The following is a 70928-nucleotide window of genomic DNA, read 5'->3' as shown; positions in this document are numbered from 1 at the left end:
TTTCAAGTAGTGACAGTACATTCTGTTTTCAAATCATCTATATTCCATGCGAGTAAAACGTACAGCTCGGTAAACATTTGGTTTGAATCTTTAGCCTTTTGCGTAGTTTGTCTTTTTCGCGTGAAAGAACCAATTCAACGAGTTGATTTGTTACCCATCAGCGTCAGTCAAATTTCCAACCACATCTGTAGTCACCGGCAGGATTGCGAGGCTATAGATATGCTAAGGATAGGCATGGAATGGCGCCAAAACGTCGAGGCGATGCCCAAAAAGCTCGAGGACGTCGTGCTAGAGGACAGGCTCCCAAAGTTGGTTTTGGAGACGTGTGGAGGGGCATGGACATGGCCACGGTAAAACAACAAAAATGTGGGGCAAAAATGTGTTTCACAGCCTGTGCGAAGGGTAATTTTCGTCAGCTAACTCATACAATTCGTGATCCATACGACGCCAAAGCTTTCCGGAGACAGAGCAGCAGAAGATCGATGGCATCCACAGAGTTGGTTCCTACAAGTTCTCTGCTGCTCTCCTCTGAATCTGGGCGGCGTCCGTCTTGGCAGGGGTCGAGCAGAATGATGCGCCAGGTGCCGCGCCGGCATGAAGGTGTCCCGACCGCCGTGCGCGCACGCCCCAGGGCAAGGAGACACGACGTGCTGGCTCATTTTGGTGCCGTGCCCGATCGCTGAATGTTTGGTTTCTGGCCAGACACAGCTGTCCTGGCACATGCATGCATGGACCCTCGGCAATGGACGCCTAGGGCCGAGATCAGCAGAAACAAGCACTGTGGCTGGGATCAACGGAAACAAGCACTGGACATTAGTTTAGTTGAGCTGTTTGGAGGGGCTCTCTCCAACAAAACAGTCAGTGGACAGCATGACACATGACAGACAGCTGGGCATCCATCCATCCCTGGTTAGGCCTGGGCGCGAGAAAGTTCGGGACTCGGGGGGCACTGTTCTGACTTCTGACTGTAGTACTTTGCACGCAAATGGTAAATTCAAGAGTGAGGAAAAGCACTACTCCCAGACTTGTTTGCCTAATTGCCTGTCAAGCTTGCATTGGCACTACTGAAGGAAACAGGTCACTTTCGAGTCCAGCTAGCCGAGCGCTCCAGCTCCCGCCCGCCATTCGCCTTGGGCCGGCGCCGGCGCGGCCGCCGGCCGCTGGCGGTGGGTGCTGAGTTGGACCGCCGGTTCAGTTGAGTGGCTAGCTAGTAAGCGCTAAGCTAGACACGGCCCTTTGCGTGCGTGGCTGCCTACTCGCTACTCGGTCCGTCTACTCGATCGCCCGCTCGAGTGACCGGCGGCCGGGTTCGTGTCCGAAATGATGCCGCGGGGAGAGCGAGCAGATGGAGCCGGCACCGGCAGGCAGGCACGCAGCGCTGGACGCCTGGCGTTCCTGTCGCCGGGCTGCCGGGCGGGGCGGGGCGGGGTCGGTCGACCTGCCTCTCTGCCTGGCCCCCGTACGTCGCGGCGGGCTGTTCCCGGCTCCGGCCTGCCCCCTTATCTGCTCTGTCTCTCACCCGGCCCCTTGCCGGCTGGCCTGCACGCGGCCACGCGCTCGAGTGTGGCCAGCCCAACCAGCCGGCCACTGCTTGCTGTCGATCGCCGTGATTCAGCACCTGATCAGTGCCGCTGCCGCGCGAGAAGATCGGTAACGCTCATAGTATGATGATACTACGGGTCGGAAGTACGTTATTCTTGCCTGCTAGCAGGAAGGGCTTTAGCCCTAGGCCTTAGGGGCCTTTAGTCCCGGCTACGTAACCGGGACTAAGGTTTCGGGACTAAATGTTCCACCTTTAGTACCGGTTCCAAGAACCGGAACCTAAAGGTGTAACATCCCAGACTTTTACGTAAACCAAAAATACGAGATTTTTAAAATTTTTCATGTAATCGTGTGAAACATATAGTTTTTAGGTCTAACTCGATTCTAACCCGCTAACAAGTTGTCGCATTCATATAGAATTGTTTGTAGACGAGTGCCTTTGTTCGTGAGTCGATTTGGAGTTGAGTCTTAATTAGGGTTTGGAGTGCACAAATCCGTAGCAAAGTCCTCTCAAATCTCTATCGTATTCCTTCGAGTCCGATTCCATATCTATATATTTGAATCTCCCTCAAATTCCCTTGCTCATAAATGGAGGATTTCCTTTTTCATTTCTCTTGGGCCGAATCTCCCTCCATTTCTCCCCGCGGCCCACTCCTCTCCCTCTGCCTGCGGCCCGCTCCCCTCCCCCGCCTCGCTCGGCCCAGCGCGGACGCGGCCCAAGCAACCCCGCCGGCCCAGCTCCTGTGCGCCTCCCCAACCCTAGCTGGGCACTCCCAACCCCAGCCAGGAGCAGCCGCCACCGCCTGAGACGCCGCACCCCAGCGCCCCGATGCCCGCGACGCGCGCCTGCCCTCTCCCCTCGACGTGCGTGCCCGGATCAACGCCGCGTGTCCTGCTCGCGGCATGGACGTCGGAGATGGCCGCCCCACCACGAAGCCCTAGGGCACTGCGCTATAAAAGCCGACCGGCGCCGCCGCCACCCTCTCCTGCCTGCGCCGCCGCTGAGCAGCACCGAGGCCTCGCCACGCACGGCCTACCGGCCATGGAGAGCCCCGACGCTGACAGCACCGCGAGCTCCTCCTCGTCATGACGCCGCCAAGCACCACCTCGCCCCCGACCCCGACGGAGCTCCACCTCCGGCGCCACGACGAGCCACCTCGACAAGGCAGCGACGACGTCAACCGACCAGAGCTTCCACGCCGAGCACCTCCCCATCTACGGCCTCACCGAGCGCGACGTCGAGCCCCGACGCGTCCGCACCCTCGACCTCGCCGCGCCCAAGACGCCGTGCGCCCTCGCCCTCGCCCCGGGAACCCGCCGCGACGCCGAGTAGGAGCTCCGCGCCGTGGAGACTGCGTCCATGCCGGCCGGGGTGACCGCAACCCCGACCCCGACGCCGGTCTGCCCCGACGCCGCGACGTCGTCCACGGCCTCGCCGAGCCCGTGACGCAGTCAGCACCGGCTCGGCCCTGCTCCACCACTCCGTCGAGCGCTGCCGCCCCAGCCTCAGTCCGCGACCAGGAGCCGCGACCACCGTTCCCGCCACGACGTCGCCTGCAACCACGGCGCCCGAGTACCTCAGCTGCGACGCTAAGCCACCAATGGCCAAGCTCTACCCTTTTCCACTTTATCGTTAATATTGCCACTGTCCTTGCTGAGATCGGCCTTCGTGCCGTGTTTTACTGCGGTTGCAGGGAAGCTTTGGCCTCGTTGTGCCTTTGCCGAAGATGTGACGCCTTCCCGATGCCTGCTGCACATTCCGGCCAGCCGCAGTGAGCCACAGCCGGCCAGCTGCAGGCTTGCAGTTGATCTACGCCTATCCTCGGCACACCAAGGTCGAACCTTGAACTGAGTTGACGCCCTCCGTGACGTCGGCAAAACCCTTGCCCTTCATTCTTGTACCTTTGTATATACTTGTTAGTTATCGTCTATATCCATCTATCTACACTTGTCGATACATGATTTATCTCTATCTATTTATGCCTGTGCCGTGCCTTCGTGCCGGTCTATTTATTTATCTATCTCTATCTCTTTTGGTCGCTATGGAAATGTGCTACTCCGAGTCGTCGTCTTGTTAGTGTTGCAATTTGTGTATTTGTTCTTGTCGTTGTGGACCGTGCCGTCGAGCCGGTTGAGAGAGTGACGTGTTTGAATGTTGCGATCGCGAGTTCGTCTCGCCATGGCCGTAATGCCGAGCATGTCCCTTCTCTTGTATTTCCGTTGTTCCTTCTTTTGTTATTTGCATGCCTGAGGACCGAGCCTTCGAGCTGGTTAGGGAAAATGGTAGAGCGTTCGATCATTTCGATCGTGGGTTCGTCCCGCCGTGATCGCGATGCCGAGCCTAACTCATTCCCTGTGTTTAGTTGACTTTGTTGCGCTACGGTCGTTAGCTCTTGTTCCCGTCCCTCAGACGTGGTCATCGTGGACTCGATGTTGTTATCGACGCGGTTCTTACCCGCACCTTCGAGTTCTCTGTGATCTAGTCTAGTGGGATACAGATTAGGAGCAACCCTGGTAGAACAGTCGGAAGCCAACTCGTTAGGTGAAGCTCATGGTCGCGAGACGCCTCGCCATGGCCATCGAGCCTATTCTATTTTTCTCGCATGTTTATCTTATCTGTCTCGTATGCTTATGCCACCTAGACCTGGGCATTTCCCTAGTTCCTGCGATGACAACCGCATCGTCTGGAACTATAGGAATGACCTTGTGCTGATTCAGAAGCACCTAGGTCGTGAAGTGTTATGAGTTGGTGTAGATTGTGGGCTCATATATCTTTTTCTCCAACTGTCATTTGTTCCATGGCGAGTTGGATGAAAGAGTGATTTCGTTCTTCTTCTCTCTTGTTCTCAATCCCCGTCGATCCAGTAAGATGGGGGTTGAGCCCTTTTTGTTTGTTTGGTGTTTTGTTTCCAATCTCGCGATTCCCGCCATTGCTATGGCGAGCGGATCAAAGGAAGGTGAATCCCATGTCTTTTCCCGCCTTTTTGGTTCTTCGTGCTTAAACTCTTGTATGCTTGTACCTATTCGACCGTAGCATTTCTTTGGTTCTCACAGTGACAACCGCACCGCTAAGAACCCTGGTGATGTCTTAGTGCATTCAGTGTACCTAGGTCGTGGTACCCTACAAGTAGCTCGAGCACTCGTGTTCTTTGTGTGTCACTCTTTCTAATTCCCCACCTCTTACCATGGCGAGTGGATTGGAAGGAGTAGACCACTCCCCTTTTCTTCTCTCTTTGTTCCACCCTCTCTTGGCTCTCGCCAGCTACAATGGCGTATGGATTGAGAGAGACCGGAACTTCTCGTGCTTGTAGTCTCTTCGATTCCCGTCGATCTCTAAGACACTTGGATCGGAAGACCGTAAGACGTGGTGTTTACTTAGAATAAGTTAGGGTCTACGCCTTTGTTATTAAAGCCGTACAGGTCGACACGATCGACCCGGGAAGTAACGGCTAGGCGAAGACTCTAGCTTGTACTTAGTAAACAACCATTCTCATTTCTTTTAGCCCAGGGATCGGACATCCACCGAGAGGGCTAAGTCATTATCCTTTCGGTACTCTTTTAGTGTAGTTGTTCTTCAGTGTTCTTTGTCTCTTTTCGCAGTCTTTTGAGGTCTAGTAGTTTGATTGTTTCGCCTTGATTGTCGTTTACGAGGTAGTTGCTTCGATTAGCGATGATCGAATCGGAACCAGTCGAAGGAAGGACATGCAGATAGGAGAAAGACCTTGGATGAGTACAACTACAAGTGAACTGAGGATCTTGGAAATGTCACTCGACAGGTGCCACGTCCCACCCAACCTCGTAGAATCCTATTAGACATGCAATATTGTAGATGCTAGTGCTTTACTTTTATGCAAATGAACTATGATAGGTTGTATGGTAGAAATGCTTGTGAGCCATTGCCTTGTTGCAACCTATAACCCTCGCACACCCGCTGTTAGGTTAGATGCTTGCATACTACTTGCTACTGCTTCTACTACGCATTATATCTATGATGTGATGCATTGTGGAGGATTGGATGTGAGTGGGTAAGGCACGTGGTGCCGATAACTGGTTAAGAAATGGATAATGGACTTGGGGAGATCTTGGCGTGTGTCTTGGGTGTGTGGTGAGGGTCGAGTCGACCGAGCAGGATCTACGACGAGTCCTGGGGACAAGTCTTGCCGGAGGACGCTACCTGGGCGTTCTCCACGAGAGATACCTGTGGCGGGTACATGTGACAGGGAGAGGTCCCGGAGTGGAGTGTCTTCGTGGGACGAAGCACCGGGATGGGAGGTGCTGTATAGCACGGGGTAGCCGGGTGTCCCGTCGAGAGGGGCATCGGCTGGCCTCTCGTGAAGATGTTCTGTTCGGTCACCCTAAGGACTGAGATGTTCTGAGAACCAGTTCGTAGGAAGCTTTACACGCCACTCGCCTTATTATGGTGCGGGACGGATGTACGACCAGCTAGTGCGGTGCCACTACTACTAGGTTGATAGCGGATAGTGTAGGGAGGTACGGGCATGAGGACCCACACCCTCCTAAGACAGCGTAGTGACCTTTGAGGGCCCGGTACTACGCCTCACAGTCTCAGCATGCCGGTGGTACTCCGGTATGGCCCCAGTCCTGAGTGGTAGGGTGGCATCGTATTTAGTTGGAAGGCAGCCCGGTATCAGCCTAGACGAGCCGGTTCGTCGATGATGGTGATCTTGTGGTTAGTGTAAACCTCTGCAGAGTTTGGTTGATCGATCGATACATATGCCGTTTTCTCCACTATGGACCTTTCCTATGTTCCGCTTCGCTTGACTAGTGAGAGGAGTCTCTTCTACCTTCCCCTGGGTTTGTGTTGGATCTGACGTTGGCCGTTGAGGCAAGGCACGAGCGGGAGTCGTACTTGCCGCCTAGAGAGTGAGAGTGTGGTGAGATGTGTGTGATGGGATGGATGGATGGATGTGTGGATGAGATGGAATAAAACTTGATGAATTATTATTATTAAATATTGATGAACTTGCATAGGAGAAACTACAGCCATATATATAGGCCTTTTGATATACCCTTTGCATTTCCACCTACCACAAAGCTACGCAAAAGCATAGGGTGGGAGCCAGTAGCCAGTACAAATCGTACTAAAAATTGTTTAGCAGGTTTTGAACGTGGTCTATGACGATAACTATGGAGAATAGAAGAATTAGGTGGTCTCGTTCCTGCGCTCAAGTTTGGTTCGGAGATGAAGGCTACGCCCGCTGATAAACTACGCCGACTCTGATGATCGCCCGTGAAGGAGGAGCCTTCACCGTTGACGCGCTATATCGACTCTGATAAAGACCCGTGTGTTTCCGCTAGAAAAACGATGTAATAGGCTTGTTGACCAAGAGTTGTAAAGCAAATGTGTTGTAATCTTGTTTCTCACGATGTATGACTACGATAACAGCTGATATATGATAATGCGATGGTTCAATTTTTGAATTATTATATTATAATTCGAATCTGTGGATTTTTTCCTTTGTGAAAAAATCTAGATCGTTTCAAAAGGTCCACCTTTAGTTCCGGTTGGTAACAGCAACCGGGACTAAAAGGTGCGCCAGGGTGTGTCATCTGGCCTCCACTTTTAGTCTCGGTTGTTGCTACCAACCGGGACTAAAGACTTTTTTTCATTTGGTTTTTCATTTAGGGTTTACAATTATGTTATTATTATTTTCGAATGCGTATTGTTTGCTGGTACTTTATGAAACGCGCACCTATAATTTATATAATTTAAAGTATTACATATAAATATACTATAAAACACTATATATATAATATGTATCTATAGGTTCATAATATAATATTTACACATATGTTTCACGGACAAAGTATTTACAACACAATTTATCTCCGCCACTCAAGCATCGTACAAATGATCATCGTTATTTGGTTTCATCGGCTCCTGAGGGTTGAAGTAGCGCTAGCCGTCGGGATTCAGGACTTGGTCGTTAAAAAATCATGCGATTGTCTCCTGAATTCCTTTTAGGCGCACAGCATCCAACACCTGCTCCTTCAGCCACATCTCCTTTAATAGACATTAAAGAAAAAAGTTAGAGGTATGAATAGAATTTATTAAATAGCAACAAATAAATGAAATAAACTTATTATATATACATGTTACATACTTTTAGGTGCTCAAGATTAGTTCTTTTGGCATAGACCGTCATAAACTCGCACACATAGTAGCCACACAAATTGTTGCCCGGTGTCTGCCGTAGAACCCACTGAAGTAAGATGGGCTTTGAAAGTGCTGCGTTCAACTCTGGACGGTGTTTCTTTATGAACCCAGCCCAAACCCTAGCAATAAAACGATCATTATTAATTATCTATTACCAAGTTAAAAGAGCAGAATTTAATATATAGAGATCGGAGTTACCCTTGGATAATATCTATTATTTTCTGGTAATCGTCCCGTGGTTTTCTCAACGAGTCATAGATTACCAATTGACATTGCCAGAGATCAATGACAATTAGTATCCAATGAAAGTTGTATTTGTGTGTATATGTAGGCAAAATTAGTATATATCTTCATATTGATCTGATTAATTAGTTAAATAGAATGTACACACGATAACGACACTTACTTAAAGTTGTAGGAAAAGAGTATATATCTTTTATCTTTTTAGTTGATCAAGAACCTTCGTAGATTTCTCTCCGTTTGAGTTCTCCATAAGACATACGGGGTCTTGTGGTCTTTGAATACAACATTTGGATCCACAAATACAATCTCCTTGTCATTTCTAACTCTGAGGTCCCTCATCATGTTTCTGCATATGTATAGCGGGTTTCTGTAATTAGTTATATATATACATGATAAGTTACAGTGATATTATTGAAAGAAAGAATCACTTACAGACAGAAGCAACTCATTAGAGATTTGTCAAGAGCGTCCATGTGACATAGTTGGTGTAGCTCATTAAATTGAACATAAATAATACCATCACCACGGAAGTAATGATAGTTTCTAATTCGGACACAAAGATAGTCATCTGCTTTTCTGACGCACGCTGCCATGTACCATTTGTTTAGCATGTACATTTGCGTTCCAAGCTTGCTGAGGGCCGCAGGGTTGTATAAACTCTTGCCATATGTATATTTCTTTTGCCAATGATCAATTTATGGAGCACTTTCAATTGGTGCCCCAGCTATCATTTGGGCTAAGCTAAGACTAGTTTCCGCAAAAAAAATTCAAGCTCATCAAATTTTAATTCTGCCGGTATCTGCTGGTCTAGCACGTCAATGTTTGAACCATATTCATTTCCAATGACTAGCGGAGGCACTGATTGCTTTGATTGTTCCCCGAGCTGTGCTATACCCTTGCGTGCTCTTTTCTCTTTCTTCTTCTCTTCTTCTATGGATTTCGTTAAAGTGCGATCATAGTCCGATAAAGATGATGATTCTTTCTGAGCTTCACGCCTCTTTTTTTGTTGAGCCTCAACCCTTTGTCGTAAATCTTCTGGCCGTAGTAAGAGATATGGCTTCTCAGGGTTTCGCTTGGCTTCTCTTTCAGTCTTAAGTTTCTTGAAGAAACTATCCATGTCTGATTTTACTGAAGCATTTATTTTTGCATCAGTCTTCTCATAGGACAGCTTCTTAGGAATGATAGCTTGTTTCTTTTCGGAGGCTTTCTTTTTTGGCGGCGGGGCGGCTGACACATTTGATTGTGTGGCTGGCCTCTTCTTTCGTGCTGGAGCCACATGTGGAGGCGATGGGGTGGCCGGTGGCGGTGTTGGAGCCCGAGGAGGTGGCATTGGAGCCTTAGGTGGCGTTGGAGCCCTAGGTGGCGGTGTTGGAGCCCGAGGTGGCGGTGTTGGAGCCCTAGGTGGTGGCGTTGGAGCCTAAGGTGGTGGCGTTGGAGACCGAGGCGATGCAGCCGTGTCTTGCACTCCCTCGTCATCACTCGCAGTACTATGACATGTTGGTGACCACCTGTGAAACGAAAAGATATATGAGTAAACTGCTAACTAAGAGAATGTAAAATAAAGTTAGTGAACAAATGTATAGTCAATTTTTATCCGCACCTAGGATTAGGTTCATGACGAGGAGGTGGTGGTAGACTACTAGGTGATGCCCTAGGAATAATGATGTAGCGCTTGCGCCAACAAATAAAAGTCTTCTTTGCTTCTCCTAGAGTCTTCTCTCCATCACCTCCTTCTATCTCAAGCTGCACATTACTGAAGCCTTTGACAACTCTATCCACCGAGACACTAGCATATCCAGGTGGAACTATCGCCCCATGGATTCTTGGTGTCCTCATAGGGTCGACAGGAGTTACAACAGCGACAGCAACCATGATTGTGGCAGTCCCCTGTGGAATGTGCAGCTCACATGTTGTCAGAGGTTCAGTGATGTCATCCACCGGAAAGTGCAGCCCCACGTCGTCTTGAATAGTTGGCATCTCCGTGGAAGCGCAACTACTTTTCAACTGACCGGGGGGCTAATGTTGACTCTAGGCTCTGATGCAGTTTTCCCTTGTATAGAACTTACTGCAATCTGCACTTGTCTTTTGATCTCCTCGTTCATTCTCTCTTCAAGCGCTTTCTCTCGCGCTATCGCTTCACGAGCCGCTTCGCGTGACTCCATCATCATTGCCTCCAACCTATACAACCGCTCTGCTTCCTCTTTCTTCTTTCGTTGGCGGCTTCTATAAATCGGTCTATCTTTAGGGAAGCCATGCTCCCACGATACCTCCCCATAGCCTCTGGTTCGCCCACCGTGTTCAGCAGTCTCCAGGGCGTATGTCAGCTCATCCTTTTCTCTATTTGGCCGCCAGGTGCCGCTTTCAACTAATCCTCTAGCATAGGCCATTCTCTGTCCTACTCTCTCGAGCTTTTCGCCGTACACTATCTTTCCGGTCTCTAGGTCTATGATTCCTCCGTGACCGAAGAACCAATACTTGGCGCGCTCAGGCCAGTGCATTGATTCTGGTTCGATCCCTCTTCCAAGAATCTCCTAATCCAGCTTTTGCCACTTAGGAATAGCAGTCCTGTAGCACCTGAACTCAAGTGATGGTGGTATTGCTTTTGTTTAGCATTTTCCTGATTCTTGACCATCCGTGCCTGACCCTCTTCTGAGTTCTTAAACTCTACGAACTCATCCCAAAAAGGCCTCAACTTGACGTAGGCCTTGTTGGTGAAATCTGGTGTCCGGCCTTGTGCAACAAAAGTCTTGTATAATGTCTTCTTCCAAGCCTGAAATTGTTTGGCCATCTTCTGCATAGCCCAGATTTTAACCTTCTCCTTCAAAGCTTCATCCTGTGTATCGAGCGTGAAATGTTGAAGGATATCTAGCCAAATTAATTTCTTATCACGATCTGAGACAAAACTAATATTAAGGTTATCTTTCCGTTGCCTCCATTCACGAGCACTGACCGGGAGCCTGTCCCTTACAAGGTAGCCACAGTGCGTAATAAATTTTTTAGAATTAGCCCCAAGTACTTGTCCTGTACCCTCATCAAATTCCGACAGAATGTACCGACCCTCCAACGGCTTCTTCGGGCCGCGCACTTTTCTACTCTTCTTAGAAGTTGTCGCCGATTTAGAGGGCTACACAAACAAGTATAAATATATTAGTATAAATGTCATTTATTTTAATTTCATATATATACATATATACTAGATTGTAGATAGTCCTCATCAAGATTGTCTCCCACAAGCTACGTTACACGAGTACGGGTACGAGTATCGGATACAATACGTATCGAATACGCGGATACACACTTTCTAAAAACAAAACCCACTAAAATGGTGTATCCAAGTATCCGTATCCGCGTACCCGACGAGTATCGGATACGGATACGTCATCCCTCTTGGAGTATCCGTGTAACATAGCCCACAAGTTCTTCATAATCAGCAAAGTACTGACTCCCATCATCTTCGCCTTGGGAATCTTGATTGGCGCCGCTGTTGATTAGGTCCATCATTGCATCATCCATGTTGTCATTCGGATTGGCCATTTCTACAATAAGGGCTAACATAAACTAATTACAACTAAGAGCTAACATAAACTAATTACAACTAAGGGCTAACATAAACTAAGGGCTAACATAATACAAAAGATAAAATATAAAATAGAAATTATACATCTCATCTCAATATCTATCCCTACTAACTAATCATACTTTTCACATTTTGTATAATTTTTTGCAAGTAAACATGGCCAGGAACGACAATAACTGCTCGGTGCCGGCTGGAGAAGATCGAAGCTCGGCACGGCGCAAGGAGGGTCCTTGGCTCGGGCCAAGGACGAGGGTCGGTGCAAGGAGCTCGGCGGTGGCGGCGCTCTGTACGTCCTCGGCTCGGGCCGAGGACGAGGGTCGTCGGTGCCGCGCGTAGAAGAAGAAGGTCCTCGGCTCGGGTCGTCGGAGCTCGACGCGACGCTCCGTACGGTCCTCGGCTCGGGCCGGGGACGAGGGGTGGCGGCGGTGGCGGCGGCGGCGCTCCTGGGCTCGAGACGACGACGGCGCTTGGCCGGGGACAAGGGCGCGATGCGACGGCAGGGAGCGGCGCGCGGCGGAGGAAAACTAGGGCTCAGTCGAACTAGATCGAGGAGAAAGACGACTGTTTGCTTATATACACGCGGAGACCTTTAGTCCCGGGGGCCAGCAAAGCGGACCACTGTCCCGACCTTACCAGCACCGTAGGTTTACTGATCAATGAAGCCCTTCAACCTACTATCTTTTCTTACAAACTCAACCAAGCCTAACCAAACCCCATGCTAACGACATGTTCTTGATATTGATTGAGTTTTGGTCCCGGTCGGTGATACGCATCGGGACTAAAGGTCCACCTTTTAGTCCCGGTTCCTGGCTAGAACCGGGACTAAAGGCAACTTTTAGTCTCGGTTCTAGCCAGGAACCGGGACTAAATGTATTTTTGTTGTTTCATATTTATTTATGCTTATAATAATTAGATTAATGTTGTTAATTGCATAGTAAATAGAATAATAGGTATTAATTTGTTAAAAAATAATAGTTCCATTTCTTTTTGCCTAATTGCTTACATAATAAATTTGAAAACATAAAATCTTTTCATCACTTATATTAGCAAACTTAAATATAAAAAATAATTAGTATTTTGTTAGTGCAAAAATGTATTATTTAATTTTAATATCTTAAAGTATATGTTTTTGATAGAAAATTTGTTTATGCATTATTTAAACATAAATTTTGTTTATTTATCATCATTTATCTCCAAAATCATGATATACGTGATATTCAACATTACATCGGATTATTTTTTAAAGATTTTTCTCTATTTCTTATTTATTTATGCTTACAACAATATTCTCCATTACATCGGATTATCTCTACCAACTTTGTATTCAAATTGTTTTCATTTCAAGTCATCAAATGGGTTATTTGACCAAGTTTGACCAAAGTCAAAGCATTGCTTTTTAGAAACACACACTTTGACCGAACCCTATATGGTCCCAAATGGAAAAGTAATGAATACAAAGTTTGTTGCACTCATCAAGTTCTACATTTGGTCTAATGGTCAACTTTTCTTTTGGAAAAGTTTGAACCGCTCAATTTTAAATTTTGAAAAAATTCATAGCCACGCATCGGTTTTCGGAACCCTAGATGTTCTCGAATGGAAAAGTCATGAATACCAATATTGTTGCACTCATCAAAATCTACATTTAATATATAGACCATTTTTGCATTTGACAAAGTGTTGGGAAGGTGTAGTTCAAAATCCACAATTGACACATATAGTTTCATATAGTTTGTGTGAGATTCAAGAATTGGTGGGTATTGTGAACTTAAACTTTCTCAAATGGAAAAATTGTCTATATAAAAAGTTTAGATCTTGATGATATCTAACAACTTGGTATTCAAAAATTTTTCATTTTAAGTAATTTAGTTTGTCATTTGACCAAGTGTGACCAAAACCCGTCTTGGATTTTGAACAAATGTGCTTAGGATTGGCTCAAATTTATCCAAATGGAAAAATGGACAATATATCAAATGTAGATCTTGATGATCTCTACCAACTTTGTATTCAAATTTTTTTCATTTCAAGTCATCAAATGGGTTATTTGACCAAGTTTGACTATTTTTGCATTTGACAAACAATTGACACATCTCTTATAATAGCAAACTTAAATGTCATTTCATTATTTGAAATGATATAAAATAAGAAAAACTAATATAAACATCTTAAGTTACAATTGTGACATACACATACTCTATTGCAATCTATTTATTAGGCGAGCACAATAGTGATCTTCTTTTTGACGTATGTTCCTTGGTCATGATCTTGTAACCATGGAGTGTCCTCGGCATTTATCAGTATGCTCGGATCTTTGGTCACATTGAAAGGCGTGATTCGGTCATCCCTTTCATAATCTTCTGAAATATCTGACTTGTCCTCAATTCCCACAATGTTTCTTTTCTCTGAGAGAACTATATGGCGTTTTGGCTCATTTATTGATTTGTTGTCATTTTTCACTCTCTTCTGTTTTGTAGACATGTCTTTCACATAGAACACCTGATTCACATCAGCAGCAAGGACGAATGGTTCATCTTTGTAACCAACATTGTTGAGGTCCACTGTTGTCATTCCATAGTCTTTGTCAACTGTCACCCCGCCTCCGGTAACCTTCACCCATTGGCATCGGAACAAAGGGATTTTAAAATTAGGTCCGTAGTCTAGTTCCCAAATCTCCTCTATACGACCATAATATGTTTGTCTGTTTCTATTCGGGTCTATGGCGTCTACGCGAACTCCACTATTTTCGTTCGTGCTTTTTTTATCTTGGCCTAGGGTGTAAAATGTATTTCCATTTATCTCGTACCCTTTGTACGTGAGGATGTGCCATGATGGTTGCCTAGCCAACAAATACAGTTGCTCATCAATCTGGTCATTACCCTGACATTCTTTTCGTAACCAATCACTGAAAGTGTCTATGTGCTGACGCATAAACCAAGCTTCATTCTTCTCTGGGAATTGGGATCGTAGGAAGTCCTTGTGTTTCGTGACATACGGCTCCACCACGGATGAGTTTTGAAGAACTGTGTAGTGTGCTTTATTGAAAGAATCGTCCCCCATACCGACGTATGTTTTCTTTCCTAGTGTTCCCTTTCCACTCAGTCTCCCCTCGTGTCGCGATTCAGGAACACTAATTGGGTCAAGTTCAGGAATGAATTCAACATAGAACTCAATGACCTCCTCTGTCCCATAGCCCTTTGCGATGCTTCCTTCTGGCCGAACACGTTGGTGCACATATTTCTTCAGAACTCCTATAAACCTCTCGAAGGGAAACATATTATGTAGGAACACAGGACCCAGAATATTGATCTCCTTGACTAGATGAACTAGGAGGTGTGTCATGATATCAAAGAAGGATGGAGGGAACACTAACTCAAAGCTGACAAGACATTGAACCACATCATTCTGTAAAGCAGCTAGTTCTAGTGGATTGATTGCCTTCTTAGAAATTGCATTGAGGAATGCACATAGCTTTACGGTGGCTAGACGTAATTGCAACTGGAAGCAATTGCGTCATAAGCACATGGCAGTCATGCGACTTTAAGTTCAAAAATTTCTTCTCAAGCACATTAATTATACCTTTTATATTAGAGGAGAATCTAGATGGGACCTTGATGCTGCTTAAGCATTCAAATATGATTTCTTTCTCTTCATTTCTAAGAGTGTAGCTAGCAGGTCTTAAATATTGGCGTCCATCATCTGTCTTCTCTGGATGCAGGTTGTCTCGTTCTTCCATGCGTTGCAAGTCTTGTCGTGCTTCAAGTGAATCCTTAGGCTTACCATATACACCCATGAATCTTAGAAGGTTCATACAAAGATTTTTTGTTAGGTGCATGACGTCGATCGCATTTCGGACCTCTAGGACTTGCCAATAGGTTAGCTCCCAAAATATTGACTTCTTCTTCCACATGGGTGCATGACCTGCTGCATCTTTTGGAACTGGTTGGCTGCCTTGTCCCTTACCAAAAACTACTTTCACATCCTTAACCATCTCAAATACATCTTCTCCAGTTCTATTGCGAGGCTTGCATCGGTGGTCTACCTTACCTTTAAAATGCTTTCCTTTCTTTCTAACTGGGTGATTCATAGAAAGAAATCGATGATACCCAAGGTACATGACCTTTCTGCATTTTTTCAAATATATACTATCAAGGTCATCAAAACAGTGTGTGCATGCATTATATTCCTTGTTTGTCTGCCCTGAAAGATTACTTAGAGTAGGCCAATCATTGATTGTCACAAACAACAGTGCTCGCAGGTCGAAGTGTTCCTGTTTGTACTCATCCCACACACGAACACCTGTTTCACTCCATAAAAGGAGTTCTTCAATTAATGGCCTTAGATAGACATCAATGTCATTGCCTGGTTGCTTCGGGCCTTGGATGAGCACCGACATCATAATGAACTTTCGCTTCATGCATAACTATGGAGGAAGGTTGTAGATACATAGTGTAACAGGCCAAGTGCTATGACTACTGCTCTGCTCACCAAAAGGATTCATACCGTCCGTACTTAAAGCGAACCTTAAGTTTCTTGCGTCTTTTGCAAACTCTGGAAATTCCCTGTCTATTGCTCTCCACTGGGACCCATCAGCAGGGTGTCTCAACATGTTATCTACTTTACGGTCTTCTTTGTGCCACCGCAACAATTTTACATGGTCCTTATTTCTAAAAAGACATTTCAGACGTGGTATTATAGGAGCATACCACATAACCTTTGCAGGGATTTTTTTCTGGGACGTTCTTCCCCCTCAACATTGCTAGGGTCATCTCGTCTGATCTTATACCGTGATGCTTTACATACGGGGCATTCATCTAAATTCTCGTAGTCCTTGCCACGGTATAGGATGCAGTCGTTAGGACATGTATGTATCTTCTTGATTTCTAATCCCAAAGGACAGACGATCTGTTTTGCTTCGTATGTAGTAGTGGGCAGTTCATTAGGCTTCGACAATATTTTTTTTGGATCTTCAGTAATTGCCCAAATGCCTTATCGGATACACCATTCTGTGCCTTCCATTTTAACACCTCCAGTGTTGTACCCAGTTTTTTTTGCCCATCCTGGGCAGATGGGTATAGTAATTTCTTGTGATCTTCTAACATGTGGTCAAACTTTGTCTTCTCTTTTTCACTTTCGCAATCTTTCTGTGCATCACGAATGACATCACCAAGAGCATCATCTTCAACAGATGCGCCTTCTGCACCTGCCTCGTCTTCAGCTTCTCCCATTGTTGTATCACCGAAGTCACCGTATTGAGCAATAATGTCGTCAGGCTCCAACTGTTCTTCTTCACCTTCTTCCATCATTATCCCGTTTTCTCCATGCTTGGTCCAACAAATATAGTTTGGCATAAAACCCGACTTCAACAAATGTGAGTGAATAGAATATTCCTTCAAATTCTGACACAAGGCACATGGGAAACATATGAATCCATCCCGCTTGTTTTTCTCGGCCACTCTTAAGAAATAATGCACACAATCAATGAATTCTTTGGAGCGGCGATCGGCATTGTACATCCAATGACGTGTCATTGTCTGCATTGCAACGTAAAGTATTATAAGTTTCTAATTTTTATACAGAAATTAAAGTAACAAATAACCTAAAATTCTCTATTTCTAGTTTTTCTAAACTAGCAAAATTAAAAAGACATAAAAGTTCTCTATTTTCTAACTAATCATGAAATGTGGCATGCATACTAGTTATAATTAACTAATTAACCATGTCATAAAGTGCAAATTAAAGAAATATAAGTTTCTAATTTTTAATAGAGAAATTAAAGTAACAAAAAACCTAAAATTCTCTATTTCTAATTTTTCTAAACAAGCAAAATTAAAAAAGCACAAAAGTTCTCTATGTTTCTAACTAATCATGAAATATGGTATGCATACTAGTTATAATTAACTAATTAACCTTGTCATAAATTGCAAATTAAAGTATTATAAGTTTTTAATTTTTAATAGAGAAATTAAAGTAACAAAAAACCTAAAATTCTCTATTTCTAATTTCTCTAAACAAGCAAAATTAAAAAAAGCACAAAAATTCTCTATTTTCCTAAATAATCATGAAATGTGGTATGCATGCTAGTTATAATTAACTAATTAAATCGGTCAAAAATTGCAAATTAAAGTATTATATGATTTTAATTTTTTTCTAAACTAAATAAAATAAAAAACATATTATCACTATTTCTCTAAAAAAACGTGTCGCTGTTGAGAAGACGATGAAGCTAATAACCTCTTAAAAAAACCATAAAATAAAAAACAATATACATAACACTAGGAAATGACATATGCCGCTGCTAAATGTTGAGAAGATTAAGCTAGTGACCTATTAACAAGTCGATGACGGCGTAGAAATGATGAAATGAATCAATAGCCGGAGATGAGAGCCAGAACAAGCAACTCCAAATGAAGAACACAGCAAAAGAGTGAAGATCGATGGGCTCGGCCAGGGGAAGAAGAGTTTAAATATGGAGAAGGACATTTAGTCCCAGTTCCTTTTAAAAACTGGATCTAAATTCCAATACTAGTCCCGGCTGGTGAGACGGATAGGGACAACAGCTTTTAATCCGATTTGTAACTAAAGGCTAGGCTTTTGTCCCGGTTCGTGAGACCAACTGGGACTAAAGGTCCCCTCTGCCGATGTCTGACACCATAGCTGTTGGACAGGGGACTTTTAGTCCTGGTTGGTCTTACCAACCGGGACTAAATATGTTTTTGTTCTGGACGCTGATTGGGCCGAGATTATTATTCATTTTGAGCAAGTGACCAAATGCCTCTGTACTAGTGTAGCAGTGTGGAGTGCACAAAAGGGATGGATGTTCAGAATTCCCTTCTTTTACCGACGAACACGTTTTATCAGTGGGCGACACGCGAAACACAGGCTCAGAAGCAAAAAATGCTACGGTTGGTCAGGGTCCTAAGACTAAGAGTGTTTGACAAAGATGCTACTACCAACTCCTATTCTCGCAAATGCAGGTATGCTAAATGCAGTAATGCGCGTGCGTGGAGACCACAGACGAACGCAGAACGCGCGCGCGCGCTGCCAGTGGCCAGTGGCCGGCGGCGATCGGGACCAGGGCCAAGCCAGCGCTGCACGGCATCGATCGTGTGATCCACGCGCATGGTTATTGGGTGAGCCCAGCCCTCCACTTTAGCCTGGGCCGGGGGGGGGGGGGGGGGGGGGGGGGGTGGGGCAAGGCCAAGGCGGCGACGTTTGACTCCGATCCGCTGCTGGAACGCTGAGGCCGGATGTCTCGCTGTCGTACGTGCCGTGCTTCCGCTCCGTCGTCGGCGCACTGACTCCGGCGCGGACTTGGATAAGGATCAGCGCGCGCACCGCGCAGCAGGCAGGCAGAATCCGTGCGTGCTCTCCTCGACGCGCGTGTTCCAGTTCCACCGCGACTCGTGTTCATTTTCATGTCTTCCGTTCTCGCGTCGCCGTCGCCGCTTTTTGGACTAGCGCTTTTAGCTTTTCACCGTGCGCACCCCAACTCATCGTGTCGTCTTGATGCGGTTTATGTTGGCGCGCACGTTTCTGTCCACCAGGGTAGGTTTGGGACGATGGAACTCTCGATCGATCGCCAGGTTAGCAATGTATAGTAGTAGGAGGAGTGTGCACGCATGCAGTGGGGTCTCCATTTCGCAGCACCTACCTCTATTTGCATTGCACGTAGTAGATGGCATTTTAATGTGGTGCATTGAACTCAGATTTTGAACGCAGACGTTACACTCTTCTCCCCTATATATCCCAAAAATGGCACCACGTGACTTATTTGGTGACCACTATTTCTGTTAGTATAATATAAGTACTCCAGATTCTAGAAGAGGTGTTGTTCTACGGTGGTGTTATCCTATGGTCTTGTTTAGATGTGCATGTATTCCGCTCAATCTACATAGATTAGAGTGGACTAGATGTGCATATATTCTGCTCAATCTACATAGATTAGAGTGAATTAGAATGAAACTCTTCATTCAATACATATAGATTGAAGTGGATATACATGCATCCAAACAAGACCTTAGGTGATTTGAGTTGAGTGGAGCTGACAAATTCACGTGGAGTAATTTGATCGCGCTACCCAACATACCTTTTAATATTTTGATGTCATATTAAGTTGTATAAGCCGGTTAATTCAATCGAATACGTCAAACGTAACTGAGTATTCACTTATATACTTTAACAGCTTGGAAGAGATCTCTTTTTTTTTTAACGAAGGGAAGAGATCTCGTTTGATCAATATTATATAGTAGCAGTTCGGGGGGGGGGGGGGGGGGGGGCATCCCTACGTACTGACTTTACTAATAAAAGAAGGAAAACAGGTTCAACAAAGGGGACTTCCACTTTACTTCAACACAGTTCGCTACAACACGTCCCTTTTTACTCTGCACAGTTTGTAGCTAACTCCTCATCCACCTGTCGTCGAAGGCTCTCCTAATACTACATGCTCCATCTATACCCATAAAACAAGTTGTTTTGGACAAGATTTGAATCAAATATTGGGAATATAAATCATGAATAATTTTTAAGTTGTTGAGTTTGAAAATATAAAAACCATATGAATAGATTTATCTTGAAACATACTTTCATAAAAATATATTTATACCACTTTTTGATAAATGTTTTTACAAAAATAAGAAGTCATAGTTAGATTTTAGAAACCGTGTTATTGTCCAAATCAACTTATTTTATGGGTATAGAGGGAGTACTACACCATCGTCCGATCCCTCCACGCTCTACGACTCTATACTATACCAACAAACTAATTTTGCACTGTCAACACAACTCCCCAGTGGATCATCTACCTCTCCAACCATTAGCACCCTGCACAGTGTATAAGAGCAATTCTAGGTGCTTCATATAATTAACTTGCTAGTGAATGAATAAGTTTAGCGAGATAACAAAATAAGTAGCGACCTCAATTTATTTTCTTCTCCAATAATTTCCAATATTAGCTTCCTAAATGATTTTGCATTAGGAGCCTGAACTATTTCTAATCAACCAAACCTTTTTAAATAGTTTCTTTGGCTCTTATCGTTTTCTCACTTGAAACACATTATTTTCTTAGTTTACTTATATGTCCAATTTACCCCAATCTCCTGAGAAAAACACCAAATGGAGTGTGAGTGCGGAAACTTATGAGTTGATGAAGAGGATATTACAATTTTCTATTTTTAAGCTATTTCATCAAACTGTTAGAGAAGACTCTTTTTCTTTTACTAAATATAAAAATTAGGAAACTATTTTACAAAACTCTTAGAGATGCTCTAAATTTGATCTCCGTAGCCCTCGACCAACTAACCTGTCTCCCAAGCCTTGCCGCAAATTCGGCAAGTATGGAGTGACTCCTTTTCTAAATCCAGACACCCCAATCGAGGTTCAACAGGTCAAACTCAATTGTAGTATTAAAAGCTTTTGAGTGAGGAGTAGGTGTGAAATTTATGAAATTTATGAAGTTTTAAAAGTGTCTTTCAAAATGCTCATGTCCTCGTTGGGTAGACAACACTAGCGTTGAGGATTCCAAGGGCGGCCAACCTATAGCGACGTACTTAGATGTTCTTCAGCGTCCAACGAAACCTTAGCCTCACCCAACCGAGGGTCTGAGCTATTGTGGTGCGATCAGTGGCCAGCCACAGACAGAAGCAAGCTGGAGTAGGCACTAGTCGTTAGCGAAGACGGAGGAAGCACAGCTAGCTGCGCCCACAATTAGTGTGTGGACAGCCTCATCAGCCGAAGAATGGTTGCATGCTTGCTTGCCAACACCTTGGTCGCTGTGGATGGGTCTCCACTCCCAACGCCGATAAGTGGCATAAGATCCTCCCCTGACAGGAGAGGGGACCTGTGGCCGCCTCAGTTGAGCCTCGCCATGACTGGTAGATCTCCACGACATGTGCTTCTATTGCCTCTCCTCCACATCGGGTGGCAACATGGAGGCTACCCCATCGTTGTCTACTCTACAAGGGTCTTCGACACATTGCGCATGACTGCAAGCAGCCATAGTTCGTGGACTCAAGATGCTTGGGCATTGTAGGGGGCATGGGTGGTTGGCCACAACAACCTGTCGATCCTGCCAGTGACAGCCACCGACAGCGACTGATGGAGGCACCAACAGTCTATCGACAGCGGCCAGCTCGAAAGAGTCGAGCGACACCACTACTATTGTTGTTGGAGCTCGACCCAGATGCAGACGTAGGCGACGAAGACGCCATGGTTGGTCGGCAGGGGACGTGCCCACAGCTATGGGCAACACCTTTGACGCTACTGGAGAGTGAACCAGTGAGACAGGCCTTGTCAAGCTCAAGCCACTAATGCTGATGTCGTACTCAGGTGCCTCACTAGATCACAACATCATGGAGGACCCGATGCTCATGGAGCTCACGGCCTCACTCGCTAGTAGTCGGTTCGTCACATGCCCTCTTCCTAGGCACCCAACTCACGTGCTCACCTAGTTGGGGGCGAGGCCTCGGTGGTGATCACCTAAGGGGCGCAGCAGACGCCACCACCAGCGACCACACCCCTGGTGACACAGGTCACGCCAAGGTAGCTAGTGTTCAACGCCACCTTGAATGTTGCGCCCACGGTGGGCGAAGAGGGCTACCTACCAGACTTCGGTCCAGTTGACCTCATGTCGGATACTAATCTTGACATTACACCGTGGTGGGTGGTCACAAGATTGTGGACAACGATGACTCCTTCAAGCGTCGTCTCGACAACCTCACCAAGAAAGTAAGAGGGACCCCTCGCTGATTTGTGAGCCACCCAAGCAGCCGCTTGCGAAGGCACTACTTCATGGCGGAGCAGGCGGTTGGCAACCCAAAGTCTCTCTCGAGTATGTGCCTCCAAATGAGGTGAGGTCCTAATTATGCATCGTATGGGCTACACCAAGGATTCATCAGCGTTGTCCGCATCGGATCTAGAGGCCTTTGAAGGGATTTTTGACGGAAACTGAATGCATCCAACGCCAAAGCACTCGATGCGCTCTTCGTGGACAGTCGAAACGGTTCATCCAGGAAGCTACGAAGACACAAGACCACTTCCTGAGTTGCACTGCTGAGACGGTATTGGTTGTTTTTCATCTATGTAATATCGAAACTTGATTTTTCTTGTTAGGATGGTTTAGCTATGGCTGTTCTAGGAATCTAGGTCGACCTCCTTCGGCGCTCGATAGATACGCGTTGTTTGTAAGTTCAAACTCTTCTTCTTAATACAATTGATACAAAAATCTTTTGTGTGTTCAAGAAAAAAATTCATGTGGACCAAATACTTTTGAAATTATTTGTTTTCAGAATTTTGGCCAAGTACCATGGCAATATACATGTTTTCACTAAACATGTACTTTTGAAATTATTTGTTTTCGGAATTTTGGCCAAGTACCAGGGCAATATACATGTTTTCACTAAACATGTTTTTCTCGGATGCAACGAATTTTCTCCCTAGAGTAAAATGGTTTTTGTTCCTACCATTAAAAAAGGTTGTTCCAGACAGAGAAGGGACAACAGATATCTTAATGGATGTGCAACGATATCTTATGCGAGACATGACGTACATCTCACAAATAATACTGTCCAAAGCACCAGAATGAGTAAATAACCACTATAATTGGTTTGGGTGACAAATGAATATTAAATTAAAAAATAACCTAGTTTTTTTTGTGAGACCCAGTTACAGACGCAGACACTCACAAACACGAGCGTACACTCATCCCTATGAACGCACGCACACACCCCCTACTCCTTCCTATGAGCACCTCTGAAGAACCGAGTTGGACCGGCAAATTTTGAGATTGATGAAGTCATCATAGGCGCCTTGTTGTTAATGGGCACGTCGCCTACCACTTAAAGTATAGCGCTGTTAATTTTTTCAACACGCAAACATGTGTGTGAACCATCTCATAAATAATCATGTTTAAAGGGTAATTTAGTCGTTTCATAGCATTTCTACTAGACATCACTTCTTTGATCAATTAAACTGGAGACGTCGTTTTCTTAACTTATCCGATTTCATGGTGGCTCAAAAGTGAGCTAGATTTTTATGTTGGCACCTTTTCAAAGTTAGTCGTAGTTTTAGGGGTGGAATGTCACATGATTTCCAATTAGAAAAGGTACAATTGTTCTCGACTATCGGAGTCAACATAATTTTACAGTTTTGTTATATCATGCCCGGTCGAACAAAAGTCCCTTATACTTCCTCCGTCCCCAAATACTGCTATTTCTAGCAGATTTCAGACAGATTAGTATGGCAAACAAAAGACCATTCTACCCTCAATTAATTTGGGTTCCACCATTTAATCATGCACGTTAAGCCATAGTTCTCTGGTTCTAACAAGCTGCATTTAATGCTAACTAAACAGACTCAAAACAATTACCATGCGCCAAAGTACTACTCTCTGAAAGAAATTAAATGGGCTGGTGGACCACGGAAGTTCTGAGGAGAAATTAAATGGGCTGGTGGACGAGTATGCTAGTAGAAATAGCAGTATTTGTGGACATTTCTCTTAGAAATAGCAGTATTTAGGGACGGAGGGAGTACATCTGGATTTTGTGAGCATGTTATAAGGAAAGATCTCATGCATCTGAATTTTGTGAGCATGTTATAAGAAAAGATTCAGATGTTTTAGAATTTAGAGAGGTTTGACACCTAAATTAAAGGTTTTGCAGGAATCGGGTCAAATATTCCCTCGCCGCATCTAAACTTTTAAAGTTGTGCCAATTCTGCTAAGAAATTACGTCGAAATAGTCGTTGTAACTCTAGTATATACAAGTCAACTGTAGAACTGTAGATCCAACATAAGTTGGTGCAGTAACTAAAACTGTAGTGTGGAGCTTGTTCGCTTGTCTTTTATAAATCGTACTTTTTCTATCAATTAACAGTATTTTTCTCTTATAATAAATCAGCGAACAGTACTTTCAGTTATGACTTTTTAGACCAGCGAATAGACTCGTACGAGACTTATCCTTCGCTATTTTGTTATTATTTACTCATCTCTGGTTCGGAAGGGTAGAGTTTAGAAGTCAATAAGGCTGCATTCAGTTACTCAGGATATGAACCGGGAACTATTTTAGCTTTTCAAAACTATACAAATTAGTGAACCAATTCTAACTGGAGTCATTACAGAGACTCAATCCAAAGCAACCAAACGAGCCCTTGAAATACTTCACCTATAGCAGTAATGGCCTAACATCAATACTGTAACGAGCTCATTCGAACTGGCAGTACACCATATCCACAAGGAAAACAAATTAATCATCATCATCTTAGAGAAAGTATAATGACAAAAAGGACGGGAGAAAAGGTTTCACAGGGAGAAAGAAAGGGAAGGCCGGGGCCTGGTTGGAGATTCCTGAGCCCTATGATTTTCTCAATATTATAGTGCCGAGCACACTAGGGGGCCGAATCATTCCCGGCAGGTGCAGATGTTGGGAATGGCAAGGAGCTCGATCGGAGCTCCATTGGCTGGTGTCCCAAACTGACATTGTAGTTGTAGTAGTCGTAGAGTACTGTACTCTCCAAGAAGAAGGCTAGCTAGCTGATTATTCTTTCAGTCAGGGTAGCTTAGCTGGTGTCCCTGTGTCTGAGTGTCTGTCTGCGTCGTGCTGTGTGACTCCCAGCGGGCGCACCAATTCAGAGGCTGAGGCTCATCATCATATAGTTGCAGAAAAGTCGAGCCCAATTGTCATTGTAGTCTGTTGAAAATTCCAATTGCCTCTAGGGGAGAGCAATAAGGGATAAAATGAAATGGCAGCATGCATGCAAAACTACTCCTGGCAAGTGTGGCAACCGACTGGTTCTAGTAATTCCATCTCTCTTTGTGCAGTGCAGTGCAGTCTTGAAGGCCGCGAGCAAGCCAGGTATGAGGTGTGTCGTGTGCAACAGGAAGAAGAGGCCTATACTGCAGGAACGTGCCGCTCGGTGCAACGTGCAAGTTCCCTTCCATCCCAAACGGGACGGAAGCCACACTTGCAGCCTTTTTGCTTGGTTGATAAATAATGGTTGAAAATGTTATTTATTAATTTGTTAGTATAAAAAATATTGTTGAATAATTGATAAATTTAGTAAATAATCTAAAACGAATAAGCTCAGGGCTAGGCAGAGCCCAGGGCAAATTAAAGGGCAAGTGCACGCTCGCCTGCTCGGTCAGACGCCCATGGCGTATCGATGGACGAGAAACGTACAGTACGCTAGACGAGGACGTCGATCAGGACAGGGGGTGCCGGCCGGCGCGCGAGTGGGATGGGGCGAGGCTCAGCCTGCACGCAGCATTACCCAAAAGGCGCGTGTCCCCTATCACCGGGGCACGAGGGGGGCAACAGGATGACCGGCGCATACAATAAGACTACTCCTAGCTAGGCGGCTAATGCTAATGCTAATGCTAAGGCTTTGTTTAGTTTCCGAATAAATCAGACACCGTAGCATTTTTGTTTGTTTGTGATAATAATTGTCTAATTATGGACTAACTAGGCTCAAAAGATTCGTCTCGTCAATTCCGACCAAACTGTGTAATTAGTTTTTATTTTCGTTTATATTTAATATTTTATGTATACGTCTAAAGATTCGATGTGACGAGGAATCTTGAAAAATTTTAGATTTCCAGGTAGAAGTAAATAAGGCCTAATGCTAAATGCAGTGCAGCATCACCAGCCATCGTTTCATCGATCGCGTGTGCCGCCTTGGCTCTTGTATCCCTCCTCTCGCTAGCTCCTTAATTGGTTGGCTATATGCGTGGGCACGACGCATGGGCCACGGGCCATGGATGGGTGCCTGATGAATGTGTGACTGATCGACCAGCCGGGCGACCGCTGTGTCCTCCACGATCATTGGACGGTCGACCCGTTTCTCCGCCATCATCTCATGTTCTCACTCACCAGCGCCGCCCTCCTTTTTCCGCAGATGTGGCTGTCTCCCTACTCTCTTCTTCCGGTAATCAGTAGCGTGAAATTGCATGCATGCTTCCATGGGTGCCCTCATGAATGTGTGGTATATGTAACTGGAAGATTAGAGGCCAAGCTACCTGCGTTTGGCGCCTTGTGGCATGCTATGCGATGCGCCGATGCGACCGCGAGCTCGTCGGCACTCGGCAGTGGCACAAGCGCACACCGCGCACAGCCAGTGTACTACTCGTAACTTCTTGTCTACTACGGGTAGATGGAATCATTGGAACCTGGTCGGTATACGACGACACTCTCGGTGGCCCGTTGCATGCTCTGTCGCTCTACTAGGCTGCATCAAGGCATAACTGTAGGGCTATGAGCGGTGGTCGGGAGCCGCCGGTCAAACGGCAGTCAAATCCATGTGTCAGGGCGTGCAGCGGCGTGTCGCGATATTCTTATCCCAGGGTCCATCACCACCCATAAAAAATGCGGTTTCTGATGGTCTCATCATCTTCATTAGCACCGGAAACCGTGAGCAAAGCCCCAGCTTTCCGCAGGTGGTGGGTGCAACATTTGATGCACACATGTCTGTCTCTCATCAGAAAGGTGGCAGTTTTTTTTTTTTTTTTACTGCGATGCGTGAGCCTGGCGCAACAGAGGCCACCAGCGGTCCAGCGCAGTAGCGTCGTCGTGCCCTCCGTTGATAGGATTTTATTTGGGGGCGAAGGGCGATCCACCATCAGAAATTCAGAAGGGTATCCTGCATGGATGGTTAAAGGGAAGCGAACCTGCCAAAGGCAAACCACGGCGCCTTTTTCCGGTGTATCTGATCCTTCCTGCCCGGTTGTGTTTATTTATTAGCTCCAACTGATTGGATAATTAGATTTAGATCATGTGATGAACAAAAGTTTCTTTTTCTTGTTAATATAAACAAAAAAGGGTCATGTGTCGATCGTAATAAGGAGGGAGAAAAGTTCAGTTCCGCTTTTTCTGATGCTTTGATCAGATTTGTTCCCTTTTTTTTTGTCTCGAAATAAAATAAAGGAACTAATAAAGGGTACTAGGTTAGTAGAAAAAATGGCACTCAGTGAAGTGTTCCTTATGTTGGATTCTGTCCACCCACATTTAAATCCTCGATTTGACACGGCTGTTCATATTTTTCTAGGTTATTTCAGGATTTAATGGTATTGTGTTATTAGTAGGCGATATTTCCATCGACGACGAAAAGAGCCTTTTAGTGGTAGGACGTTCCAAGTTGAGTAGACGAGATTTCTATTTTCGCGAATACCCTTTCAATTTTTCCATTTGTATTTCTACTTAAATTAGAGGGAGAAAAGCATTTCTTACACTACAGGAAACGCGAGCTTTGCCTAGGGCCTGGCTTTGCCGAGAGCCAGACCCTCGGCAAAGACTGCCTTTGCCGAGAGCCAGGTCATCCTCTCGGCAAAGAGCCTTTGCCGACGGCCAGGCTCTCGGCAAAGAAAGGCTCTCGGCAAAGGTCAGCTTTGCCGAGAGCCTAGCTCTCGGCAAAGGCAAGCTCTCGGCAAAGGTACCGCGCCGTGAACGCCTACCATAGTCGTCACCTTTGCCGAGAGCCACGTCGTTAAGCTCTCGGCAAAGAGGTGGCCTTTGCCGAGGGCAACGACTGGCTCTCGGCAAAGACCCCCTTTGCCGAGGGCTAGCACTTGCCCTCGGCAAAGAGTGAAGTTTTTTTTTTGAATTTTGGGTCTAGACTTTTTCTATAGCTCTTGCATATTATATACAAGCACATGTTCAAATTTGAGAGCTTTTTATAACATTTTGCTATATTTCATAAATTAATTTATTTTCTTTGCATTTTTTGAAAAAGTAAATTTGAACTATAGGTGTATGAAATAATAATATATAGCCATTCAAAAAATGATACTCATATTTGAGAGTGTATTTTGAGGCTATATCCATAAACTCACCCAAAAGTTTGAATGTCTTTTATACGAAACATAACCATCCATGTGTCGTTGATGTGATTTTTAATTATATAAATTTCAAATGAACTTCAAAAATCACAAAACTTGGGGACATGTCTTGTTATCGTATGTGGATGTTGTGGTAAAAAATTCATAAAGTTTCGAGCAAGTTGCGACTCCGGATGTCTAAAATCCAAACATCTCCACATGTGATCATATTTGATCACATGTGGAGATGTCTGGGTTTTAGACATTCGGCATCACAACTTGCTCGAAATCTTATGAATTTTTTACCACAGCCTCCACATGCGATAACACGACACGTCGCTAAGTTTCGTGATTTTTGGACTTCATTTGGAATTTATATAATTAAAAAACACTTTTCCCTCACATTCCTCGACATGTTATGTCAGCGAAAGGGTTGAGATTTCATGTGTGGTTGTGGGTACAACCTCAACATACATCAAATATCTTGACTATTATTTTTTGAATCACTGAGTTCCAATATTCCATATACCTGCAGTTCAAATTTGAATTACGTGAAAAAATTTAAAGAAACAAGATTAATTTGTTAAATATAGCAAAAAAAGTCAAATTGATGCCAAATTTTGAAATGTATTTAGAAATTGGGTCACAAGGACATAAAAAAAAACTCAAGTCTAAAATAAAAAAAAATTAAAAAAGTCAAATACCTCTTTGCCGAGAGCCTGCACATCTGGCTCTCGGCAAAGTGTCTTTGCCGAGAGCCTACCCTTCTGGCTCTCGGCAAAGGTGTTTTTTTAAAAAAATAAAACTATTTCTTTGCCGAGAGTCTGTCTCTGTGCCTCTCGGCAAAGGATATTTTTTTTTAAAAAAAGGAAAATCTCCTTATCCCCACACGGCCCAACCCCGCGCCCAACCCTAACGCACAGACGCGCCCACCCTGCACGCCGCCGCCCGCCCGCAGCCGCCGCTGCACCCCGCGCCCCAACCGCCGCCGACCAAATCTGCCGCGCGCCGCCGGCCCACACCGCCCCCGCCCCCGCCCCTAGCCCGCCCTTCCCCGGCTCCGTGCGCCACCGCCGCCTCGCCGCATCCCGCACGTACGCAGGACGCCGCCGGCCGAAGGACGTCGCAGGAGCCCAGGACGCCGCATCGACGCCGCCGGCCGCAGCACATCGCGTCGCAGGAGCCCGGGACGCCGGCGGCCGCACGGACGCAGGACGCCGCCGGCCGCAGCAGCCCAGGACGCCGGCGGCCGCACGGACGCCGCAGGAGCCCCGGCCGCTGCCCGCACGGACGCCGCACGGACGCTGCGAGGTGAGAATTGAGATGACTCCCAGTTTCAATTCTGCGCTCGTTGATTTCTCCTCCCTCCCTCTCCTTGGGTCCGACTCCAAATCTGCATCTGTGTTTTTCGGTCACTCTGTTTTGTTCCTCAGATATCATCAGTAGAAGAACAAAGGAGCACACTACGCAGTTTATTTAGTTATAGCCTAGTAGAAAGTTTTGTTTTGAGTGCAGCATCGTAGAGTCAGCAGGGGCGCTTCATATTGGTTAGCAAAATTAGGTGTATCCTAGCTGCAGCTGCAGTCTTTTCCAGCCTTTTCCTTCACGATGACAAGCCATGACCATTGGAATTAAATCACTGCTCTTACTTGTAGTTTTTTTTTCAACTGAAATACTAATTTAGAAACTAGTATTGGTTTTGGCTGTTGTGGCATTGGTTTTGGCTGGTTCCTGTAAGTCATCATCGTTGCTCCATTTTTGTTTCTATGTTCATATATTAGTTTCATTCATTTGTGTCAGGCAGCATTGTCGTTCAGTTTGATATACTTAGACAGAATTCAAGGTACAGCAGTTGCAGTGCTGCTGCTATAGCTTTGTGTCATTCCTTTGGTTTACTCTTCTTGTAACTATAAATCTCTTGCGCTTCAAGGTTCATATTCGGTTTCTTTCTTGGTGCCATTCCCTGGTACATTGGAGCCCTTCTGTTATGGTGTTCCAGAGTTGATTACAGGGAGAAACCAGGCTATGTCGCATGCACAGTAGCGGTGAGTAAACAGCTTGTAGTATTACACAACTCATGTGTCATGTGGTCCATCATCAACAAGATCAGATGGTACTAGTAAATAATGTGGATGTGTGCCATATATGTGAAATGTGGATGTGTGGCCTTCGTGTCATATATGTGTTGTTGGCCATCGAGCCGGCTTTCTTTTGCAGGTTTTGGAAACCTCCCTGTGCAGGGGAGGTTTTGCCGAAATTTTGTACTTATAGTGTTGTTTTTCTTTGTAAGTACTTCTTGTTTAATTGTACTAATTGGTTTAAGCTTTGTCATTGCAGGCACAGGACAAAATGTCGGGCGGAAGGCGACCACGGCGAAAGGGGGTCGCCTCGACCTTCATGAGGCACGACGACACCGATGACACCGACGACACGGACCTTCAGCCTCAGGGAGTCCGGTGAGTATATATATGTTTAATCGTCCACCTCCTGTTCCATCCCCTGTTCCTGCCCCTACAGGGAGTCCGGTGAGTATATATATGTTTGTCTGTTGCTTTGACTTGTGCGGTCGTCCTGCAGATACTAATGAGATTGGTTTTATATTATGCAGCATCAGTCGTGGGGTTCGAACCCGACCCTGGGTTGTCCGGCAGCCCTCCTCCGCGCCCTGGGTACTCGTACCCGTACCAGTCGGCGCCAGGGCAGGCCATTTGGGCGCCGTGGGAGCTCTCCACACCTTGGGGGGCACTCACCCTGGTCGGCGTGGCCAGATGGGGGCTCGGGACACGACGGAGGCCACGGCGACGATGGGTCAGAGTCACAGCACTAGGGGTAAGGCGCTAGCGACTTCGAGCAGTGATATTCATGTGGCCTTGTGGTTTATGTTATGAACTTGTGTTTATGTTGGACTTTATGTTAGATTTGTCATATCTATGTGGATTTGTGATATCTATGGACTTCGATATGTTTCATGTGATATATATGTGGAGTGTGATATAGACATGTGGATTGTGATATATATACATATGTGGCTGTGCATGTAAAAATCAGGGAAAAAATAAAAAACAGAAAAATTCCCACCTTTGTCGAGAGCTGTCCAGAGAGGCTCTCGGCAAAGGTTTTTTTTTTAAAAAAAAACAAAAAGTCTTTGCCGAGAGCCTGACAGCACGGCTCTCGGCAAAGACGACGTCAACATTAGCGGTCATCGACGGCGCCGTGGGCTTTGCCGAGGACGTTTCTGGCCCTCGGCAAAGTCTTTGCCGAGAGTCTGCCAAGTGGCTCTCGGCAAAGAATTCTTTGCCGAGAGCTTCTTTGCCGAGAGCTCTTTGCCGAGAGCCACGTGGCAGGCTCTCGGCAAAGCCTTTGCCGAGGGCTTTTAGACCTTTGCCGAGGGCTTCTGGCTCTCGGCAAAGAAGGCAAATCCAGTAGTGTTAGTTTATCAAATGACGATACATAGTGCAATATGGTCACAACAAGGCGTTGCATAATACAAACCTAGGAAAGAAAGGAAATCTAATCCATATAATTTTTTCCGCTCCTTTTCTATCTAATTAGTTTATGTTTATTCTAATTACAAAACAAACAATAATGAATGTTTTAATTTTGCAAGCCAATCGCTCTTTTGACTTTGGAATACAATGTAGAGTGTGCTATGGATATGTAGTGCAATATGGTCATAACAAATCTTTTATGTATTATTTATTTATATTTTCTTGTAGAGGTGCAAACTCCTCCAGTTCCAGTAAAAAAACAAATCTTTTATTTTTTGGTGATAAGTGACATTCTCATCGACATGGAGTATCTATAATGACTTCGTCAATCTCGAGATGTGCCGGCAGAGTCTCTCGGGGTATTCAGAGGTACTGTTTGCATGCTTATGTTTATAGAGGTGACATCGCGCGGGGGTCGGGGGTTACCGTGCCAGGCGGCTAAGTGGGCCAGTTGCTAGCAGCCATAGACGGCAATCGTGTGGCGCCGGCGCGGCACTCTAGCCAAACGAACCGTACTGTGCTTGTAAGGGTAGGGTGTTTGAGACTGTTCTGCTTCATATTTTTTTAGTTCTGCTTTGTATTTTTTAGCTAAACGGTTTTAGCTACATGCACTCAGTTTAAGAAAAAAAGTGAAGTTGTGAGAGCACACATAAACTCTAATTTTTTGTAGAGCTGCTCCATGGTGAAGTTTGTGGAGCAGTCACAAACACCCTAAAACTTCTAACAAAACAGGCTTCGGACCTACAAAAAATGCAACATGCGCAGGTGTATAATTTAAACAGTAAACGGGTGGGGTAATCGACCTACCATCTCCTACTCCAGCCGTCAGATTCCCGTCGACCACGACGTACACGCGAACAGCACACATGTGCACGGGCGGGCAAGCACAGCCCCAACACACCACTGATCAGTCCCACTCCGACCTCACACACACGCATCTCGATCGGCATCTGTCCAAGTCCAACGCTGGCTGGCTCCAATAATCCATCACGCGTGCAGCCGTGCACGTATGGGCGAGGAGACGGACAGATGCCGCGTGCCGCCCGGCAAGGGGACGCGCACGGGTACATCCACGACGATGCCGCACACACGGACCTGGACCGCCCGCCGACCAGCCAACGGACCGCGCAGAGGCGGCGTACTCGCCGCCGTACCGGCCCCCTGGCCCGGGGGCGCGGACTGCCGGACTCGAACGCGCGCTGCAGCGCGCACGGAACCCCACTCCGCCCCGTTCCCGACTTCCGGTCACCGCGCGGCGCCCGCGGCCCGCCCATCACCCCGTGCCGGCACCGGCAGTCGCCGCGCACGCGCGCGCAGGCTCTCTTGCTCCAGGCGACCAAGCTCCGCAGGCTACGTTTTACGTACGGCATGGCCAGGAGTGCGGGCGCGCGTCGGCCCGCGTGCCGCGCCGGCGCGGGCAGGATGGCCTCGCACGCGGGCGTTCTCCGCATGTGTGTGCGTGCGTGCTTTGTGCCTTGTGCGCCGGCCCGGCACCGATGCCGGATGTCCCCACGGCGGCGCGCGGCTCCTCCTGCGCAGCGCAGGGAATGGCTCGCTAGTCGCTCCTCCCATGCAGATGGAGCGCGCATGCATGGCTGCCTGTCGTGGGCTCGAGCCGGAGAGCCTGTTTGTTCCAATTATCTCGGGCTTTGTTCCCGTTCCGGCGTTCCTTTCTGGTTTTTCAGAAGCAGCAACGACAAACGGCAATCTATTTTGTCTGACTTTTTCAGTTTATAACCAAATATAATTATCATTTCAGGACATAAAAAATGGAGTCTTCTCTGCTAAGTCAATGTACGAAATCCACTAAAAATTAAGATTTTCTTGTGGCATTGGTAGTAAATTTTGTTGCTTCTATTGTAAACATGAAACTATCAAGCATATCTTTTTTTTGTTGTTATGCCAAATTCATTTGGCGTGTCATCTATATTGTTTTGGCATTTGTTTCCCCCATCGACTGATATCGAACACTTGTTTGGTACTTGGTCAAAATGAGGAGGATGAAAATAAAATATTTACTGTTTGTTGATTTATTATGAGAAAAAAAAACATTGTTTGCTGGCAGAAAAAATATGACTTATAAGATAAGTGTTACTTTGAACTTCTTGTCTGGTTTTTGTTTCACTGCGTGTGGGATTTTTGGGAGGAGGGTGCTTGGCAGCAGCATATGCGGTGTGTGCGGAGGTTAACCATCGGAGGAGGATAAGATCGTGATCGGGAACGTATGGAGCGCGTTTCCGTATTCAAAGCTCGGGGACCATAGACGATTTGTCTATTTTGACCTGCTTCCCACTCACATGTCATCACTATATATATAGCCGAATTTCTATGCCAACCGAGCATGGAGAAAAAAATATTAAAAAAGAAATAAAAAGTCGTTAATCTATGAGTAACACATATCCTGCATATCAGTTTGGTGAAACTATGAGCACGCTGACACAATATTTGTCAATTTAGATCCATGCCTGCACATGCAAAACTATAAATCATTAGTTCTAGATAGAACATAAGGGAACAAAGATTTTGGTTAAAAAAAGGTTTCAGCAACTTCTTTTTATTGATTATCCAAACATAGTCATCTTCTATTTCTAATTTCTCACTAGCCAAAAATATAAAACGAGAATGGCTCTCTTAAGTACAAACAAGATATATAAAACTGTCAGAGAATGAAAAAAAATAGAAAACAAACTTTACACAAATAACTCTTCCAACAAGAGAGCGACTTTAGATAATTTTTTGGAAATGATCTTATCTCGTACAATTTACTACTAATTTATATACTATGGAATATACCAGCAGTCAAACACAGCACCTCCACGAAATCAAGATAGGAGCTATCAAGTACTAGTATGTCAGCGCACGACTCTGCCCCATGATTATGCTTTTTCCTAACAAATTATATAGTATCAGCAAAGATAGCCAAGCACGCATGATTTTGCCTTGGCCGCAAAATTTTACACCGGCAAAACCGATAAGGTGAGTCAGCCGTCAATAACCAACCCAACCAACCTGCCCGTCCGTTTCACTGTAAAGCCATCCATCCATCCATCCGGCCGGCAGCTAGCGTCGCTCGCGGGCCCTTTGTGGCGGATGCTGGGAGCGTTTTCTTTCTTTTCCTTTCGTCCATGTCCATGTGCATGCATTTCTTTCTCCACTCGTACAACACACACACACACACCACTCCTGTCCTGCTGCTACCACCACCATCCGATCCGGACACCGGCCCGGCGGGCGTTTCTCTCTCCTCTCCCCCCGCGCTTTTATATAAGCCATGGGTGGCGCACTCGGTGCCGGGCATCAGCTGCTCGCCAAGAAGGCCAGGCCATCCATCTCTTCTTTGTAGTAGTGCGCGCTGCTCGCTTGCACTAGCTAGCCAGCGGCGCACAGCCACAGTGCACCACCTCTCGCCGCCGCAGCAGCAGCAACGGGAGCGGCGAGAAGCTAGCTATAGCACAGCGAACTCGAGCCTGTAACTCCCTTACACACAGTAGAGAAGCAGTACAGCCGCCGGTAGAGATATATAGACAGCGGCACCGAGAGTGAGAGAGGCATCAGCCATGACGATGAGGCAGTCGAGGTTCAAGAGGATCTGCGTCTTCTGCGGCAGCAGCCAGGGGAAGAAGCGGAGCTACCATGACGCCGCCATTGAGCTCGGCAACGAGCTGGTAACCAAACTCTCGCCTCGCCTCGCCCTGTCTGTCACTCACTGACTCACACCCACCCACGTCCCTCTTGGTGAATTCTACTGCTCTCCAAGACGTACTGTACGCTTCGTTCTCTGGTGGTTCTGTCGCCTGCTAATCGCCTCCTTTTGCAGTTGCAGGCTTGCAGCTAAAGCTAGTAGTACTAGTATGCATGACTTGACCATCCATGATCCATCCATGCATCTTTCATACGAGTATCTTCAAAAAAAAAACAAAAAACATCTCAGGTAGGTTAGCTAGCTAGGGGCCGGAGCCGGACACGGTCTCTCAAAACCGTAGTGCGCGCACACACTTGCACAGTAAAGTCGTATGCAAAATTCGTCTGTAGTACGTAGTACCATAACCAGCAGCCAGAGGAATCAATCGAACCGGCTTTAGTCAGCCCGGTCACCGTACGCCATGCGAGCGTCTCCAGCTTTTGTTGAGAGCTTGAACCGGACCCGAACCAGAGGCAGGGCACACGGTAGCACTCTGCTTTTCTGGCTGGGTGCCGGTCACGCTCCGCAGCCACTGGGGATCCTCATCCTGGGTCCCTGCACCCACCCTGCCCCCTCATCCGATCCGGCTGCCTTGCCGTGTTTCCCCACACACGTCGTCTGCCTGGAACCCCAAAGTGAAAAAAAAAAATCACGAGTTGCCATCAGCGCGGCATGGGCAGGGCATGCGCGAGCGGCTGCGCGGTCACCACTCGCCACCGGTCGGCCCGGGCCTACCGCATTGACGCGTCCATAATGAGACCGGACCGGCGGCTACCACCAGGTCACGAGACAGAGGCAGAGAGCGAGAGTCGGGCACCGGGGGGGAGACATGCCATTGCCGTGCGTACGCCGGCCCACCAGTTTAAACAGTTAAACTATAACTCCGACCAGTAGTAGTAATCGATGGCTTTTCTTTTGTGTGTGGGTGCGCTCTGCTGCAGGTGGCCCGGAGCGTCGACCTGGTGTACGGAGGCGGCAGCATCGGGCTGATGGGCCTCGTCTCCCAGGCCGTCTACGACGGCGGCCGCCACGTCATCGGGTAAGCAAAGCAAAGCAAGCAGTCACCGTCGCCTCATCCCCAGAAGAATGTTTGTGTGGCTTGCCTTTGGCCTGTCTTCCTGTGCTGATCGCTTCTTTTTGTCATGTTTGCTGTCCACGCGCATGCAGGGTCATTCCCAAGACGCTCATGACACCAGAGGTATGTCTGCCTGCCCTGCCGTCCCCTCCTGCCCTGCATAGCACGCCTGCCTAGCACTCCCACTACTACATATATTCGGTTCCATGTCAGTGTCACAGCTGCTTAACACTAAACTAAGTAGTAATAAGGAGAGAAAAAAAATACTCGTCAAATCTGGGCCGGGCCCTCACAATAATAATCATGGAGCACGCACGCGCTCACGTTGGCGACTTGTTTTTAGCATTCCGAGTGCGTGTAGCCGTGTAGGGCGTCGTACAAGTGGTTATATGAAATGGGGCTTGGGAGTTTGGGCTCTGCTGCTGGAGTCCCGGGGGGCATGGCACTTGACGCATAAAACAAATTGCAAATCTGACTGATGACCAGCATGCGGCCGCGATCGAGAGAAGCCTGCATGCATGATGCTTTTGCATTGGCACGAATCCCAGATCTTGGCGTGAGGATAAACTAGTGAGCAAAAGCGACGCTTTTTATGGACAGGTGTTTGTTTGTTTGTTAATTAGGGCTGAATAATTCCTTTCCTTTCCTTTCCCCCCAAAAAGTCCTGCTGTGGCATCATCCGTCCCCAGCTGCCTGGTCGCCTCGCCGGGGAAATGGTTTGTACTACTACTAGGGCTACTTCGTTTAGGCTATAATTAGGCTAGAGAGATTTGTAATGGTTTACTCAGTAGGGTTTGAAACAAAGCTTTATTAGCGGCCTGGCCTCCCAATATTTTGAGATTGTTTTTACTTCGGCTCGTACTGTCATGTCTCTCTACAGAATACTACTGTAGTAGTACCCGATGTCATATGATAAAATTAAACCATTGGTCCAGCTTGATGTGGTCCTCTTCCTGGTTACTCAAACATATACTGTCCGACCTTTTACCATTTCCAAAGGGGGTGAAGTGAAGAGGGCCAGTTTCTGTTCCGATCTCTCCAAGCAAAATCATACTACCATGCATGCTCGTCATTCCCCAACCATAAAGTAGAGAGACCAGGCATCGTAGAGTATACGTAGCATGCATGGCATGGCAAGAAGAAATATCTGCTTGCACTTGCTGTAGCATTAATTCGTACTACGTGGTGGTCGTATCGTATCTGAATTAATTCTTAAACTAAGCAGGAGGTAATAAATTGCATTGCATTGTGTTTCTTGGCATGCAGATAAGTGGCGAGACAGTCGGGGAGGTGCGCCCGGTGGCCGACATGCACCAGAGGAAAGCAGAGATGGCGCGGCAGTCCGACGCATTCATCGCCCTGCCTGGTAAAGCAAGCTAGCCACGATCCATCAATCATCCATGCATCACCACCACTGCGTTTTTACTGTTCTATGGAGTATTTACAAGTACAAGTACCAGCGGTGGTAGATGGATCTCTAATGTGTACCAGATTACCAGTGGTACAGTGACTCGTCGTGCTTCTTCATCTGGCGCAGTGGCGGAGGGAAGGGGGGGCTGAGGGGGGCTGGCACCCCCCAACCTTCCCATAACTCCCTTAATATACCCCATAGATTAGATGTTGAATTGTCTAATTAACTAATTAATAATATTATCTGTACTAAGATTTTTATTCTTATTTCATATTAATCTCTAATAGTTTCTTATACAAATAAAATCTAGATCTTTCTAATATTTTCTTTATATCTTTTATTTTTATTATTGCCTATCAAACATTAGTTTGTCCCTACTACATACTCTAATTAGCTAGTTAATTAAAAATCAGCGTTTTTCTTGTTTAATCCTTCTGAATTGATCCCCAACAATAGGATCTATATTATTTAGCATTAGTCTTCCTATTATCTTTCTTATCTCCTAAGTTTTTGTCATTATTTATCTAAACTCTAAACGGTTATTTAGCTCGTGTACTCAACTTTTAAACACTAACAGTGGTATGGTGTTTCTGTTTAACCTTCTATTTAAATGACCATTTTACCCGTTTAAGTGATCGTCTTGGCTGAGGCTAAACGACATGCAACTGATTGTTTGTCATTCGATGTTAGGATCTAGTGCTGATTAATTTTGCCCTCGTTTAACTACTTGTTTTATTGTGATTCTTTTCCTGGCCAAAGAAATAGATTTGATTAGGTGAAGGTTAGAGGCCTGAGACTAATTAATTTATCTTTATTTTTTTAGTTTTTCTTCTTCTTTTTTGTATCGTAACACAAACGTTATTTTGCTGCTATGTACACCTTTGTCATGTAATATTTTGATACACATGATTGTTCTTGGTTTGCATGGCCCCCTCTATATTTAAATTCTAGCTCCGCCCCTGATCTGGCGTGCATAGTGGCACGCACCACACGTACAGCGCCTCACATGCCACATATACTGCGTACTGCTAGCTCGTAGCGTGGCCAATAATTGGCACCGAGCTGAGACGTTGTTCTATTCACCGGGAGTTAGCAGGAGTACAGTACAGATCGAGTACTCCTACGTAGTAGTCGAGTGGTGGTAGGCTGGCAAGACGCATGGACTGTTTCATTCAAACTTGATCGAGGCCTTGTTTAGATAAAAAATTTTGTAAAATGAGCATTGTAATATTTTCGTTTGTATTTGATAAATGTTGTCCAATCATAATAGGCTTAAAAAATTTGTTTCGCAAATTATAAATAAATTATATAATTAGTTATTTTTTATCTATATTTAATACTTTATGCATGTACCGCATGATTTGATGTTATAAGAAATCTAAAAAAATTCAAAATTTTTTAGAACTAAACAAGGCCCGAAGGCAGCTCTGAGCCCATCTTGATGGTTTCGTTGCATGCATGCAGGAGGGTATGGGACGCTGGAGGAGCTGCTCGAGGTCATCACGTGGGCGCAGCTGGGCATCCACCACAAGCCGGTAATTTGCCTAGCTAGGCGCCTGCATGCGCCGTTCCGTTCATTCTGTGCTACTACTAGCTAGCTACTACCACACCCTGCACCGATACAGAGGTTTTGGTTTGCTCTGACGAACGCGCTACGTATATAACCTTCTCTCCATAATATGCAGGTTGGGCTGCTGAACGTGGACGGCTACTACAACTCGCTGCTGACCTTCATCGACAAGGCCGTGGAGGAGGGCTTCATCAACCCCAGCGCCCGCCGCATCATCGTCCTCGCGCCCACCGCGCAGGAGCTCATGGACAAGCTCGAGGTTCGTTTGTGCATGCATGGAGGATCGATCGATCATATCGATCGATGACCAAAAACTTGTTGCTCCCAAATTCAGTTCATCATTCCGTTAGGTTGCTAATATTCGTCATGCATTGCATCTTTGTGCAAATGCGATCGATCGATGTGTGCAGGAGTACGAGCCCTACCACGACAGGGTGGCGTCCACGCTCAACTGGGAGATGGGCCACCAGCTGGGCTACTGACACTATACTGCTGCTACCCACGCAAAGAGCCGCCAGAGCCAGCGCGGCAACGCCTGAAGCAGCCAAACAACGGGGCAGGCGATTGCGACATTTGATCATCGGTGAATTAAGGAACAAGATTAGCTAGCGCCGTCATCGGATTGGGATTTTTCTTCTGTTTTTTTAACTTGATGCAGATCGGTTTGGAGTGCCGGCCGGAGGGGGAAAAAAAGAGAAGGGTTTGGTTGGTGTAGCCGGAGTACGTACGTACGGTTTTGTATATGATGCCTTGTGTTTGCTTCCACTGGGGATGATGGATAATGGCTTGCAGTGTTGTCTGTAGTAGCAGTAAAAAGACTTGACCGGTTCGCCCCCTCCCTGGTGTACGTTCTAGTAATAGTATTAGCAGCCAGTACCTGCTATGTATGTTAGCTTCAAGATGTATGCTGAATTCGATTGAATACAGCAAATCAAACTCAGCAAGTGTGTAATACAATTCAGTGCATGCAGATCTTTTGGATCGAAATCTCCCCTTTCGTTTTTCTTTTGCAGACTTTCTGAGTTTCTGTTTCTCTAATCTTGTTGCACTCTAATTAGTGTTGTGTTCCTCCCATAAACCAAAAAAGACAGTCGACCACGACTATAAATAGCTAGCCGTACATGTGCCATTATGTAGTCAATTTTTTAATTTGTTTTTGTCAATTTTTTGGAATTTTTTTTACCAAGCTGCTAATCCTGAAAAAACTACACCTTGTTTGCTTAAGATTAAGCTTTGTTTGGCACAACTCAACTTCACTCTAATTTTTTAGAAAATAGCTTTATGAGCAACTTTCTAGATGAAGCTGAGCTGTTTCGAAAAAAGTACTTGGTAAAAGATTTCATCAAAAAGAAGTACTTGGTAAAATAGCTTCATCAACTATATATATAGATGAGAGAGAGAAATTAAGGAGAGAGCTGTAATAATCTAGTTTTTTCAGTTTTATCCCAACTCATGTCTTTGTGAGAGGAGAAGAAAAATAGTTTCACCCATAAAACTATTTTAGAAATAAATGTTTAGTAAAAAACAGCTCATAACAGCTAATGAAGCTATTGTGAACTGTACCAAACAGACTCTCACTTCCAAATCTACCAATCATTTAATAATATCTTTTATAACAAATCCGCGAACAACTAGTACATTTTTCCACCGGCCTCCGGTGGCTGCTGCCAGAGCCTAGGAAGACGAGAAGATGCTGCACCGCCGCAAAGGAGAGAGATCGCGAGGGGGGGGAGCACATTTGCAACGCGCCGTTAGCCAGTGGTCAGACATCTCAAACAGAGATGCGAATTGCGTCAGGTCCCGAGGTGCACATGTCCACGAGCCCGCAAGGCCGCAACGAATTGGATCGGCAGCCCATACAAGAAGAACTACCGAGCCGAGCCGGGAAGGGAGCACTTGAACCTGGGCCGGGCCGGGTCGACCGAGCGGAGCGAGACGCTTCGTCGTCCCCTTCTGGAACCTTCTCCCCTCCTCCTCCTCCCCCAACCAAACCGGCCCAGCACGAAACGACACCAATCGCGTACCTCCCCTTCCCCTCCAGGCCTCCACTCTCGGCGTCCGTCTCTCTCTCCTCTCCGGCAGCTGCGCGACGGGCTTGGCTTGGATCGCACCCTCGTCGGAGCTACCATGGTCAGCCCTCATCCTCCTCCTCTCTCCCGTCCTCCGCTCAATCTCCGTGTCGCGCTGCCTATGCCACGCGCCGGCGGTACAAAACCACCCTGGCTTTGCTCTCAATCTCATTCGCCTCGTTGGGTTGAGAGGAGCTGCGATCCGTAGTTTCTTTCCTCCTGTCGGGGATAAGGCTAGCGTTCGCGAGATTTGGGGTCCGTGGGGTCGCGGATTGCTTGCTGCACGTTCGAATTGCTGGCGCCCTCGTCGTGATGTGGGCGGGGCGCTGTGGTTCGGGCAGCACGATGGGACGAAATGGGATTTTCAGTACATTTCTGGGTAGATGAATATAAGCTGCTACTATCTTTCTATAGTCTTACGCGCTCACGCTGTAGGTTCTGACAGTTTTGAATTCGACAACATGTAAAGAAGCAGAATACGATGTTACATTAGCAACCACCTCAAGGAAACAAAGAATTTTGTAACACCTAAGTAAGCTAAAAAAAATTCACGACAAGGTTGGGACAAACTTCTCACGTGCTACTGTGTGAAATCGAATTGCCGAAAACCTTATATTCCACAAACTGCCTCTCTATCATCAGGCTAGGACCTGTGTGCTTTTGCTTGGTGGTTTTTAGCCCTAAAAGGTTATATTGGCCGCATTTATAATTTGAACCAAAATAGGTCTATCATATTCGCTGGCAACTTCTCATTTTCAGGGGGTTTCCTAAGAGTACTTTCTCCAGTCTGATCCGTTTTGTGTTGGATAGGTTCTTGAGTTGTACTTGTACCCCCTCTGAAAGTAGACTTGCACTTATTTAAATGTTTGATTTACACATTTACATTTGGATGCTCATTTATGTGCTTCTTTTTTCTTTCTCAGGCTGGGAAGCTTATTGCAAATCTGATTGTCATGGGCTCTACAATTATAGGAAGAGCTATGCTTCAGGCATATCGTAAAGCACTTGATAGTAAGTTCTGCTGCCATGAGCTTCTTAATGACCCACAAATAGTCTCTGCCAGCTCCCTGTTCCTTTTATAGATAAAAATGATAGGTGGTAGAAGGCGTTCATCAATTTTGCAATCAAAGGCTACTTAACTGTTACATTGATTGATGAGGAAATTGGTAATTCTGTTTTTACTGCATCTGGCATGATGGATCAGTTTCATAACAATGATAGACAAAATTATTGTCATAACTTACTCTTACTGAACCTTCCGTGTTCTCATCTAATCATCTTGGCACAATCCAGAAAGGATAGGTCTCTCTGTTTCTCTTAGCTTGGAGCCATTTTTTAATCATTGTTTTGTTTATCAATAGATCTCTGGCCCTGATAAGTTTTTGGTAGATAGTCTGTTAGTTCCCTAATTTTTTCTACTGATATGCCAAGTATGTTCATGCTTCAGCATGTAGCCTCCAGCAACATAAGCCTGTCAGACATACTTGAACTGCCAACACTTATGCTCAGAGTTGGGTTATGCCTGGTATGCCAGATATATGGATACAGTGAGGCTTGCCTTGATATCAAACTTATGTATTGCTTTACATTGGACCAAATTGAAGTATATCTATCCAAAGAAAAATGAATTTCATGAGAGCTTTGTTTCCCCGACTTAAACAAACCCCAAGAATGAAGTACTGTACAGCATGTTCTCTGCATTCTGATTTATGATGGCAAAAAAGAATTTCATGAGAGCTTTGTTTCCTCGATTAAAGAAATCACCAGAATGAGTCAACATATATGATAAAAAATTTTACTATGTACTGCTTAAAAATAATCATTTGATCCCTCCAGGTTTTGTTTGTGTACATAAAGAATTGAGAAACTGAATTTAGGAAATTCTGCATTTCTTTGTTGTCTATCGAATGCTCTCTCCTCTCTGGACAAATGTCAGTTCATTGCCTTAAGAAATATGCAGACAATTTATTCAGCAAATGAGGTGGTTTCTAGAAAAAAAAAATGTTAGACACAATATATAAGGACCATAGTCACAATATTCCTGGGTGACTGTGAGAGGTTTACAAGGCAGGGTCGAAAACGACCCCACGTACCAAGTTGAGTTGATGTTCTCGGGTCGAAGGTCGCTGCATTCAACCCCGTTGTCCTGACTAGTATGATCAGGACTTCATGTGCTTTATTAAATGATTTAGTTCATTAGTTTTTGGTGAATGAAATACCATGTGCTTCATGTAATGTAAGGGGGTATATCGGTGTGAAACTATATTTTAGTTCAAACAGTCAAACTGTTTTATGGTTGCTGCTTTCTACACATTATTTGCTAAATATCACCAATCTGCTACTCGTCCAGTGGACCACAGAATTTGCAATATTTCACGTACACCTTGTACATCTTGTAGATGAAAACTTATAATAAGGTAGCTGGTGGCAATATACTGATTTAGTGGCTAGATTGACTCATGGACATGAGACGTTGTGTGAAGTGCCTTTCATTGTCATCTTAGTATCACACTGATGCTTTGATTGCTTTCCACTCACTGCGAGTCAACAACAGACAGATAGTACCTTCTGGATGATATTTTTGCTATTCGTTTAATTTTCCAGGGAAGAGTGACATTTAATTGCTTTATGCACCTCCTTATTTTGTTACCTCCTACCTCTGCCAGATGCAAATAAAACCGGTGTGGCCCATGAGGCAATAAACAATATTCGTAGAGCAAGCAAAACAATGACCGAACAAGAAGCGAGGCAGATACTGGGTGTCTCAGAGAATTCAACGTGGGAAGAGATTGTACAGGTCTGCTACTTCCCTTTTGTTTCATTTCTCATACGACTTGCTATTATTCGGATGCACAGTTGTCCAATCGAAGGTACACTGTTTCTCACTCCAATGCAAACAACTATGTGTTATGCAGCGATACGATAACTTGTTTGAAAGAAATGCCAAATCTGGGAGCTTTTACCTCCAATCGAAGGTTCACCGGGCCAAGGAGTGCCTAGAAACAGTGTACCAAAAGAACAAACAAGATGAGCCTCCTAATTGAAATCCCACCCCTTAACCGCTTCTGATACTCTTTTTCCCGTCATAAGAGAAGTGTACATACAAACAATGGTCGCTGCTGTTGTATCAGTAGTATGCAATGTAGAACCAATAAGCTTTGTGTGCAGCGACTGCAAACCTACCTGTATAAGACTGATCTGTAAGGTCTCGCTGGACCACCTCCTTTCTCTTTTTGTTTTCTTTTTCTTTTCTTTTATTTTCTTTCTTTTTTTTCGACCAGGTCTCGCTGGACTTGGGCTTGGTGGCGCCTACAACTTTGTTATTTTGCCATATGATGATTGTACGAAACCATATTCTTGTACTGTGGTATTCTTGATGCTATCTGCATTGATTCCTGAAATGAACAAAGTTCTATAATTTTTTGTACTTTGGAAATTTCGATTGAGGGTGTCTCTGGATGGAGACATATTGGAGGATGTAGGTTCCGCTTGCGTGTTGGAAACATTTGTCCTTTAGCATTGACCATTGACCAATGTTGTAGTTACGTTCGAGTACTGGTTATAAATTTGCATCGGTTATGCTTGGCCTTGCTGTTAGGCTGCCAAACGGGCATGCTGTCGTTTATGAGCAACTAATAATAATCAGGTGAACAATTCTGCATGCTTCCAAAGTGTTTGGTCCTTGTCCCAATATCCAGTTGTTGAATAACGTGTTTGCTTGCTTGTTTTTTTTTTGTAGACGAATATTTGCTTGCAACTTGCGCTGTTACATTTCATTTTACGAGATTTGGCAGCAGGTTTGGAATAGTTTTTCTTACATGTATGTTCTAGCGTAGGCTGGTCATTCCTCAGCAGGCCCTCGCTGTTCACTGCCTCGCTCTGAGCGATCAAAGGCTTCACCTCTTGATCGCACAGGTTTCAGAGGTTGGGCAAGGGCAAGCTGTCTGTAGCCTGATAGTGGGTGTGTCTCCACTTTGGATCACCAATCGTGTTTCTGTTCCAGTTTTGCCGTGCAGAAAAATTCAGTATCGGTCATTTTCATCCATCGCTGATGTTATGAAGTACGAACAGAAGACTTGTACAGATTCCTGTAGTTGTCTGCTCCTTTTTCATTTGACGAGATCGCCGGAACGGAACCCGTCGTGGTCGTGCATGGCGCTTTGTCAGGATGCAATTGGTGCCTTTTTGTCTGTAGAGTGCAAGGTTGGATAGCAGCGTACGCGTACGTGATGTATCGAAGTGGCACGATACCTGTACTTAATCGTGGAATGAAAATTGGGGGGCTCCCACCCAGGGTTCAAATCCTGGGTGCGGCACTTTATTCTGGATTTATTTCAGGATTTTCCGGCGCTATGCATTAAGTGGTAGGCGACGTGCTTGTCGACAGCGAGGCGCCTGTGGTGACTTCGTGAATTTCAAGATTTGCCGGCTCAGTCCTTCGAAGGTGCTCATAGGGGTAGGATTCGCGTACGTGTGTTCATAGGGGTGAGTGTGCGTGCGTGTTGAGTATCTGCGTTGTACTGTGTAATCTCAAAAAAAAAAAACTTTCTGCGGCCTCCGTCCTCCGAAACTGGTGGAAGAGAAAAACAAAATAGAAATTTTTCTAGGATTCTCGATGCAAAATCTCTTGTACACATCAAAACATGTTAAGAATAAGGAAAGTATAGAGGTCTAGATACAAAGTGTTTGTCATATTAATTTACTTTTCTTTTATTTTTTAAATCGGCTAATTATAAAACAAATTTTGTTCAGCTCCACATATGTAGATTCATGCAGTAAATAAAAATATATCATAAATTTTAGTACTTTTTTTTGTTGGAGATGTTTGCCTATGCTTTTTAGTCTAAAATTGATCAATTGAAAATTGATAAATGCGTAGCGATTCATAGAAAAATCTAAAAATTACAAAATAAAATTTGTTCAGCTCCAAATATGTAGATCCATGCAGTAAACAAAAAATTCACAAAATTTAATACATTTTTCTTTTGCTGAAGATGGTTGTCTATGCTTTTTTTGTAAAATTGAAATTGTAGTTATCTTACTCCAATTATTGTAAAAAATTTATAGTAGTCTATTTAATGTGATGCTTGATTTGTGGTAAAAGTTTTAGCACCATTCCTGCATATCTCACTGATTTACTAATTTACCTAAATTTATGCTTGAGGATGCTTCCACTACCTTTGCACGATGTGTTGTTATGTCATATGAATACTTCATAAATCCATGTGTTCATAATCTACATACATTTAACTGATATATCATATTTCATAGGAATCCTAATCTAAATAAAAAAATAAAGCTAGCAACAAACTTCTCATGTTTTAATATAATACTAAGGTATATTAAGAGTTAATATTAGAGTAAGATAAGGTTTAACTATTTTTATTTTTATTATTAAATAAATAGGTCTCCGAGCTATATATTATTATAAATATTAACTATCTAATACTATAAATGTTATGGTTATCAATAAAATAAATTATAGACTTTAAATTTTATAAAAGAATCAATATAAATAGATATGTAATATTATGTCATCACTTTCTATAACTATTTATTATTTTTCTCTCATTACACATACGAACATATTTGCTAGTACAAACAAAAGGCCGAAAAACCCTACGTGTTCCGGGCTCTGTGTTTCTCTTGCTGTCAGGTAGGGCCCGTGTCTCAGAGGAGAGGACTAGTATAGGACTACTATTATGCTAGCATATTTAGCGTTAGGATCCAATGAAATCGTGGTCTCGTGGGTGGGACACCACAGCCTCGACACGGCGGCGAGGCGAGGAGAAGGAGAAGGTGAAGGTGATGCGGCGCGACGCGATCATGCGAGCGACGGCGGGCGTTTGAGCTGTTCGCCCACCTAACCCTCCCTCCATTCTCTGGAAGAAGACTTCCTCCGCCTCACGCATCTCCTCCTCCACCACCACCACCACCACCCCTCCTCCTCCTCCTCCAATCCAATTCACAGATCACACGGGCAATCGATCACCAAAACCCGCGGGCGCGAGACAAGGGAGCGGCCCGCCTCTCTGTCTCTCTCTCGGTCTCTCCCGTTCTCCTTCCTCGCCAGAAGATCCGATCCATATTCGAGGACTCGCCGGGAAGAACCACGGATATATAGATAGATAGATAAATAAAGGATCCTCCGGACCGGAGGCGAGGCGCAAGAGGTGCGTACGATGCCATCCCCCCTCCTCTCCGTTCCCCCATGTTTTTCCTCCCTCCCTCCCTCTTCCGGATCGCTCGCTGGTTTACTTGTGTCTGTTCGTCCCATCCATTCATTCGTCCATACGATTGCTCGTTTGTTTGTTTGTTTGTTTTGATTTATACCGTCGAGAACCAGGATTCTGATTTTCCTTTCATGGGGAAAAGGAATCAGGATTCTGTTGATGCGGGGCATGCGTTCGAGTTGGTTGTCTGCCAAGGAATGAATCTCGCAACATCTTGGCAGACTCGTTTGATCCGTGGCCGCTATACCGTCCGACGCCTTTCAGTTACGGGCGCTTGTTTTGATGATCGACGCGCACAAGCTCGGCCGGTTTCATGAATACATTGCCAATTTTAGAGAATGTTGCGTGTGCATTTTTGTGCGTCATGCTACTGGAGCGTGCGTATGGCTTTGCGCGTTATCTGGGTGCACTTGCATATTGCAGAGCAAGTGGTGTATAGAATTAGCAGCGCGGAGTTGGTGGCCAAAATGTGTGCTCCCTCCGTAATCCGTATGAACTATAGTAAGTCAAGTTGGTACTAGTACTAGTTTCAGAGTAATCTTGGTTAAACCAACTTAGATAGACAAGGGCCTTGTTTAGTTCTGAAAAATTTTAGGAAATCGACATTGTAGCACTTTCGTTTGTATTTGACAAATATTATCCAATTATAGACTAACTAGGCTCAAAAGATTCGTCTCGTCAATTTCGACCAAACTGTGCAATTAGTTTTTATTTTCATCTATATTTAATACTTCATGCATGCGTCTAAAGATTCGATGTGACGGGGAATGTGAAAAATTTTGCAAAATTTTCTAGGAACTAAACAAGGCCAAGGAGGGTGCGTGGTCGTCATTAGATGTGCACTCCAAATCAATACTAGCAGTAGCAAAAGTTTCTGAATGGACAGACAATAGGTGTGCAACAACTCGGTATTCTGCTCACATGACATAAGCGTGCCTCGTCTCTGTTGCCAAGCTGGTAGTCAAACCAACGAAGGGGATCAGAACAAGGCTTCCTAGTACCTAGTCCGACGTGGCAGCATTGCACTGGCCTGAGGAGCCCCTTGTTCGCCCCTCCCTGTGCCGCTGTGCCTGTGCCATCATAGCCTTGCTCATCGCGTGTGGACGTCGCCGTCGGTGATGGAGAGATTGGAAAGAAAATATCTCTGACTCTGATCTTGTCCTCGCCACCGTGCTTTGTCTGCGTTCCCTGCGAACACTCTGTTTCAACGCGTTAGGCTTTGTTCAGTTTGCGAAAATTTTTAGTTTTTTCTACTGTAGCACTTTCGTTTGTATGTGACAATTATTATCCAATTATAAAGTAACTAGGCTCAAAAGATTCGTCTCGCAAATTACAGACAAACTGTACAATTAGTTTTTATTTTCGTCTATATTTAATGCTCCATGCATGTGTACAAAGATTCGATGTGATGAGGAATCTTGAAAATTTTTGTAAACTAAACCAGGCCTAATTTCGTGGAAATGGTCCAGAATCTGCAAATGGTACTGCTGCCTGCGGTACCTCATGTTCTGTCCGGCAGTCTCTGGCCTCGTTTACTTCCAAAACTTTTTGCAAAATATGAATAGTGATACTTTCGTTTGTATTTGACAAATATTGTCTAATCATGTACTAACTAGGGTTAAAAGATTCGTCTCATCAATTTCGACCAAACTGTGCAATTAGTTTTTATTTTCGTATATATTTAATACTTCATGCATGCATCTAAAGATTTGATGTGACAGAGAATCTAAAAAATTTTGCAAAATTAAACAAGACCTCTGTTGTCGCCCTGAAATGGCAAGGCCTCATCCGTAGGCCCTACGATCACTGGGATCTGGGCCGATGGAAGTTTCTCTGACACCCTGCACATTAACCGCGGGCTCCACCTCGTGCACGCACGCAGTAGCCGGTCGCAGCAACGAAGCAAGGCCTTGTTTAGTTCAGTCTCAAAATCAAAAAAATTTCAAAAATTTTCGTCAAATCGAATTTTATGGCACATACATGAAATATTAAATATAGACGAAAATAAAAACTAATTACACAGTTTAGCTGTAAATTACGAGACGAATCTTTTGATCCTAGTTAGTCCATAATTATATAATATTTGTCACAAACAAACGAAAATATTATAGTACCGAAAACTTTTCACTTTTCGAAACTAAACAAGGCCTTGGCACGCCTTCACCCGCATCTCGCCGGTTTCCATGCCGGGCTCCCGTTGACCTGCCTCTTCTTTGTAGGGCCATACGGACCTGAATTATCATCCCGACTTCCCGAGATCTCCGAAAAATGCATTGCAGCACCGACTAATCAATGGATCGTACAGTACTTCACTAGGAGTACTGCTATTATTATTTATTCATTTTGACGTTTTCGGGACATGTTCAGCACTTCAGCTTAGACCTTGTTTAGATATAAAATTTTTTTAGATTTCGCTACTGTAGCACTTTCGTTTGTTTGTGGTAAATATTGTCCAATCATAGACTAACTAGGGTCAAAAGATTCGTCTCGCGATTCACAGTTAAACTGTGTGATTAGTTTTTGTTTTCGTCTATATTTAATGTTTCATGCATGTGCCGCAAGATTAGATGTGACAGAGAATCTTGAAAACTTTTTGGATTTCGGAGTGAACTAAACAAGACCTACCATGTCGCCTTGTGCTAGCCGATTTACCTTGGTGACTGACTGACTGTAGCTGTCGTTTTTCTTTCTGTTCACTAATCAGACGTACTACAACTATGATGCATTGCCATCTTCCTTCCTGGTTTGATAGTCTAGAAGCTCCAGTGGTACTCTCTCCATCCCCAAAAAGAAATGAAAATTTCACTTTTTGGAAAATTAAACAATCTAAAGTTTAAGTAGATTTATGGAAAGAAATAGTTTCACTGATTATTTTTAAAAATATGTTTATCTTAAAAATATATTTTATAATTAGTTATTTGATATCTATTACGTATTATAAAGTCAGATTTGAAACTTTGGCTCCACAGTAGGCCAGGCTGGAGAGTACATCGTGTCATGTGTGTGCCACTCCATACTGGTGTGACACTGACAGGTGTGCCGGTGACTAACCACCTAACGAAAGTAGGCAGACAGAATGGTCTCAGATTAGCACAGACACACATGGAGGGGTGGCTACCTACTTGAACCTGCTTTCTTCCAATTGTCTCCTAGCCACTAAGCACCAAATCAATGATTTTGGTCCAGGTCACACTCTACCTTTTGTTGGACGGTAGTACGTAGCACTCACACATGTGTTCAGACTCACCAAATGCAAGTTCCTGGCCGATGGATTCTTGCAGCAATGCACTAACAATCTCGCTGTGGGAATGGGATGTACAGACGCGAACACGACTAAGGCTTTATTTAGATCAAAAAGTTTTTAGATTTTGATACAGTAGCATTTTTGTTTTTATTTGACAAATATTGTTCAATCATGGAGTAGCTAGGTTTAATACAAGCAAACTGTGCAATTAGTTTTTATTTTCACCTATATTTAATGCTCCATGTATGTGCCGTAAGATTTGATGTGATGGAGAATCTTAAAAAGTTTTTTGTTTTTGGGTGAATTAAACAATGCCTAAACATCGGTTCAAATGTTTTCTTTTTGATCTAGACTGACACAAGTGCAGCAGATCATGCCACATGAACACACGGTACCTTTTCCGCTCCCTTAGCCTCGGGATTTGCTGCCGGTCCGTCTGACGCGGCGATGTCAACGCTATTGAGCGAGCTTATCACGTGCGGGCGTGTGTATCCAATACCCTGATAGTGATACCTAATGAGCCTCCAGATTCACAGCCGAAACAAGCACGTCTAGGGTATATTCGCCCACATCAATCGCTGTTCATTTCATGACTTCGTCTGCACCAGCAGGAGGGAAGTCACCGGCCGCCGTCGGCGGGGAGGAGATGTCGGACGGCGCGGGCTCCCGGACGGGCGTCGCTGGCGCGCTGGGCCTCTCGGTCACCTCGTCGGTGGCCATCGTCATCTGCAACAAGTACCTCATCAGCACTCTCGGCTTCTTCTTCGGTCAGTATGTGTAACCACACCTCTACGGCAAAGTTTTTGTCTACTACAAACAATACTATATACTGTTGCTGTGCGTGCAAGCCAAAGTTTCTGATTTTGTGGCTGCTGGCGTTTTGGGTTCTGAAAAAAATGCAGCGACGACGCTGACGAGCTGGCACCTCATGGTGACCTTCTTCACGCTGTACGTTGCGCAGCGGCTGCATTTCTTTGAGCCAAAGGCAATTGACGCGCGGACCGTCATCTCCTTCGGCCTGCTAAATGGCATCTCCATTGGTCTCCTCAACCTCTGCCTCGGATTCAACTCTGTTGGCTTCTACCAGGCAAGCATACACTGACTACTACACTTCTATTTGCTGACCAGTAGTATTATGTTGTTGCCTCTGAATTTACCATTGTTTCTATTGTACTGAATTTACCCTTGTTTCTTGTAACAGATGACCAAGCTGGCCATCATACCCTTCACCATAGTCTTGGAAACCATCTTTCTGAACAAGAAGTTCAGGTCATACCCAAAATCCTTGCCACATTCTGCCCAGTGTTTAATTTGAGCTGCTCCTGCTCCGTGTTGTGAAAAAAAATGACTTCTCATACTCGACAAGCTTGAACCTTTCAGTCAGACCATCAAGGCCTCCCTCATGGTCCTGCTCCTGGGAGTCGGCATCGCATCGGTCACAGATCTCCAGCTCAATCTCCTCGGCTCCATCATTGCCGTGCTCACCATCGCCGCGACATGCGTCGGGCAGATTGTATCCTTATGCTTGCTGTTCTCACATGAACTTCGTCGTTCAGCAGCTCAAGCGAGCTGCTGGATCTTACAGTCTTTCATGCACCCTGCATACGCTGCATCCACATGCTGGCCTGTCATCCTTAACCTTGGTGTTGAACAAAGCTGACCAACCAAATCCAGAGGAGGCTGAAGGTTTCCTCGACGCAGCTGCTGTACCAGTCGTCGCCGTACCAGTCCGCGGTGCTGCTCGTCACTGGTCCGTTCGTGGACAAGCTCCTGACCAAGCGCGACGTCTTCGCGTTTAGCTACACCACCCAAGTCGTGGTAAGCACCCTTGGCACAATAGATGTCGGTTCACCCGACCGACCGATTGCAGCATTATCAGTGTAACCGTGCTCGAATAATGCTCCGTGGCGCGCGGTGTGCAGGCGTTCATCCTGCTGTCGTGCTCGATCGCGGTGTGCGTCAACTTCAGCACGTTCCTGGTGATCGGCACGACATCGCCCGTGACGTACCAGGTTCTGGGCCACCTCAAGACGTGCCTGGTGCTCTCCTTCGGCTACATCATCCTCAAGGACCCCTTCAGCGCCCGCAACGTGGTGGGCATCCTCATCGCCATCTTCGGCATGGGCCTCTACTCCTACTACTCCGTCGTCGAAAGCAGGAAGAAGACCGAGGCCGCCACCTCGCTGCCGGTCGCCGCGCAGGTAACTAACTACTCCCTCCATATATACGAATTTATAGGTCATTTCAAAAATTTTGGAGATTCAAAGCATTTTAAATTTGACTAACAATAAACAAAATAAAAAGATTTATAACATTATATAGATATTACTATAAAAATATAATTAATAAAAAAATGTAACGATACTTAGTTGATATCATAAATATTATTATGTTATCATATAAATTTAATCAAACTTAAGGTGATTTAACTTTTCAAAATTATTAAAATGACTTATAAAGCACATGCATCATATCACTCGCTTCATTCGTCTGAAACTGTGGAAACTCCGGAGGCCAGAGGCGATATATAACGACTTGGATGTCCATACATTATTGCAGATGAGCGAGAAGGACTCGTCTCCACTCCTCGGCGCCAAGAGCTCGCCACGGACAGAGAACAAGAGCGAGGAGACCTTCGACTACATGCCGAGGACGGCGAAGAGCGCATTCACCGGCCGGTGAGCCTGATGTAGCTTGTACCAAGTACGTACTTACCTTTTCTAGAGTGGTGGTAGGCGACGAACAACACGGCAAAACGGGAATGTGCTTGTGAAAGATGTAACGGAGGCAAGTGAAATTCCAATTATCATTTTGCGATTTCTCCTCTCGGGTGGTGATGGGTTGCTAGAGCCTACTAGGTGACAGAATGTGTTGTTTCTCGAGCTTGAAATAGCAGATTGGATTGGTGGTAGTACAAGACGCGTCCTGTAAGGTTTGCGCCAATTTTAAAGGAAGTTGCAAGGTTACTGTTTTCTTCGTTGTCCTAATACTGATGGTACTATTGGGTACCATAGTCGGATTGGTGATGTGAATTAGGGATGAAAGTGAAACTGAAAGATATCCAAAAATGGTAGCGGTAATTGTAAATACCGTACTTCTAAAGATAGAAAATATAAAAACAATAATTGTAGCAGTATTTACCGTTACCTACTGTATAAGTGTGTTATTGTATTAAAACGGTAAAATACTATTTTATTTATATAGAGATAAAAAAGAGACTCTCTAACTTCGGGAGCCTAGGCCTAGCAGGCCATCAACATTACTCTCAGCTCCGACTTCTCTGTTACACCATACACCTTGTAAGCTCTCATCTTAGCAGGCCCAAGTTGTAAGTGCCACATGCCCACACTCTAGTCGAGCCACTAACTTCAAGAGTCATTAGAGTCAGGGTAAAACAAAACGGCTTTACCTAGAAAGACCCTTAAATCGTGCTCTCACAAAGGTTTAAGGTGACATGAAGCGGAAAAAAAAAGTATTTTTGTTTGGCTTCACCCCATCCTACGTGGCATTCTATGAGAGCATATTTTAAGAAACTATGTCTATATGTGAAGCTATTTTGCCAAACAATTTTCCAAAATGACTCTAGCGTGGAGCTATGCCAACGGAGCCGCATAGGCTCTGTAGTCAAGAAAGGTGTTTATCTAATTTTTTTCATCTAAAATGTGGGTCTCACTTAAATACCCTAACCCAACATAGCTATATCCCAACAAGTGACTGATCTTCGTTAAAGTAACGTGAACGTGAATGTATGCGGCTGTGTCATGGACATGTTAAAGTAATGTCTATGTCTTAATCGTCAGTTCATTTGTATGATATACAGTAGGTTATATACTTGCATGGGTAGTATCATATTATATTAATTGTCGTGTTTATCGTTCTTGAAGTATCGTTTTGTTGATTCTGATCATTATTGATGTACTACTTTCGATCGTATGGTGTCGCCCTCGACATTACTAAATATCGACACCATTCTTATTTTCGATGATATCGTATCGATCGCTTTTGTTTTTGATTGATAGAGAAATGTGAAACTGAAAGTGATAAAGTCTTCTTCCTATTGTTTAGTGTGGATCGCATTGACCGGTAACAGTAGTGAAAATTGGATTCGAGCATAACTCACCAAACGCCAAGTTAAAAGCATGAGCTAAGCAGATGAACAAATGTAGGCCCGGCCCAGCATCATTGCAGCAGGCCCGGGCTGTTCTTTCGCATTGAAATTTTATGGGGACAGGGCCCAGACCTGCGGACCAAATTCAGTTTCGTTTCCCCACCAAGAGCAAGAGGACAAGATAAGCAAAGCATACACATACAGCAGGAGCAGCTCCAAAACAAGGGGAAAAATAAAAAAGAATCGACCAGAGTGTTACTGAAGCTTCCTTGCGTGAAGAGATGTAAGTGGTCTAACTCATCAACCTATACCTACCTACTTATTATAGGTTTAATTAATTGTACAGGTTGCCTCTAAAAAGTAACATATACTGATTTAGACAGCAGGTACTTAAGTTGATAGATTAGCCTCCTCATCCCCACACAATGGCTTAAAGCTATCGACATGGATGAAGAGCATCAATTCCAGCCCTGTGGTACCTAGTGGCTAGTGGTGGAACACATCTCAGGGGCCGAGCTGCCGGCCGGGGATCCAGCATCATATTCATATCCGCTTTCACCGTCTCCGTTCACTTAAAAACCAAAAAAATTAAAATTTTCTGTTACATTAAATTTTACGGCACACGTATCATTAAATATAGATAAAAAATAATTAATTATATAGTTTCTTTGTAATTTGTGAAACAAATCTTTTAAATCTAGTTAGTTTATGATTAAACAATAATTATCAAATATAAACGAAAGTGCTACAAGACTCTCAAAACCTTTTTACTCTAACAACTAAACAAGGCCTAGTGCGGGTCGGGCACGATTATTCCTAGCTAGCGGGAAGGGATGACCGTTTGTTTCGACGGCCACCGGTACGTAAAGTGCCAATTGCACTGCCAACCGGCGGATCCTCTGCATGCCAATAATTGCTCCGGTGATAATCTATGTGAAGGAATCAAATTGAATTTCACCAATCACCAGGACCGTCGATGGATGCCGTGTCGTGCTGCCGGCCGGCCGGCATCGGCAGGTGTCCCGTTCCCGTGTCCGGTCCTTTGTGTGCACAAGGTCGGTCCGGTCCGGTGGGTGCGATGGAATAACGTCTTTTCTTTGCATGCCGTGTGAGCTCAGCGGCCTGTGGGCACGCGGAGCGTACGCACAGCTGACGTACGTCGTCGAGCTGACCGCGCCAGTCAAGTCTACAATTCCAATGCGGAGCGTTGTCGTCTCCGCTAGCCGCCGCCTGGCCTGCCGCGTCGAGACGAGAGCGCTGAAGCAAGGGAAGGCCTCGGCGCGCCTCGGTTCGGTTGGTGCACAGCACAGCCCCCACACCACACCACACGCAGCAGAGCACCAGCAGCGGCGGGAGGGTTTCCGACTTCCCACAAAACTCATTCACATGTATGTCACGTGCTCAAGCCATCGATTAGGGTCACGGCACAACAGGAGGCGCGTGTTATGTACGAGAGGCCTGTTTAGATCATTGAAATTAGTTGTTAGTATAACTAAAGTTTAGTGAGTACTCCTAAAATTTAGGCTTGTGTTATTTAGATATAAGAACTGTTATAAGAGACTAACAATTAGTTGAACTAAACTAAAAATCACTACACCTTTCAGTCCATCCGTTTAAGTAGCATAAGTAAATACTTATAGTAATATTCCTTCTATCATAAAATAACGTTAGATCTCATTTTGATCTGTTCAGACAAGGTCCTGCTCCGACTCTGTCCGCCCTGACGACGCCGCCGCCCTGGCACCTACGCGGCGCCCATAGCCCCCCACCTCCTCCGCCTCTCCCTCTCCCTTCCCCTCCACCTCCCCCTCCTCCACCTACCCTTCGCTCCCGGTGCTCGATGAGCCCTGTCTGGCGCCGGCACCGGCCTCTCCGTCGTTGATGGCATCGGCGAGCTTCGTCGCCACCCCTCCCTCCACCCCGCTTCTCCTCCGCCACAGCCTAAGGTCGACGTCGCCATTGTGACCCTGCTCGGGGGTGGTGGCCCTAGGGTGCAAACGCTGGACTCCGCACAGACGGGCCATGGGTGGGTGGATCCACGACCGCCTGCGACACCAGCGGCGCCGAATCTAATGGCCTGTCAGCATCTCCAGCTTCATCGTCGCCCCCTCCCGTGGTGCCCACGACAACGCTGCTGGGGGATGAGGGCGCTGCACGGTCGTGGCCACAACACCGGTGTCTGAGGTGGCCACCCCTAGCGCTTGATCCCCTCCACTGTTGGGGCTAGATGCTTGGAGCGCCGGCCTTGGCACGACATCGCTGGACACCCCAACGCTTTTACTGGTCGCGGCACCGTTCTTCCTCAAATGTTTGGGTGGGCAGTTGAAGAGGCGGCGGTGGGCGGAAGAGGATGGTGCGGAGACTGACGACGACCATCCCACGACATACCTAGAGACCGCTCGTCATCCGGCAAGGCCGGCCCCCGCGCCCCCTATGCGTGCTCAGTTTCGTTCGACTGCTGGTCGGCGGTGCGGCGGACCAGACGCTGGGTAGAGGCCTATGCGGAGGCGAAGGAGGCGTAGCCGACCACACCCTCAGCATGTGCACGGTCTGCCAATCCGGACAGTGGATAGTCGAGTACCTGCCTGCCAACGCCTCGGCATGCGAAGACAGGTCTCTGCCCCAACGCCAATGGGTGGCGTGAGATTCTACCCCAACAGGAGGACGAACTGGTGTCCGCCTCTGTTGAGCCTCAACACAGCCCTCGCTCGCGAGCACGAGCTCACAAGATTCCCGCACAGCAACACAACAGATGCTTCAACTGCCTGTCCTTCTCGCACCATGTGGCGACTTGCCAGATGCCTTGGCGTTGTTTGCGCTGTCGTGGCATCGGCCACATCGCTATGGACTGCTGTCGATCAAAGGCAGCATCGACCGGCGTGGGCTGTCCTCACTACTCACGCATCGACAACCCACCGCCCTCCCCACATGCACCTCTCAACAGTCCATCAACTACAGAAAGGTCTGTGATGGGGGTCGTGGAGGGCGCCAAGGGCACCCGTCCTTTCTGAAGACGACGTCGACGCCATGGTGGTAAGTGTTGACACTTGCTAACACCACCTAAATACTAGGTTGTCATCCCCAGCATGGCACTAGAGTGTACTATGGTATTTATACGCACACAGATAAATCCGCAAGCGCACGGATACCGTTGTAGCTTTTACCCGGTTAAAGGTTTTATCGTATCCGCAGGGAAACAGGAGAACTGATCTACGCTCTAACTCAACCTAGATAGATAGGTAGGTGTAAATAGGAAAGATGGTAGAAATGAATAGGAACAATATTAAAGGTAAGATAACAATGGGTGATAATATGGGAATAAAGAGTAGAGCAATCTAGTATATGGGCGATGGTAGGAGAACAGAGAGGATAACTATGGTTTCTCTACTTCAAAGGGGTATGTCTATGTCTGGGACGAACCACGTGATAAGAATACACCACAAAGGATGCTTATCCATAGGCCGATAAACCCTACCAGTCCTGCTAACGGGAGGTGGACTACAGAGGACCAACATAGCTGTCACATACGTGGCCTACCACACGATCCGGCTAGACAGGGGATATCCACAAGTAATCTAGGTCTAAGCACCACGCTTACACCTATACTACAACTCTCACCTATAGCGTCCTATAGATTCAAGTACTCAAAAGAGTTGTGAACCAGAACATACATGGATAGTAATTACATAATGAAATAAAAGTAGATTACCAGAGTCATCCCATGAGCAAGTTTGATTAGAGCTTGATCATGGCGAAGTACAACCGGAGGAAGAACCGACAGGCCGGCCTCTCCTCCAATCCTCCCTCGCTATCCATCTCGCTACTATCTAGATCTATTCTAGTTTAGGGATGAGAGGAGAGCTCTCATCTCCAAACCCTAGCTTTTGCTCTGTCTATGAATAATGAATAAGGATGAAGGGGGTGCCTCCTCCAGGGGCCAGGGGGCCTGCTTATATAGCCCCTCCAAACGAATGTGGGCCGTCGGATCAAACCGACCTTAATCGCACGGTTTTCCTTGATCCTTTAGGTCGGTGGAGCATACTCCGCGAGGCGGAGCCTGATTGGTCCAGATGACAGGGTGGGTGCCCAAGGGGGGAGGGCGGGCGCCCTGTCCCCGGGCCCGCTCGGCTTCTCGTTCGTTCTCGTGGCTTCTGGAGTCTTCTAGATGATAGAAAATTGCGCGACACGTTAATATCTCTATGTAAACCCGACATGTGGGCCTTTCCTTCATATTTCTTGATAACCCCCTGCAGAAATAGACAAACACCAAAACTCGTGGAATTCTGTCAGATAAAACTCTAAGTCTGGGTGTTGGTTGCATTTGAATCCTTTTCTTTCCTTATTTAATGATTATATTTGGTACTTAAGGACCGTCAACAGCAAGCTGGTGATGGACACCACCATGGACGCACCTGCGGACTTCATCGAAGACACCACTGCTTCAACTATCGCACGCTACTTCCTAGAGCCTAACCCTTTGGTGGAGGCAATGTTGTGCGAGTGTGCATACTCCTCTACTCAGCTCGTCTCAAGTGACCCAATGGTAGACGAGCTTGACGCCCTGGTCGATGTGACTCGACTAGTGGCCGCACGAGCTCATGACTGCCTATATCCGATGGGTCAAGCGTTGTTGTGGGATCCTACGTCGTCGGCACCTCTAGGCACGGCGGAGTCGCCCTCGGCGTCGCCTTTACATGGCACACCTATGATGACGGGCGCTGTGGCACCGTCGGCGGATGACTCGCCTTCTCCTAGAGAGGTCGCGGCGCGGCTGGCTAGGTTCAACGTGGAGGTCATGGTGGTGAGGCAGCCACCCCTCATCAGCTCCCCTCCTAAGCTGTTGTCCAAGCGAACCTTGCCCCTTAGGAGCACGCGGATTGCTACTCAGCAGATGGACCACATCCCAACGTCCAAGAGCGGTGAAGTGCTACTCACGAAGAAGTTGGGGTTTCTAGAACAGCGCCGTCTTCCTTTGGTGCCAAGCGTTCGTACGACTCCTACTTCAAGGGCGACCTGTCGGCTACAGATGTTGAAGCCCTCGACAAGTTGTTCCTAGCATGCTGGGGGATGTCTGATGACTGAGCTCGCTGACCTTTGGCCATGGGGCCATAGGCCGCGCGCGTAGATTAGGTTGACCCTAGTGGATCCTAGGGTTGTCATATTTAGAATATAGCCCCTTCGTGGTTTTGGTCGCGCCGATAATGATCACTATTGTATTTTATTAAACTTCTACCTTCTTAATACAACGATATGCAACACTCTTGCCTATTCAAGAAAAAACATTAGATCTCGTTTTCTAAGAAGTCAAACTTTTTATTTAACTATATTTATAAAAATATTATTAATATTTATATATCTTAATATTGTTTATCATGAAAAATATTTTATTATTAATCTTACAGTGCATATTACGAATCGCAGATGTTGATATACTCTTTTTTATTTACCTAGACTTCAAAGAGTTCATTTAGTTCACTCATCTAAATAATCACTAGCAAACTTTAGTCGGTTAGTTAGGTTTCTTGTGCTAGAACTAAATCAGCCGAAGAAGTTCTCGATGTGATATACCCATATTTTTCTTAATTTATTTTATAATAAGTTGTTTGACGCAAGATGTCTGCACTATCTTCGTCAACCTTAAGTCAGGAAGAAAAATCTAAACAATCACTAAGACTCGTCGTATATTCAATTAGCGTGGGAGGGGACAAGGCGCCGCAAGAGCTCGTGCCAGCCACAAAGCCAGCTCCGGTCCAATCACATGTGGCGGGGCTGTGCACATAGATAAAGATGCAGTCTGCACATATATGGCCTTGTTTAGTTTCCAAAAAATTTTGCAAAATTTTTCAGATTCCCGTCACATCGAATCTTTAGACACATGCATGAAGTATTAAATATAGACAAAAATAAAAACTAATTGCACAGTTTGGTCGAAATTGACGAGACGAATCCTTTGAGCCTAGTCAGTCCATGATTGGACAATATTTGTCAAATACAAACGAAAGAGCTACAGTGTCAATTTTGCAAAATATTTTGGAAGGCCTATGCATATGTAGACACATACTGTACGGTTTAGACTATAGATACCGGGTGATATTTTGTATTTCCCGCGGAAATCTCACGGAACTACGGAAGGCAGTTGCTCGTTTATCATGTTGCGCGAGGGCGCGCAGGGTCTGGCCGACTGGTCCCCCTCAAGGGCTAGTTTTTTTTCCCCAAGAATCAACGGCTATAGTTTGGATGCTAAGAAAATAAGGATTTGTTTGGTTTCTCTTGCTAAATTTTAGCTAGCTAAAATTATTTTAGCTATTTTTGGATGACTAATGGAACTAAACTATTTTAGCTTCTTTTAGTCAATGTGTTTGGAACTTTAGCTAAGTGACTAAAATTTAGCTAGCTAAAATGTAGCAAGGAGAACCAAACAGAGCCTGAAACCAGCATGGAACCAGACAGAAAAATTTACATGTGCATAGCATCTCTTTAACCCACGTGAATAATTTCTTTGGATCTTTGAAAACGTCAATGGAGGGGGATAAAAGTTCATGATCTGTACTTAGAGTTTGCATGGAAGAAACAAAATGAGAGAATTCAGAAAAGTTGAAGCAGATATTTATGAATACTGCTCACTGCACAAACATTAACCAAATCCACACCAGAAATGTACTATGTACATCTCTACTCCATTTTGTGTGAATAATTACCCATTAGATTATATTTATTCAAAGCTTGAATGTTTGAAAAAGGAAATGTTACGCTCACATTGGGAGAGGGGGATCTTGGCCGCTCCATTTCTACTCTCGCCTCCATTGCTTCATCTTGGTGAAGCAACTTTGCCTCTTGGCATCCACAAGAAAAGAAGCAATGGCAATCCGCATAACCGGCATAAGGGGAGTGACTTCAAGGAGAGAGGTAATGAAGGCGGCATACACGGAGGGACATGGAACAAGCAGTTGTGCATGTAGATGTGGAGGCTCTGAGCACATCATCGACAGAGACGAAGAATCGAGATGTAGTTTTAGCTTGACAACGATGCAGATGTGGAGGCTACGAGCATATCGACAATGGAGATGAATCAAGATGTTGCTAGACAATGAGAGGGATGGAATTTTTGAGGTCGCTAGATGTTTTTTCTAAAATCCATGTGGATGCATGGATAGGGAAAGAAAGGAAAGACATGTGCTTTTATCAACCTCTGTGGTTTCGAAAGGTCGATGAGGCTAAACATGGGAGCCATAGCAGATGTAGATGCTCCTAGGGAATGGACCTTAGCAGTCATGTTCCCAGAAGGAAATAGAAAAAAAAAACTAGAACTTTAGGTGATTTTTATAACATGGGAACACAGATGTTCTCGAATCGATTCAACTAAAGAGTGGACTAGGGTTGACCGTAGTTGACTTAGCTTGATCAGAGAGAATCAAGAGAGTTGATAAGCGAATTTGGATTCTCTATCTAGTAGAAAGCATAATAAGAGCCTGAAAGGGCATGATAAGGTCATTCATAGCTAGGGAAGATTGGAGCTAAGGCTACGATCCGAATCTCTTGTTGAATGAGTTTGAATTCCAAACAGACGATGTGGAAATCCAAAAGCTTGTACCAAGAGTTGAAGAAAGTTTGATGAGAGTTTCAAAGTACGATGGGTGTATTAAAATAAAATTTTAGTTAGAACGCCCGTTGAATCATGACACAGTAATCGTTCCCCTCGAGAAGCTATATACGGAAGGCTCGAGCTCGTCAAGATACATGAGAACTGCGATACCATAGCTCTTTCCAACCCTCACTCGTTTGTAATCCTTACTGCAAACTTCAAGAACTCATGCTCAAAGAGCACGAGCAGACACCACAAACTAAGGGCCTGTTTGGTACAGCTCACAACAGCTTCATGAGCTGTTGTGAGCTGTTTTTTTTGCCAAACACTTATTTCCAAAACAGCTTCATGGGTGAAGCTGTTTTCCTCCTCCTCTCACAAAGACATAAGTTGGATGAAGCTGGAAAAAAGTAGCTTATTGCAGCTTCTCCCTCATTTCTCTCTCTCAACTATGTATGAAGTAGTTGGTGAAGCTATTTTGCCAAACCCTTTTTCCAAAACAGCTCAGCTTCATCTAGAAAGTCACTCATCAAGCTATTTTTTAAAAAACAGCTTTACTAGTGAAGTTGAGCTGTGCCAAACAACCCCTAAACGCATATTGTCTAAACTAATATGTGGGCCTGTTTGGGACGGATTTTTTCGCGGTGGTGGTGCATAGAAGCAGGTAATTCCACCTATCGGATTACAGTCTCCTCAATTCCTACAACCACACCAGACTCACCACCACAAGATTTGTACTGCATGGACGATTTTACTAGCAGCTTTCCTAGGGCACCACGCGGCCAGATTACATGGTCCCAATCCCAAACACTTGAGTCCTTTGAGTGCTAGCCATGCGAAGCCACACATCTACAAATTTCACCCTGTTACTGCTGCAAAAAGTTGACAAGAATCATCCCCGCTATTGGCTACTTCATTCGTCCGTCTTCGCCAATGTCCTCAACAACATCACCGCTCCTCCACCACTAGCCACGATGTCTTCATCTACAAATCAGAAGTATGTATGTCGTGATCCAATCTGTTATTTCAATTCGCTGTATATTGTTTACATCATGCTGTTGTTTATGTTGATGTTATCCGGTTTAACTAATGTGATATAGATTTACAAGCTAGTAAAATTAATCATGAATTTGCACGCTTTTTCATTGTGTACATGTGTCTACGGATGTACCGTGGGTTCAGGGAAAAAAGAAAATTTATCAAGCTACACGTATATAATCTGTATTCTCTTAATCCTGAAGTAAATGCATATTTCACTTTTTAGGAAATTTTTTAAGCATGACTGCGTGTATAGAAAATAGTACAAATATTTATATATCCAAATAAATTTATTTAAAAATTTATTTCATGATCAAAATAATGCTTATTATGTATTATACATATTAATACTTTTTAGAAGTATTTTCATTGGTTAACTTAAAAAGTTTGGCTACTTGTACTAAACTACTACTCCGTCTGTTTCAAAAAGATTGTTGTTGTTGTTGTTGACTTTCAGACATCTTATTTGATCATTCGTCTTATTAATTTTTTTACATAAAAATCGTATATTTTAATATGACTTATTTGATCATTAGAGATACTTTAATAATGATTTATTTATTTTATAATTTGCATAAAAATTTTAAATAAAATGAGCAGTCAAACATAATGTGTCGAAGTCAAAAACATCAATCTTTTTTGAGATAGAGGAAGTAATAAGTAACACTAGTTTATTTTTTAACGAGGAGTATCTACCAGTCTAAGATCAGAATCGGAGTCGGACCAGCTATGTCGCTTTCTCGATGAGACGTAGACAAGTCACCTGTTGTCTGGTGAGTGGTGGGTGGTGACTGCGGTTAAGACTTCGTTTAGTTCGCGAAAATTTTTAGCTTTTATTAGTATAGCATTTTAGTTTATACTCCCTTCATTCAAATTATAAGATATTTGATTTTTTTATTTTAAGTTTGACTATCCGTCTTATTCAAAAAATTTGTACAAACATAGTCAAATTTAAGTTATTCTTGTACAATTTTATTAATAAACCAAGACACGACAAAAAAATTGAAATTTTGCACAAACTTTTTGAATAAAACGAATGGTCCAACTTGGTGTAAAAAAATCAAACGTCTTATAATTTAGAATGGATTGATATTTGTCCAATCACGAACTAACTAGACTCAAAAGATTCGTATCGTAAATTATAGGTAAAATTGTGCAATTAATTCTATTTTTGTCTATATTAAATGTTCCATACATACGTTCACAAATTTGATGTAATGGGAAAACTTAAAAAAATTTAGGAACTAAACCGGGCCTAACTTCGGAATAAACTTTGAGCATCTTGCCCGTCTCTTTCCGTGTGCGCACACACACTACGCACGCCAAAAACATTTTTTTCTTCTCTGATGAGTCCCGGTTATACTAGTGTGTGTTATGCATCAAAAGTTTGGCCTTGTTTAGTTGCGATTTTTTTATTTCGCTACTATAGTAATTTCATTTGTATTTAGTAAATATTGTTCACTTATGTACTATCTAGGCTCAAAAGATTCGTCTCGCAATTTACAGGTAAACTGTATAATTAGTTATTTTTTTATCTACATGTAGTGCTCAATGTATGTGCCGCAAGATTTGATGTGATAAAGAATCTTGAAATTTTTTTGGATTTTGGTGGGAACTAAACAAGGTCTTTGTGTGAACCAGTAGTTACAGTACCATTCTTAGGCCCTGTTTAGATTGGAGATGAAAATTTTGTTGATGTCACATCGAATATGTCGGAAGGATGTCGAGAGGGTTTTTTAGAGACTAATAAAAAAACAAATTACATAGTTCGTCAGGAAACTGCAAAACAAATCTATTAAGCATAATTAATCTATCATTAGCATATTTGAGTTACTATAGCACTTAAGGCTAATCATGGAGTAACTAGGTTTAAAAGATTCGTCTCACGATTTGCAACCAAACCGTGTAATTAGTTTATTTTTTATGTACATTTAATGTTTCATACATGTGTCCAAAGATTCGATGAGATGGATGAAAAAAATTTAGGTGGGAAACTAAACAGGGCCTTAGAGTACACCGGATCAGAGCAACAGTGCGCACGGTCACAGTGTGGCAAGGGCTTGTTTGCATGAGCCGTAAAAACAAAATTCATTGGTCACGGAGAAGGGGGCCTTGCCGTAGCCCGTAATAATAAAAACAAAATACATGGTTGTTGTCGCTAAAAGATGAGAAACTTGAGAGCGCCAACTTTTTTAAACCTCTGACGGGGTTAACTGGGTCACCAGGTAACCAAGTCCGTAGAGCCGCCCTTGAAGTCAATAGGCGCGCCCTTGAAGCTAAGCTATAAGCGCAGGGGAAGAAAATGCAGCCAAATCAGAAAGAAGTCGTGAGACGAAAAATGGAGGAAATTTTATAGAGATGGAGTACATCCATTCAGGTGTCAATTATGTGAGCACACGCCACCTGAATTGCGTGGCGCTTCATAACGTCCCGCCTCTACAAGGTCGAGCCCGTTTATATCAGTCAGTTTTTCTAGGACATAGACTATTCTCACAGACCAACACTAGTATTTTCTACGTATTTTATCCTCACTTGTGCACATTTTGAAACACTTTATCATCATTTGTGCGCATCCAGGAAGAATTTTTTGGTCGGTCACATATCACTAAGTTTTTCTAGACCAAGCACGCTTAACTCATCTCTAAATTTCTCTAAGCCAAATACGTTTAATTTTAGAGTTCTTTGAAGATGAATTTCTAAAAAAAATTATAACTTATTAATATAAGTATTCTATTAATTCTATTAAACCATAGGCTGGAATATTATACACTTTTCATATGTCACGTACGAGAAAAGGGTACATTGAAGGTGACTCTACATGAGCTTCATCTTCCACGTGCGAGGCACCTTTGCATCCTGCCATCGTAAACACCAAAACCAAAAGCTGAGTAGTAGTACTCATCAGGATCAGGGGCTTGTTAGGGACGACGCAAAAGCTCCATTATATTCTCTCGGCACGTTTGTTTGTTTGTTTGTTTGTCAATTCCTAATCTGCGTCGCCCATGTGCCGGGTCAAGCCATCTCATGACTCGCACGGGCTCCAGCCTTAATCAAGTCCGCGCGAGTAGATTAATTAATTAACATGGTTAACATGGTGCGCGAGCTCCACGGCTCCAGCTTTAATTACCTTTTCTCCGAGAGGACTGCTGTCTCACGGACGAACAATCTGGACTACTAGTTTGATCTCATTGTACAAATATTAATATAATAGTACTCTCTAATCTTAATTAACAGCTAGCGGCCTGCAGTCCAGTCTCCAGATGGTTTGATTGATGACGACGGACGCGAAAGATGTAGTGATATGATGATCTCGGCAACGTGCCTAATGGTCTGCCCCGGAGGGTTAGCTAGGACAGAGAGAGAAAGCGACTCTTGAGAAGTGGAGAGTCTACACGGAGAGAGAAATTAAGAATTAAGGTCTGTTTGGATATATTAGTACTAAAAATTACTAGCTTAAAATAATACTAGTGGATACGAACATACTTGTTATTTGTTAAGTATTAGTTTCATTATCCTATTTGAAGTTGCTAATACACTAAGTTCTAAATAGTTTATATAGACCTTCAACTCACCATCCAACCATATATATATTAGCAAGTAACAAGGGTAAATCTAATAAACAGCCATCTGGGTAAAGATTAACTAGTGCTATTGTGCTAATGGATCAAATAAACTTTTAATGAAAGATTATCGGCAGGCAATAGCAATGCATGCATGCACGTCGTCGGTGTGCCGGTCGGGCTCGAACTCGGACGCGCGCACGCTGATGATTCATTTGAGGCTGCCGAACACGTCTCTCCGCTTTTGCTCGCATGCCTGCCTGTACGTCGTGCAGGAATTCGTTTGGGCGGATTCCACGAGATCATGGCCCTGTTTGGTTCCCCTTGCTAAATTTTAGCTAGCTAAACTTTAGTCACTCTAGTAGCTAAAGTACCAAACATATTGACTAAAAGGAGCTAAAATAGTTTAGTCCTATTAGTCACCCAAGAGTAGCTAAAATAATTTTAGCTAGCTAAAGTTTAGTAAGGGGAACCAAACATGCCCCATATCTTTGTAAGATATTTCCTCTTCAGGAATTGATCGAGTTCTATACTTCTATCGTATCGCGATTGCACCGTTGGTTGGCGGTTTAGCAGTGGTGCGGCGGTGCAAAGACGGGGCAACACAGCCATCATAAATTAAGCGTGCATGGCTATCTTTTCTTGTCCGGGACAAAGATGGAAAAATAGTGTACGATTCCGTTTCAATTCGATCTCACGATGAAGGAAGGAAGCAAAGGGGTAAAACGTGTGTAGATAGATAGGTAGATGGAGGTGTGCCATTTGGTGGTTTGCCAATTTTACATGTCACTACTTTGGAACATTATCAAGGTGTCGGTAGGATATATAGGAATTCTTTTTTTCCCTCACTACTCCTACCAGACATGTGAAAAAAATAGGCGTATCTACCTACTAGACATATCTATAAAATTTATGTGCCCTAGCTTCACCTTTGTCATCAGTGTCACGTCGACTTGGTACCCGCCATCTAAGTCGTTATCGGACAAAATAGATGAATTTCCATTATTTGGAAAAAGAATATGAAGACTATTCAGAATATAAAGAAAAAAAAAAGACTTTGTCTACCGGACACACTAGTGTTTTGGAGGCCAAATACATTCGGTGTTTCTCACAGCTTCTTCTTCCTCAAGCCCAGCGCGCGCCGGAGCTCCACCGCTGTAGGCAATAGCTGTGGAGCTCCAGCAAAACCTTACCAAGCACTCACGGTGGCCTCCTCTCTCCCTGCAGCCGTCATGGCCATGGGTGCTCCCTCCCTGAGTTGGCGTGGTTGGATTCTAGGTCATCGAAACCCTAACTGACGTCTTCTTGTTGTCTCCACCGCCTAGCCACCTAACCTCCTATGAAACCTTTCTAAGTCTACCAGAGTTGGAGAAGAAGAGATAAAACAGCCAAGGCCTTGTTTAGTTCCAAATTTTTTTTGGAAATCGACACTGTAGCACTTTCGTTTGTATTTGATAAATATTATCTAATCATGGACTAACTAGGCTCAAAAGATTCGTCTCGTCAATTCCGACCAAACTGTGCAATTAGTTTTTATTTTCGTATATATTTAATACTCTATGCATGCGTCTAAAGATTCGACGTGACGGAGAATCTAAAAAAATTTGCAAACTAAACAAGGCCCGAAAATGGAGCAAAATGAGAAGGACACTTGTGTCATTTAGCATTTCTCAAGAAAAATCTAAGAAGATGAAGAAGCAAAGGGTTCATTTACCTCCTCAAATAAACCCTTCCCCTCAAAACCCAAAATGGTTGGGGAATTGTTCGCATGCCAATTTGCCAGGCCAGCCCCATATAACGCCTTCACCAAATCAAACGACTCGACTCTTTCCCGCAGATACCCGTCACAGTCACCAGAGCCCTCGTTTTCCACCGAAAATTCCGAGGCACGCACGGCAGAACACGACCCCCGAATTCATCACGGTCTCCCCCCATCTCTCTCTCTCATCATTTCATCGTTTTGCATCATCGACTTTCCTCTCCTCTGATTGTGCAAAATAAATCCCAACCACCAGCCAAGCCAGCCAGCGGAAGTAACAGCTCATCCATCACAGGGGAACAAAGAAAAGAAAAGCACGGCAGGGGCCCACCGCCGGCGGGACCCGCACGCGGGTAGACGGACTACTCGCTCTGGGCGGGCCTCTGGCCCTGGCCACCCCACCCTGCCTGCGTGCCTGCGCTCAATTCAATTCGACTGCGGACAACGAAACAAAAGCGCAGCGCAGGGAGAAGGTGCCCCGCGGCCGCAAGCCAAGCCAATCCCAAGCGAGGCGTGGCGAAGCGGAGGCGGAGCGGAGGCGCGCGCGCTGCTGCGGGCTCGTCTCGTCCTTGGCGAGAGGAGGGGGGGGGGGCCGGCCGGGGGATCGAATTCGGCGGGGGAGCCAGCGCGGTGGGGGCGAATGGCTGGCGGGGCGGAGGTAGCGGTCGTGGAGGACACGGCGGTGGTGGGGGCGCCGACTGCGACGGCGACGCCGCCACCGCCTGACGCGGCCGGTGGCGCGGAGGAAGGGATGCGGATGGAGGGCTGGCTTTACCTGATCCGATCCAACCGGTTCGGGCTGCAGTACTCCCGCAAGCGCTACTTCGTGCTCGAGGACGCCGCGCTCCGCTGCTTCAAGTCCGCGCCATCCTCCAAGCGCGAGGTAAATAACGCACGCACGCCTCGTCTCCATGTACCAGTGGTGGGTTTCTCCTCTGTGTTGGCGGGGGGAATCGCCTTGGTTTTTCCTCGCATTTCGTGGGTTGGTTGGTGGGGGGATCCTGGGCGTTTGTCCGTTCCGTGGACGCAATCGCTCGATCGGCCCTGACGCTTTCCTCCACTGCACTGCCCTGGTGCTCGGAATTGGGATGTTAATTCTGGGGAAGAGAAGTTGATTTGGGGTTGGTTTCTGTTCGTTACACGGCCGTTGGGTTGTTATAAATGCATGCGAGTTTATCTAGGTGAATTGCATCGCGCGCCTGCCGCTGTTTGTTCCTCTGTTCTGGATTATACTGAGGATTAATGGCACTCCGAAAGTAGGAAGCAATGATTCGATGCCCTGACCCGGAATGGCACTAGAACAGTGGTCCCATACCCAGTTTGGACTGTTTGTAAGCCAAGTCTTGTCCAAGGCTCTTTTATCGGGACAATGGTTGCTGAGACAACAAGTGTCATGGTTCGTACCTTCACGCAACGTGTTAAGATTTAGGAGGAAAACAAAAACGTGTTGTTCAATTCAATTATCAGAGTGTTGAAATCAGGGAGGGTCGCTGTTGTGTGGGATCAAACTAATGGTACTTAACATTTGAAGTTGAAAGGTTGCATTCATTGAACTCTGTACTGCCTCTGCCTGAGTTTTGAGTGGCTTCCATATAAGGATCAGGGAACACGCATGCTGCCCCTTCTGAAGGATATGGCATCTGTACTACTTTTTTTTGGCTCTCCACATATGCGATTGCAGAATCCTGCAGTGATTCTCAGTTTGTAATGTTTAGGCAATTAGGAAGAGAGCAAGGGATTACGAGTATTACAGCATGCTGACTTGGCAATATAA

General features: G+C 45.0%; 5 protein-coding genes across 6 annotated transcripts in view; all 5 read left to right on the top strand.

Annotated features, from left to right (window-relative positions):
* LOC110431607 (translation initiation factor IF-2-like) lies at positions 21741-31351 on the top strand. Its single transcript, XM_021450756.1, has 6 exons — positions 21741-21809; positions 25348-25381; positions 29259-29646; positions 30266-30380; positions 30673-30791; positions 30944-31351. The coding sequence occupies exons 1-6, from the start codon at positions 21741-21743 to the stop codon at positions 31221-31223; spliced, it is 1005 nt and encodes a 334-aa protein (XP_021306431.1). The 3' UTR covers positions 31224-31351.
* LOC8067410 (probable cytokinin riboside 5'-monophosphate phosphoribohydrolase LOGL10) lies at positions 34964-40542 on the top strand. Its single transcript, XM_002467027.2, has 7 exons — positions 34964-35488; positions 36447-36544; positions 36673-36703; positions 37847-37946; positions 39456-39526; positions 39677-39820; positions 39972-40542. The coding sequence occupies exons 1-7, from the start codon at positions 35381-35383 to the stop codon at positions 40041-40043; spliced, it is 624 nt and encodes a 207-aa protein (XP_002467072.1). The 5' UTR covers positions 34964-35380; the 3' UTR covers positions 40044-40542.
* On the top strand, positions 41537-45058 carry LOC8067409 (mitochondrial import inner membrane translocase subunit PAM16 like 2). Its single transcript, XM_002467026.2, has 4 exons — positions 41537-41691; positions 42554-42641; positions 44297-44427; positions 44546-45058. The coding sequence occupies exons 1-4, from the start codon at positions 41689-41691 to the stop codon at positions 44672-44674; spliced, it is 351 nt and encodes a 116-aa protein (XP_002467071.1). The 5' UTR covers positions 41537-41688; the 3' UTR covers positions 44675-45058.
* On the top strand, positions 47377-54080 carry LOC8067408 (UDP-xylose transporter 1). 2 transcript variants are annotated; one of them, XM_002467025.2, is made up of 8 exons: positions 47377-47803; positions 51719-51874; positions 52010-52194; positions 52309-52376; positions 52488-52620; positions 52764-52925; positions 53030-53308; positions 53667-54080. In XM_002467025.2, the coding sequence occupies exons 2-8, from the start codon at positions 51754-51756 to the stop codon at positions 53787-53789; spliced, it is 1071 nt and encodes a 356-aa protein (XP_002467070.1). In that variant the 5' UTR covers positions 47377-47803; positions 51719-51753; the 3' UTR covers positions 53790-54080. The 2 variants fall into 2 exon arrangements, with proteins under 2 accessions (XP_002467070.1, XP_021307467.1); XM_021451792.1 differs by having other exon boundaries at positions 51716-51874.
* The window catches only part of LOC8067407 (protein ENHANCED DISEASE RESISTANCE 2-like), a 10425-nt gene continuing 8973 nt past the window's right edge, over positions 69477-70928 (top strand). Inside the window, exon 1 of the mRNA XM_021446142.1 lies at positions 69477-70037. Coding sequence (XP_021301817.1) covers positions 69795-70037 — 243 coding nt within the window. The 5' untranslated portion in view covers positions 69477-69794. The remainder of the gene's footprint in view (positions 70038-70928) is intronic.

The sequence above is a fragment of the Sorghum bicolor genome, chromosome 1 (assembly GCF_000003195.3).
Source record: "Sorghum bicolor cultivar BTx623 chromosome 1, Sorghum_bicolor_NCBIv3, whole genome shotgun sequence".
In the NCBI taxonomy this organism is placed as follows: domain Eukaryota; kingdom Viridiplantae; phylum Streptophyta; class Magnoliopsida; order Poales; family Poaceae; genus Sorghum; species Sorghum bicolor.
This window is presented reverse-complemented; position numbering and strand designations above follow the sequence as displayed.

Bases quoted from the DNA above. Each gene is read 5' to 3' on its own strand.
- LOC8067408 (XM_002467025.2), top strand. From the start codon at position 51,754: ATGTCGGACGGCGCGGGCTCCCGGACGGGCGTCGCTGGCGCGCTGGGC. The intron at 52,195-52,308 runs GCAAGCATACAC...TTCTTGTAACAG, and splicing joins ACTCTGTTGGCTTCTACCAG to ATGACCAAGCTGGCCATCAT. The intron at 52,926-53,029 runs GTAAGCACCCTT...CGCGGTGTGCAG, and splicing joins GCTACACCACCCAAGTCGTG to GCGTTCATCCTGCTGTCGTG.
- LOC8067409 (XM_002467026.2), top strand. The intron at 42,642-44,296 runs GTAAGTTCTGCT...TACCTCTGCCAG, and splicing joins ATATCGTAAAGCACTTGATA to ATGCAAATAAAACCGGTGTG. The intron at 44,428-44,545 runs GTCTGCTACTTC...TGTGTTATGCAG, and splicing joins CGTGGGAAGAGATTGTACAG to CGATACGATAACTTGTTTGA.
- LOC110431607 (XM_021450756.1), top strand. From the start codon at position 21,741: ATGGTTGGTCGGCAGGGGACGTGCCCACAGCTATGGGCAACACCTTTG. The intron at 25,382-29,258 runs GTATGAGGTGTG...CCTAACGCACAG, and splicing joins GAAGGCCGCGAGCAAGCCAG to ACGCGCCCACCCTGCACGCC. The intron at 30,792-30,943 runs GTGAGTATATAT...TATATTATGCAG, and splicing joins CTTCAGCCTCAGGGAGTCCG to CATCAGTCGTGGGGTTCGAA.
- LOC8067410 (XM_002467027.2), top strand. From the start codon at position 35,381: ATGACGATGAGGCAGTCGAGGTTCAAGAGGATCTGCGTCTTCTGCGGC. The intron at 36,704-37,846 runs GTATGTCTGCCT...CTTGGCATGCAG, and splicing joins AGACGCTCATGACACCAGAG to ATAAGTGGCGAGACAGTCGG. The intron at 39,527-39,676 runs GTAATTTGCCTA...CATAATATGCAG, and splicing joins TGGGCATCCACCACAAGCCG to GTTGGGCTGCTGAACGTGGA.